This window comes from Lolium rigidum, chromosome 2 (assembly GCF_022539505.1).
Source record: "Lolium rigidum isolate FL_2022 chromosome 2, APGP_CSIRO_Lrig_0.1, whole genome shotgun sequence".
In the NCBI taxonomy this organism is placed as follows: domain Eukaryota; kingdom Viridiplantae; phylum Streptophyta; class Magnoliopsida; order Poales; family Poaceae; genus Lolium; species Lolium rigidum.
Genome location: NC_061509.1, coordinates 49,001,058 through 49,053,204, shown reverse-complemented (window position 1 = coordinate 49,053,204; position 52,147 = coordinate 49,001,058). Strand labels below are relative to the sequence as shown.

General features: G+C 42.4%; 1 protein-coding gene across 1 annotated transcript; it reads left to right on the top strand.

Moving 5' to 3' along the window:
• Nucleotides 1-15,589: 15,589 nt before the first annotated feature.
• On the top strand, nucleotides 15,590-26,007 carry LOC124686390 (LINE-1 retrotransposable element ORF2 protein). The gene is made up of 2 exons (XM_047220343.1): nucleotides 15,590-17,319; nucleotides 25,487-26,007. The coding sequence occupies exons 1-2, from the start codon at nucleotides 16,632-16,634 to the stop codon at nucleotides 25,768-25,770; spliced, it is 972 nt and encodes a 323-aa protein (XP_047076299.1). The 5' UTR covers nucleotides 15,590-16,631; the 3' UTR covers nucleotides 25,771-26,007.
• Nucleotides 26,008-52,147: the final 26,140 nt, after the last annotated feature.

Genomic DNA, 52,147 nt, shown 5'->3' with positions numbered 1-52,147 from the left:
GACCATGTGTAGCACTGGGTCCTGACTCTTCGCTTGCTTTAGCGGTATCCGGTTCGATGGATTCAGAGTCAAATGTTAGCAAGCTTGAGAGGTCATAACCCTGACAGACAACAAGAATAGCGTCAGTATACGGTGGAAGAGAAAGGTAAAGCTAAGGGAAGGGAGTATACCTCTCCTAAGACCAGAGGAACAGCCGATGACGAGACCATCGTCTCTTGTGTTTCTGCTGTGGCCTTGGCCAAGTTGGCCACCCTATCAGCTACACTTTTAGAAGTAGCTAGGTCCAGGGTGGCGGATGGCATTGGTACCTCCTCGACTTCCCCACTGGAGGTGTCATCAGTCTGCAAAGGGAATGGTTAGCCGATAAGAACAGCAATGGGTTAGCATGAAATATGAGCCAAGGAGAGTATGGAGGGGATTACGTTCGAAATCTCCTGGTTTGATGAAGAGGCTTGCGGTTCCTTGCGAGCTCGCTTGATGCATCGGCTCTTTGTGCGTAGACTGCCCTGCTTTGATGGGAGTTTGGGAGACAGCAGGTTCAGGGGCTGACCTTTTCTTGGAAGCCGACGGTGGCAAGTCTGGCTGGCTCTGCGTGGTGGTTTTCCCAGAGTTGCCCGAGCTCGAGTCCCTTCGACTGGACTGTGTGTCCTCACTGGAGTTTTCTTCAGTGGAGGTCTGTAAAAGAAATACAAGCATGCTGCAGAAGCCTAGAAGGATAAATGAAATCAGCCAAAGCATGGATCAACTTACGTGCAAACTTTCTTGAGCTGGAGTAGGGCTTTGGCGCTTCAGAGTCTTCCTGGCAGCTACCTTCCTCACTGCTGTTCTCGCCTTGACTGAGGCTCGGGGGGCAGCTGGCCTAGAAGATACTCTGCTTTTGGAAGCCGATTTTGGTGTCATCGGCTGGCTCTGCATCACAACCTTTTTCAAAGATGGTGAGTTTTTGCATAGAAGAGGACCACCGGAGCTGGTGGGAGGAATCTGAAAGGGGAGCCGTCATCATCTACAGGATCTGGACCGTCTTGTTGCTGCAAGGAGACAGAGCAAGGTTATAAAAGGAAATCATTATAAGCCACTTCAAGATAATTCGTGAGTAGTGGTACCTGTCTCGCAGGGATGTCATATTCAGCATCAAGTTGTTTCAAAGCAACGGTCCCGCAGCTCTCCTGAAGGCATGAGTCTTCCACATTGACCACCAAGTCTCAAAACCATCGGTTGATGAGGTGAAAGAGAGGTTGTGAGGAATTGGGATGGCTAGAGCGTCAAAGAAGGAATAACACCTCTGACTGGTGAGGACATCAGGTAGCTCAGCTCGCTCTCGTCAGTGGTGCAGTAAAGAAATGGGGAGATACCTGTCCAAGACCAAGTTGCCGGGCCGCTACGACCGGCCGATAAGACTCATAACCGGGTTTGATGATCCTGTTTGAGGTGCTCATGCCAACCGGAAGGAAGCAGTGGACGGATCATGATGGAATACAATTGCCGAGTGCCTGGCGTCATCGGCAAAGCTATCTAGCCTCGAAGGAGACTGGATTTTCAAAATTTTCGGACTCCGTATAAGGAAAGAAGAGAGGATTGTCCAGGCCTTGGTAGAAAGTTCGAACCACTCGATGCTCCCTTGAAGGTCGGCTTTGCTGCCCGGAAGGCTATATAGAGCTTGGCCGTAGCTAGTGCATCGGATCTCGCCTCCCATTAGTATCCGGGAAGGTGCAAGTAGCCAAAGGTGGAAAGTTTGGGGTCTGGTTTTGGAAGTACAACTGAGCCCATAGCTGAATAAACCACCGGGGACCTCCGGTTTTGATTGTCTTTTGGGAGAACAGCTTAACGTACATTAGCTGGAGATATCTATAGACCTCTCCAAGAAACAGCTTGCCAATGCCAAGCTGAGTGCCTCCGGCAAGTTCATAGGCCGAGGAAAGGTAATTCTTGGTTGGAGCAAGTGAAGGACCACAGAATATGAAGTGTTCCAACCAGAAATTCAGGAAGGCCGTGTGTTCTTTCTCTCGTTACAGTGGCCTTTGTTTTTCATGTGGCGCCGAAGGTAAGCACCCCGACTTGTGCACTCTGTTTTGGAAGAAAGCGTGAAAGGGACCTTTGGCAGCCTAAAGGCAGATGGGCTTGGGGATGCAATGTCTAAACCAGTGATCATGGCCACATCTAGTAAGGTTGGTGTCATGGGGCCATGACCAAACATGAAGCAATTCAAAGCATCAGACCAAAAATAGCCGATGGTTTTCGAAGGTTTTCATGTTTCTCAAGGGGAGACAAATGATAAAGCTAAGGCATCGGCTATTCTGCGGTTTCCCAGGTGGCTTGGTGAGTTTTTGATATTCTATTGTACCAGGAAACCCAATCTTCAGGAGGATTAGGCCAGGCTCGTAAGCAGTCGGCCCAAGAAGTTAGATCTAGGTTCTGGTTCACGAAGGGGATTCTATTGGCCTCGCATGAAATTAAGTGGGCAGGACTCTCGGTAGAACGAGGACCAAGACAAAGAGAGTTTGGAAGAGAAGGATGCGGCAGCAGAATGTCTGATACCTAGAAATTAATGACGGAATGAGACGTTAATTCAGATGTTTGTTGTTAATTCTAGCACTATGTTCAGACAGCGAGGAGCGGTTGAGGATTACCTTCAGGCCGGAGACCGTAGCGTTGGCGTTGGATGATTCCGCCATTGGGTTCACTGCGGAGATGAGCCTGCGCGATTAAGATCTGAGGTTCGCAGGGCCGTGAGTTGGATCTGTTCGAGCGGCGATTTGGGGATCTGAGTGTTGCTCTTTCAGATAAGTTGCAGGTTACCGTTTGAATAGGCAACTGAGTTGGCCTTACTCGCGTTTTATGGCGAAGGCCGATGCGCTGCCATCGGCTCTTGGCGCGTTGACTTGCTTTGACAATCGGCAAAATTGATAAGAAAGCAAAATCAGCTTAGAAATATTTTCTTCATTAATAAAGGGGCTTTACAGAGAAGAGCCGATTGCTCAAGGAAGAAAAGAACAAAAGCCGATTACTACTACTACTAGTCCTATACTAGTAGTCCCTAATCTAAGGGCCGTTGTTGCCCTCGTCGTCGTCGTCGCTGCCGCCGGCGCTGCTGCTGGCGGGCTCCTCGTCGCTGCTCCCGTAGCCCTCTACGGGAGCCTCTTCCTCCTCGTCGTTGTCGTCGTCGTCTTCGTCGTCCGACCCAGCGCAGAAGCGCTTCGCCGGCGGGTATTCGTCGGAGGAATCGTCGTCTTCCTCTTCTTCCTCCTCGTCGGAGGAGGTGAAGTCGTCCCACGAGAAGCGGTCGTCCTCGCTCCCCGCCTCCAGCTCCCCGTCGACGAGGAACTGGAAGTCATCTTCTCCGTCGGTCAAGGACTTGTCGTCCTCGGACCAGACGGAGGAATCATGGGACTCGATGTCCCACTTCTCCGGGGCGCGGAGGTCGTACGCCGCCAGCGAGTCCCACTCCGGCGTGGGCTCACGGGAGGAAGAAGATAAGGAGGAGAGACCCGATGAGGCAGAGGAGGAGGAGGAGGAAGACATGGCTACAGAGGAAGGGGTTTTTTGCCGACGGCTAGTACGGAGCAAGAGGATGAAGAGACGAACTGCTCGGCGCGGTTAAATAAAGGGATATGGGGGAGAGTTAATGTTACAGCGGTTCCCGAGGAAGTGGTGCCAAAGAACTGTCAAATCGTGCAGAGAAGTTAAGAAGGCAAGACATCATGATGAAGGATACTGCGACGGTTCTGCTCTGCCACGACGTGACCCTACGAAGAAAAAAACCGGAGTGGTTTTGAAATTATCATTGCCAAAACCAGGGGGGCATGTGTTACCACCGGAATTTAGCCAGAGCAGGAGGTGGGCCGTGACCGAAGATGGGCTTAGAAGACATGTATATTGAAGTGTCTCTGAACCGGCCTTGTACAAGAAGTTTGGGCTAGACTGCCCGTGTATATGTAAATTATAGTAGGTTACGTGTCGGTTAGAATTAAGAGATAGAGTTTAGCTCGTACACGGTTGGGTTTATTCCCAAGTTAGAAAGTCTACGGACTATAAATATGTATCTAGGGTTATTGAGAAAGGAGGACGATCACGTTCACAACAAATCAATCTAGGCGCATCGCCACCCCTTGTTTCGAGGGTTTCTCCCGGGTAAGCATCATGCTGCCTAGATCGCATCTTGCGATCTAGGCAGTATTCGTTTATTCGTTGTTGGTGTTGCTCATGCTGAAGCCTTTTTGATGGCGAGCAACACCCTTATCGTAGATGTTTTGGGGCTGACGTCGATGCTTTCATGATGTACTTGCTTAGCTACGCTACCCCTCGATATCTAGCTGCCCTTGCACCTATCTTAGGTGTAAGGGCAGCATCTTGCTTGTTCTTTATTTAGTAGATCTAATCCGTTATAGTTGCTCCTTGTTCTTCAAGGATTGGTTTGATATCCGCATGGTTAGGCCTTATAAACGGGTTGAACGATCCAGGTAGTGCGTAAGGTGTGGTTTATTAAGCCCTAGAGGGATTGTTCCGGGGATCAACTTCATGTTGGTTTTTAGGCCTCTTTAGGGCTGGTTTTCCATCATCTTACGTATCTGCTAGGCTCAACTACGCGTAGGATGTTCCGATTATGCGGTGAAAACCCCAAACTATCGTAGATTAGTTTAGCTTGATATCGATATAGCATGATCCCCATGTCATTATAAATCTAACATGAACCATGGGGCAATCGGCTCTTTGAGCCGATCCACAGGGCAACCTAAGAGCCGATCGGGGCTCGTATTTAATGTTTACGTGTTTTCCATGCAGGAAACTAGTCGAAGCAATCCATCACCTTCCTGACCAGGTATAGGTCAGGTGGCACGCCCTCGCAAACACCAGGACGTGCGCCAGAGGCATTGCGGGCCGTCGCCCGAGGGACCAGGGTCCACCGCAGTCCTGGGAGCCTCCCGGCTCTACGGTGTTGCCCGTCGCTGCTCGCCGGTGGGTTTTTGACAGCAACAGATGCCCCTCAGGATATAGAGGATCCTGAGTGGAAACACCACCTCTAGTTGTTACTTCATAAGCATGTTTTTCTTTAGAAGTATTTTTTAACAAGTCATTTTGCACTTTAGTGAGTTGATCAATTTGAGTTTGAACCATATGAAAATGTTTAACAAGCATCTTAACATCATTGGAGGTTCTCTCCACAATATCATGCAATTTACTAATAGCTCGAGAATTTTCCATTAAATGATTCTCTACTCTCATATTAAAATTATCTTGCTGAACAACATAATTATCAAACTCATCTAAACATTGATCAGGAGGTTTTGAGTAAGGAATATCTTCTTTATCAAAGCGTTGAAGAGAATGTACCTCAATCGTGGATGAAGGGGGAGTTATCTTACATAAATCTTCTATGGGGGGTAAATTCTTCACATCTTCAGATTTAATACCTTTCTCTTTAAGAGATTTCTTGGCTTCCCTCATATCTTCATCATTTAATTCAATCATACCCCTCTTCTTCAATATTGGTGTTGGGGTTGGTTCAGGTGTAGTCCAATCATCATGATTTCGGCCTATTCTAGCCAATAATTCTTCAGCTTCGTCTGGAGTTCTTTTCCTGAAAACACAACCAGCACAACTATCCAGGTATGCCCTAGACTCAATGGTTAGTCCACTATAAAATATATCAAGTAGGTCATGCTTTTCCAAATCATGTCCAGGCCGAGCTCTAAGAAGAGAGCAAAACCTTGCCCAAGCTTCAGGAAATTTCTCTCCATCTTCCTGGTCAAAACTATAAATTTTCTGCAAAGCAATATGTTGAGCACTAGCAGGAAAATATTTTCGAAAGAAAACATCAAGCAAACCATTTGGACTATCAATAGAATCAGGAGGCAAATTATTATACCAAGTTTTAGCATCATCCTTTAATGAGAAAGGAAAAATTTTAGCAACAAAATAAGTACGCTTCTTGATATCATCAGAAAACAAGCTACTCAAAGTAGAGAGCTCATTCATGTGCTCTACAGTACTTTCTTTCTCAGTACCACAAAAAAGTGTTTTCTCAACAATAGATATATGAGATAAATCAAGAGAAAAATCATAATCCTTATCCTTAATGTTTATAGGAGATGTGGCAAATTTAGGATCAGGAGACAGTTTATATCTAACAGCATGTTGTGCAAGAAGCTTTTTAATGTTACTTGCATCAGTAGTAGCATTACATTTATCAATAAAATCATCATCAAGTTCCACATAGTCTTCATCAAGATCATCACTAGAGTGTTCAACAGACTCAGGTGAATTAACAGGTGTAGCAGTATTTTCATTAGGAATTTCAGTATTTTCAATTTGTCTAGACCTAGCAATTGTAGCATCTAGAAAAGAACCTAATGAACCATTATCATCAAGCACAGTAGAAGCATCATCAAGATTATCAAAGCAATTTTCACATTCAGCAGAAGTACCAGCATGTGAAGCTTGTGGTGATGAAACAAGTTTACTTATCACAGATGGTGAATCAAGAGCAACAGAGGTACTCAGAGTTGTACCTTTTCTTGTAGTGGATGGTAATATGGCGACTTTAGCATCGCGAGGTTTACCCATGATGGAGGATTTGCAGCGAACAATATCAATTCAGGTGAACTTGCAAATAAAGTTATGCTCCCCGGCAACGGCGCCAGAAAATAGTCTTGATGACCCACAAGTATAGGGGATCGCAACAGTCTTCGAGGGAAGTAAAATCCAATTTATTGATTCGACACAAGGGGATCCAAAGAATATTTGTAAGCCTTAACAGCGGAGTTGTCAATTCAGTTGCACCTGGAAACAGACTTGCTCGCAAGAGTTTATCAGTAGCAACAGTTTCATAACAGTAGCAGTAGTGAAATATAAGCAGCAGTGTAATAAAGATAACAGTAGTGATTATACTAAACAGCAGGATTAAAATACTGTAGGCACATGGATGGATGAACGGGCGCTGCATGGATAAGAGAACTCATGTAATAATCAAGGCAAGTCATTTGCAGATAATAATAAAATAGTATCCAAGTACTAAATAACCATAGGCATGTGTTCCGTATATAGTCGTACCAGCCGGTGGCAGCCGGGCCTCTAGGGAAACTACTGGTAATTAAGGTACTCCTTTTAATAGAGTACCGGAGCAAAGCATTAACACTTCATGAACACATGTGATCCTCATATCACAGCCTTCCCCTCCGGTTGTCCCAATTCTCGTCACTTTGGGGCCTCGGGTTCCGGACAGCAATATGTGTATACAACTTGCGGGTAAGATCATAAAACAATGAATATCATCATGAATCAATAACATGTTCAGATCTGAAATCATGGCACTCGGGCCCTAGTGACAAGCATTAAGCATAACAAGTTGCAACAATATCATAAAAGTACCAACAACGGATACTAGGCACTATGCCCTAACAATCTTATGACTATTACATGATCAATCTCATCCAATCCCTACCATCCCCTTCAGCCTACAACCGGGGAATTACTCACACATGGATGGGGGAAGCATGGTTGGTTGATGGAGAGGCGTCGATGGTGATGATGGCGATGATCTCCTCCAATTCCCGTCCCGGCAGGGTGCCAGAACGGAGTTTCTGGTCCCGAGATTGAGTTTCGCGATGGCGGCGGAGTTCTGGATGTCTTCTGGCAAATTGGTCGAACCCCCGTGCGTTTTTAGGTCGAGGGCTTTAAGTAGTCCAGAGGGGAGCGTCGGGGGCTGGCCGAGGCGGCGTCACCATAGGGCGGCGCGGCCCAGGGGCCCACCGCGCCGCCATATGGTGGGCGCCCCTCGTGGCCCCCCTCCGTCTCGTCTTCTGGCTCCGTAAGTTTTCTGTGAAAATAGGCCCATTGCAATTATTTCCGGGGATTTTCCTGAAAGTTGATTTTCTGCATAAAAACAAGACACCAGGGCAATTCTGCTGAAAACAGCGTTAGTCCGTGTTAGCTGTATCCAAAATACACAAATTAGAGGCAAAACAATAGCAAAAGTGTTCGGGAAAGTAGATACGTTTTGAACGTATCATATATTATACGGTTTTTTCCGATGTCCTATGCAAAAGTTTATGCCATTTTGTATTTTTCTAAACTTTTTATGCAAAAAGGCGAAATTCAATTTTTTTAATTTTCCCTAATAGTAGGTTCCGTATCATATAGGAATCTCAAAAGATTTTATTTTTTAAATTTTCTATCATTTTGTTTTATATTTTGTAGAGCCAAAAAAGGCGATGGGGGGGTGGGGGTGCATGGGGAGCAGGAAACCCTTTAATACCGGTTCGTGTCACGAACTGGTGTTAAAACTCTGGCGGCTGACGCCAACCCTTTAGCACAGTATCGTGACACGAACCGGTACTAAAAGTCCCGCACGAACCGGTGCTAAAACTCTGGCCTCTCAAACCGGTGCTAAAGGTACCTTTAGCCTAAATTCATAGCACAATCGGTGCTAATGCTCTTTGGAATCGAAAACTAAAGCCTTTTTCTACTAGTAAAGGAAGATCTGCTGCTCCCGCGTCACATGGGCTTTGCCCGGTGACGTTGCTGATGGGGGCGCCCAGAGGCGCTGGCACCGCACGAGGACGGGGTTAGGGGACGGACGTCGTCAAAAAGGAATTTTTTTGGTCTATTGATTACTTTGGTAGGATTATGAGTTGGAGGTGGAAGTCATTTGGTAAACGTACAGGAGAGGAATACAACTACCAAACGGGAAATTATTGTCTTGCGCACTTCTTTTCGGATTACAAGTTGTGCGCGACTCCGAATGTTAGTAGGAGAAAGTTGTCTTCTTATATACACTTGCGTACTACCTGATTTTGTCCAACGCGCTAGCTAACAAATTCCTGCTCCGTAGTAATTCGCCTCCTCTTCCGGGAACGCGCGCGGCGGCCATGGGAAACCGACCCTCAACCCAGAGCGTGGCGGCTATTGCAATTGGAAACCAAACCTCCTCCACGCACCGCTCACTGGTCACCGCCGGCGTTCATCAGTTCAGTATCAAGGGCCACTCGGTGATCGCAGGAAGCGACGAACCCATCACGTCCAAGCCCTTCCGGGTCGGCGGCTACGAGTGGACCATCCGCTACTACCCCAACGGCGCCGACGCCGACGCCGAGACCGGCGGGCAGCACGTGTCGGTTTTCCTATGCCAAAACAGCCCCGGCGATGAAGCCGTCACGGCAACCTTCTCATTCAGCTGCCTCCAACAAGATCCGGCGTCTCTGACCTCCGCCGAGGAGAAGAACAACCTCTGCAGCTACACGGGAGATTTCTCCTCGGAGAAGTCCGAATGGGGTCCGGTCAAGTTCATGAGCAAGGCGGATCTCACGGCGTCGGGGTGCCTCAAAGACGACTGCTTGGTCATCAGGTGCGCCGTCGAGGTAATCACCAAAGAGCTCACCCATGACGATGACCACCAACACGGCGCCGCCGTCGTCGTTGTGCCGCCCTCCGACTTGACTCGGGATCTCGGCTCTCTCCTGGCGAGCGGCCACGCCACGGACATCACCGTCGAAATCGGCGAGGCCAAGAAATTCAGGGCGCACCGCTGCGTGCTCGCGGCCCGGTCGCCGGTCCTCCGTGCGCTCCTGTGCAGCAAGAGAAGCAGCATCTGCATCAAAGACGTGGACGCCGCCGCCTTCGAGATACTGCTGCATTACATGTACCACGACGACCTACCGATGCCCATGAGGGACGCGTGCGGCAAAGGGACGGCAGACATGGCGCAGCGCGTGATCGTCGCAGCAGATCGGTACGGAATGGGGAGGCTCAAGCTGATGTGCGAGAGCAAGCTCAGCAAGATGTTGGATGTGGACACCGTGTGTTCCATTCTTGACTTCGCCGATGGAAACGATTGCGCGCAACTTAAGAGTTGCTGCTTCGAGTACATGTTAAAAGACCGCAAGAGGTTGAAGGACATTGCCAATACGCAAGGATTCAAGAAACTAAACCAAAACTGCTTGTCCATTGCTTGTGAAATGCTTCTCAAAGCTCTATAAATTACTCTCATTACTATCCCTTTCTAGTAGTGATCTAGAGTTGTGGCTCGTTGTTGTTGATCTGCGGCCTTTAATTTCCTTTTTTTGTCTCGTATTATCGGCCTTCAATTTTTTGTGTGGATATATTCTCCCTATAATCTATGTTTGTCCCTTTTCGTTTTGCTTACTGTAATGTAATTAATAAGGGCGCAGCCAGGCCTGTTATATTTAACATTGTAATCCTAGTCGTGCTTTTTAGCTCACAGTTTTAACGCTGACGTCCGTTGCGATGCCGCTCTCCAAGAGATGGCCGAGATGCCGACTCAAGTCGGAGGGCGGCACGACGACAGCAGCAGCAGTCTCTTGGTCGCCGTCGAATAAGCGACCAGGTCTGGCTCCGCTTTTCGCCCAGATCGGCAGCGTCATGGACTGGCGCCGGTAACGTCCGTCCGCCTGAGCCCCGCCATGGCTGTGTGGCCGACCACGGATTCGAGCCACACGTGCAGCCCCAAGCTTCTCCAGTTCTGCTAGTAAATTTTGGGGCTGAGATGTATTTTTTGAAGAAAAAATCATCAAGAATAATGGTAGCGGTGGATGTATTCTTTTTTATTCTACATCTAGGATCCTTTGTTTTCCTTTTTCTACATGTCTAATAGTTTGAAAATAGTATGTTTCTCCAATCTGTATGTAATAATAGTAGGTTCTTCCAAGATCTCATCCACCTACTGTTTTTACATAATAAGAAGGTGGTGGATACGCATTTACTCTTCCGTGTTTTTGTCTGAATTTGTTTCTCAACCACAATAACACAATGAGTGATATCAGTCGCGTTAATTTATTCATGACATGGATCGATTAAGCAAAGTGCAGAAATACAAGCTTAGTTAGGCATGACCACATGAGACATTGAACTAGGACGGCAAAGCCAAGGGCACTTCTTGAAAACGATCATGAAAGGCTGACGCCCATCTTTCTCCATGGTCAGCCACCTATATCCCTTGTAATGGTACAAGACCAGATCGCGACATGGCTCCTTGTAGCACGACGCCAGCTTGTACCCGTTGCCGTGCCTGTCTGCACGGAACCGGAACCATTTATCCGTGTCTGTCTCCGACGGCACCGGTGCTCCAAGGGAGTAGCCGACGGTGACGTGCATCTGGTCCGTGTCGATGTAATCATCGACGTACCACTGGAGCTCCATCATGCACTTGTCGATGGTGTGGTTGAAGGTGAGTAGGAGGTCGCTCGAGAGGCGTGGCACGGAGCCGCCGCTCGCGTCCGCCGGCATAACCATCACGGCGTTGCCCCGTTTGGACCAGCACCGAGCTACGATCGCGCGCAGAGGGCAGTCGGCCGGCGATATGCTACCGGCGAAGAGGCATAGGCCGCTCATTTTGGGGTCGGCCGGCAGGATCTGGTAGAGGTTGTCCTTTGTCAGCTCGTGGCCGTCCGTGTCGTAGATTGGCCGGCAGTACCAAATATACCGCTATTAAACTGCCGCGATATTTACAGCGCGACCTACTTTGCAGCGTCTGCAGAGGGCACAAAAACGCGTTTTTCGCTGTATATCGATGTTTTTTTAGCGCACGCCTAGTTTAGGGCCTCTGTTGAAGATGCTCTTACAACATAGATATGCATATCACACTAGTTTATTGTTATACGTAGGATCTTTATGCAACACATTTTCCGTAGATATAGACCTCATTTAATGTTCTATTCTTTTTATCAACTAGCACGGGCAACAATTTATTTGCAATTGATTGGGTTTATATAAACATTGCCTAAGGTAAAACTATGCAATAGCTTTAACCATTTTATTGTAACCATATTGAGATATCATGTATTTCATGCATGTAAAAATCTAATGTATCACTACAATTAATGTTGCGAGAGATCCTAGCAGTATCATAGATATTAAATACTACCTCCATACAGGATTAATGGGCAATTACGCAATTGAAAAAATAAATTTGACTACTAATTTGGTCAATAAAATATAAGATATACATCACAAAAATTATATTATTGGAAACATTTTTTGAATATGAATTCAATGGTATAATTTTGTGGCATATATCTCATATTTTGTTGACTAAATTTGTAGTCAAACTTGTTTCTCGAAGTGCGTAATTGCCTATTAATCCGGTATGGAGGGAGTACCATACCTAGCACGTAAATTTAAAAAAAATTAATGTTAATAAATTTTGTACACCCTTTTCATTGAGATTCTACAAATCAATGAGATTAATATACTACCGCATGATATCGTCCATTATAGAGAAATGATATTATCTTTAACAAAAAAAACAATCTTTTCACTTTTTGCAGGTTATCCATATGGTGTCACATTAGGTTCAGCTGTGAGTTCTGCTGTCACCGGAGGGGCATTGGGATGTTATGGCTTCTGGATGCACACGGCTCCAGATGATCGCTCGGGATATCTTGTGTCTGGCTGGCTAGCAGCATAATAGGCGGCTACGTTGATGTGTAGTCATTCTATGCTTTATTTCTTTCGCTGGTTGATTATTTTATCAATTATGGGCGATGCGTGATTTGTTACAAACAATGTACTCATAACTTTTTAATAAAAAGGCCGTGTGCATCATCATGATGCAGAAGCCGGGGTTTTAATCCCCAGTTCGAAAAAACTAATTTCTCCTGTCCATATTATGTGCACATAATTTTTCATTTAAGTCAAACTTTGCAAACTTTCACCAAAAATATTTATAGCAATATGAAGATCTACTATACCAAATACATATGATATAAATTATATTTAATGATAATTATAAAAATATATATTAAAGTGTATATTTATAATTCAATCAATATACTCCCTTCATACCGGATTAATGGGCAAATACGCACTTCAAGAAAGAAGTTTGACTACTAATTTAGTCAACAAAATATAAGATATATATCACAAAAATTATATTATTGGAAATATTTTTTAAATACGAATCCAGCGGTATAATTTTTGTAGCATATATCTCATATTTTGTTGACCAAATTAGTAGTCAAACTTCTTTCTCGAAATGCGTAATTGCCCATTAATCCGGTATGGAGGTAATATTTGGTTATACTTTACAAGGTTTGATATTGACCAAATGTTATATGCAACATATTCTCGACAGGAGGGAGTGATACTACCCATTATAACTAGCCTTAATTGGTGGGTGGGAGTAGTATATTTAGATGGTGTGAGCTGTGTTTAAATGGCAACATTTAATTATAAGGTATTGATATGCATAGCGGAAATTCAATTCGGCTCCCGGGTGCGTATGCTCCCTCTACCAAAAAAATATATTTTGAAATGTCAAAAAATTTGGATAAAAAATTCTACATGTACATCTCCATAATGTATGTGCATTCGCCAAGTTTCACGAAAAACTAATATTTTTTGTGGTCTATGTAAAAAGGAGAAACTTTATCTTGTGAAAAGCATTATTTTTAGCACTGAATTTTATCTTTTTTACACACGTCATATGATAAGTCGATTTTTTATGAAACGACTTTGTGAGCACGTAGCACGTGAAGATGTACGTACAAATTTTTTGTTTTAACTTTTTTAAAATTTAAAATGTACGTAAGATGCATTTCAAAATATAGGGAGCATATGCACCCATGTTCCAAAACACCACTCCGTCGATACTCTTTTAATGTTGTAGATAGGTCTCTTTTGCAAACATGTTTTCTCTTTATAGACCTTACTTAGTGTTGCGCATTTTTTTCTTCAATTTAATTTATTATGTAGATAGATAGGTGTATGTACAACCATTAATTATTGGAATCATTACTTCTGCCCCTTCCACATATATACTTTGTTGACGGCACTTCATGCTTACATTGCACGGTGTTAGAAATTGATTCTCTCAATGTGAGACTGAGCACTAATAGGGACGGGCAAGAGCTAGGACCCGAGAGCGAAACGCTAGCTCAGTATAAATCCCATCAATTTATTCATCTCAATTACGAGCTTAATAGGTATGGCACGGCCAAGGGCACTTCTTGAAAACAATCACGAAAGGCTGGCGCCCATCTTGCTCCACGGTCAGCAACCTATATCCATCGTAGTCGAACAAGACCAGATCACGACACGGTTTCTTGACGCACGACATCAGCTTGTACCCGTTGCCGTGCCTCTCTACACGGAACCCGAAACTTTCTGTCCTGTCCGTCTTCTCCGGCACCGGCGCCTCAAGGGTATGGCCAGTGATGACGTGTGTCTGCCCCGTGCTGAAGTAATCTACGACGTGCCACTGGGGACTCATCATGCACAAGCTCCAGGTGTCGTTGTTGAAGGCGAGCAGGACGTCGCTCGAGAGGCGGGGCACGGAGCCGCCGCTCGCCTCCGCCGGCGTGACCATCAAGGGGTCGCCCCTTGGGGGCCGGCACCGCGCTACGTTCGCAAATAGACGGCAGTCTTCCGGCATCAGACGGACGATGTAGAGGCATAGGCCGCTCATGCTGGGATCGGCCGGCAGGATGGAGTAGAAGTTTTCGTTGGTGACCTCGTGCCCATCCGTGTCGTAAATCGGCTGCGCCTGTGCCTGAACCTGGGCGGCGTCGCAAGGGGCAGTCAGCTGGGAGGCCATGGCCAAGCCCAAGAGCGGGAGGATGAACAGGAGAGCAGGGTGCTCCATATGGCTATGAATCAAAATCAGTTGATCAGTACCTGAGTTGTTGACTTGGTGGTGGTGATGATTCAGAGGCATCCACAGAATGGACTTATATATATAGATAGATGGTGTGATCAAGCGACGTTTAATTGGCAACATTTATACCAGATAGATATGCATACTACAGCTGGTTCAATGTTACAGCCAGGATATTTCTGCAACTATTTCGATACACCTCATTTATTGTTATTGATTTTCTATCAATCTATAATATCTAAATAGGATCAACCCACTAAATTGAATTCTCTCAACATGCAAGCTATCCATCTCATCAAGCAACTTTAAGAAATCATAGTCTGCCACGTCGTGCAAATCTTCCATGTTGGCATTGGATGCAGGTTGTGGCATTTATGCTCTTATTTATGCTTTTTATTACACTTTGGTCTGTTCGGTTTCCACACACTTCCCATCTAGATTCCAGCCAAGCCAAACCTTTCCTCTTTTCTAGATATCCATCTGTCTACTTCCTCCAAGTGAGTGGAAACTTATCCTAAGTGTGGACAGAGGTGAGGGCCTAACCTGAGGTAGAAGGAGGCTGCAGGGAGGAACTCTCTCTTCTTAGGCTTACAGAGATATAAGTCACCTTATATAGGTCAGGATTGGACTGGACCAGATGAATCACAACAGAGAACAAGAAGACGCCCAACAGATACAACAACAGTTATCCAACACTAAGAAATGTTCTCACGAACAAACAACAAAAGCAGAAGTACATGCATCACTCATTTAATTTCAGCCTATGTAATTATTGTTCATCTTCTCCAAGGAGGCAATCAAAGATTCTTCTGGAGTAGTACGTCCTCTCTCTGTCAATAAAAGGAGCAGCAACCATTTGCATCCATGTGATCTTTCACTGTCTCCCAATAAAATAGTGACTCTTTCTCGGAAAGAAAGAGGAATGAGAAACAAATGATGGACTTCAGGGAAGTTCTATCTCATTGTAATCTACATGATCTTGGCTATAATGGGCCTCCCTGGACCTTTGATAACAAGCAAAGTGGGAAAAGAAATATCAAAGTCAGGCTGGATCGGGTGGTTGCTTGCCCAGCGTGGTCCAACCTGTACCCTTATTATCATGTAAGCCACCTTACTTCCTCCAGATCTGATCACTGTCCTATTTTGTTAAAGCTAGAACAGAAACCTGCTGTGAGTATTTCTGGTCATCCTCGTAGGTATGAAGCTTGTTGGGAAAGAGAGGCTGCACTAGTTGATGAAGTGAAGACAGCCTGGGAGGGACATAACAAACCAAAAGACCTTGGTGATGTGGCTTCAAACCTGTCAGGCGTCATGGACTGCCTGCAATCATGGAGCAAAAGGACAATCGGGTCAGTCTCTAACCGAATAGGTAAGTTAAGGAAGAAGCTCCGGAAAATTAATATGAGAAACTCAGTACACGAACACCAAAGGAAGAAGAGCATTGAAATGGAGCTAGATAGCCTTTTAGAACAAGAAGAAATCTACTGGAGACAAAGATCAAGGATTAGTTGGCTGAAAGAAGGTGATCGCAACACAAGATTTTTTCACCAAAAAGCCACCTGGAGGACAAAAAAGAACAGAATTGATCGTTTGCAAAAGGCTGATGGAACCATGACTTAGGAGAAGGAGGAAATGGAGGAGATGACCACAAGCTTTTTAAAAAACCTATACACGGCTGACCCTCATGTGCAACCTGATACCATCACCAATGTTATGCAAACACAAATTTCTAGTGAGATGAATGAAAGCCTGTGTGTTGAGTTCTCAGCTGAGGAAATTGGCAATGCTCTTTTCCAGATAGGACCTCTTAAAGCTCCCGGAAAGGACGGGTTCCCTGCAAGATTTTATCAACGACATTGGGGTGTCTTCAAAGATGATATTATTCAAGCAGTAAAGGAATTCTTCCGAAACGGAGTCATGCCAGATGGGATTAATGATACTGTTATAGTACTCATTCCGAAAATAAAAAAACCCTGTGTGTCTTAAGGACTTCAGACCAATAAGCTTATGCAATGTCATTTATAAGATGGTCTCCAAATGTTTGGTAAATCGTTTAAGACCGCTGCTCCAAGAAATAATTGCTCCAAACCAGAGCGCTTTTATCCCGGGAAGACTAATCACAGATAATGCTCTCATTGCTTTCGAGTGCATAGACTGTATACAGAAGAGCACAGACGAAAAAGGGAAGTTTTGTGCATACAAACTGGATTTAGCGAAGGCCTATGATAGAGTTGACTGGAAATATCTCGAAGAATCACTCCATAAGTTGGGATTCGCAGGACAATGGATATCTTGGATTATGTCCTGTTTTAAGACTGTTACCTATTCAGTCCGGCTTAATGGAGAGTTGCTGGAAACCTTTACCCCAACTAGAGGGCTAAGGCAAGGTGATCATTTGTCACCCTACCTTTTCTTGTTTGTTGCGGAAGGTTTATCTAGATTACTTCAGCGAGAGATTGATGCGGGGCAAATAAAAGAACTTAAGGTTTGCCGCCGGAGTCCGGGCATATCTCACCTACTGTTTGCGGATGATAGCTTGTTGTTCTTTGAAGGTTCAGCTGACCAAGCAAACAAAGTAAAAACAGTGTTGAATAGCTATGAGGCTGCTACTGGACAGTTGCTTAGCCCTGGAAAGTGTTCCCTCCTTCTTGGAAATAGGTGTTCAAATGAAACAGGACAAATGGTGGCTGCTATTCTAGGCATTCAAACAGTAGGCTTTGATGACGCGTAAAGCACACGCCCGTTGGGAACCCCAAGTGGAAGGTGTGATGCGTACAGCAGGAAGTTTCCCTCAGTAAGAAACCAAGGTTTATCGAACCAGTAGGAGCCAAGAAGCACGTTGAAGGTTGATGGCGGCGGGATGTAGTGCGGCGCAACACCAGGGATTCCGGCGCCAACGTGGAACCTGCACAACACAATCACAGAACTTTGCCCCAACGTAACAGTGAGGTTGTCAATCTCACCGGCTTGCTGTAACAAAGGATTAGATGTATAGTGTGGATGATGATTGTTTGCAGAAAATAGTAGAACAAGTATTGCAGTAGATTGTATTCGATGTAAAATAATGGACCGGGGTCCACGAGTTCACTAGAGGTGTCTCTCCCATAAGATAAATAGCATGTTGGGTGAACAAATTACGGTCGGGCAATTGACAAATAGAGAGGGCATAACAATGCACATACATGATATGATGAATATTGTGAGATTTAATTGGGCATTACGACAAAGTACATAGACCGCTATCCAGCATGCATCTATGCCTAAAAAGTCCACCTTCGAGGTTATCATCCGAACCCCTTCCAGTATTAAGTTGCAAAACAACGAGACAATTGCATTAAGTATGGTGCGTAATGTAATCAATAACTACATCCTCGGACATAGCATCAATGTTTTATCCCTAGTGGCAACAAGACATCCACAACCTTAGAACTTTCCATCACTCGTCCTGCATTTAATGGAGGCATGAACCCACTATCGAGCATAAATACTCCCTCTTGGAGTTAAGAGCAAAAACTTGGCCGAGCCTCTACTAATAACGGAGAGCATGCAAGATCATAAACAACACATAGGTAATAGATTGATAATCAATATAACATAGTATTCTCTATCCATCGGATCCCGACAAACACAACATATAGAATTACGGATAAATGATCTTGATCATGTTAGGCAGCTCACAAGATCCGACAATGAAGCACATGAGGAGAAGACAACCATCTAGCTACCTGCTATGGACCCATAGTCCAGGGGTGAACTACTCACTCATCACTCCGGAGGCGACCATGGCGGTGAAGAGTCCTCCGGGAGATGATTCCCCTCTCCGGCGGGGTGCCGAAGGCGATCTCCGAAATCCCCCGAGATGGGATTGGCGGCGGCGGCGTCTCGGTAAGGTTTTCCGTATCGTGGCTCTCGGTACCGGGGGTTTCGCGACGGAGGCTATATGTAGGCGGAAGGGCAGGTCGGGGGCCACACGAGGGCCCCACACAACAGGCCGGCGTGGCCCGAGCCCAGGCCGCGCCGCCCTAGTGTGTGGCCGCCTCGTGGCCCCACTTCGTCTATCCCTCGGTCTTCTGGAAGCTTCGTGCAAAAATAGGACCCTGGGCGTTGATTTCGTCCAATTCCGAGAATATTTCTTTACTAGGATTTCTGAAACCAAAAACAGCGAGAAAACAACGAATCGGCTCTTCGACATCTCGTTAATAGGTTAGTGCCGGAAAATGCATAAATACGACATATAATGTGTATAAAACATGTAGATATCATCAATAATGTGGCATGGAACATAAGAAATTATCGATACGTCGGAGACGTATCAGCATCCCCAAGCTTAGTTCCCTGCTCGTCCCGAGCGGAGTAAACGATAACAAAGATAATTTCGGAGTGACATGCCATCATAACCTTGATCATACTATTGTAAGCATATGTAATGAATGCAGCGATCAAAACAATGGTAATGACATGAGTAAACAAATGAATCATAAAGCAAAGACTTTTCATGAATAGTACTTCAAGACAAGCATCAATAAGTCTTGCATAAGAGTTAACTCATAAAGCAATAAATCAAAGTAAAGGTATTGAAGCAACACAAAGGAAGATTAAGTTTCAGCGGTTGCTTTCAACTTATAACATGCATATCTCATGGATAAATTGTCAACATAGAGTAATATAACAAGTGCAATATGCAAGTATGTAGGAATCAATGCATAGTTCACACAAGTGTTTGCTTCTTGAGGTGGAGAGAAATAGGTGAACTGACTCAACATAAAAGTAAAAGAATGGTCCTTCAAAGAGGAAAGCATCGATTGCTATATTTGTGCTAGAGCTTTTTATTTTGAAAACATGAAATAATTTTGTCAACGGTAGTAATAAAGCATATGTATCATGTAAATTATATCTTACAAGTTGCAAGCCTCATGCATAGTATACTAATAGTGCCCGCACCTTGTCCTAATTAGCTTGGACTACCGGGATCATCGCAATACACATGTTTTAACCAAGTGTCACAAAGGGGTACTTCTATGCCGCTCGTACAAAGGTCTAAGGAGAAAGCTCGCATTTCGGATTTCTCGCTTTTGATTATTCTCAACTTAGACATCCATACCGGGACAACATAGACAACAGATAATGGACTCCTCTTTAATGCATAAGCATGTGGCAACAATTAGTATTCTCATATGAGATTGAGGATATATGTCCAAAACTGAAACTTCCACCATGATTCATGGCTTTAGTTAGCGGCCCAATGTTCTTCTCTAACAATATGCATGCTCTAACCATTAAAGTGGTAGATCTCCCTTACTTCAGACAAGACGGACATGCATAGCAACTCACATGATATTCAACAAAGAGTAGTTGATGGTGTCCCCAGGAAACATGGTTATCGCACAACAAGCAACTTAATAAGAGATAAAGTGCATAAGTACATATTCAATACCACAATAGTTTTTAGGCTATTTGTCCCATGAGCTATATATTGCAAAGGCGAATGATGGAAATTTAAAGGTAGCACCCAAGCAATTTACTTTGAAATGGCGGAGAAATACCATGTAGTAGGTAGGTATGGTGGACACAAATGGCATAGTGGTTGGCTCAAGGATTTTGGATGCATGAGAAGTATTCCCTCTCGATACAAGGTTTAGGCTAGCAAGGTTATTTGAAACAAACACAAGGATGAACCGGTGCAGCAAAACTCACATAAAAGACATATTGTAAACATTATAAGACTCTACACCGTCTTCCTTGTTGTTCAAAACTCAATACTAGAAATTATCTAGACTTTAGAGAGACCAAATATGCAAACCAAATTTTAGCAAGCTCTATGTATTTCTTCATTAATGGGTGCAAAGTATATGATGCAAGAGCTTAAACATGAGCACAACTATTGCCAAGTATCAAATTATTCAAGACATTTTAGAATTACTACATGTAGCATTTCCCAATTCCAACCATATAACAAATTAACGAAGAAGATTCAACCTTCGCCATGAATACTATGAGTAAAGCCTAAGGACATATTTGTCCATATGCAACAGACGGAGCGTGTCTCTCTCCCACACAATGAATGCTAGGATCCATTTTATTCAAACAAAAACAAAAACAAAAACAAACCGACGCTCCAAGAAAAGTACATAAGATGTGATGGAATAAAAATATAGTTTCGGGGAGGAACCCGATAATGTTGTCGATGAAGAAGGGGATGCCTTGGGCATCCCCAAGCTTAGACGCTTGAGTCTTCTTAAAATATGCAGGGGTGAACCACCGGGGCATCCCCAAGCTTAGAGCTTTCACTCTCCTTGATCATATTGCATCATTTCCCTCTCTTGATCCTTGAAAACTTCCTCCACACCAAACTCGAAACAACTCATTAGAGGGTTAGTGCACAATAAAAATTAACATGTTCGAGAGGTGACATAATCATTCTTAACACTTCTGGACATTGCATAAAGCTACTGGACATTAATGGAACAAAGAAATTCATCCATCATAGCAAAAGAGGCAATGCGAAATAAAAGGCAGAATCTGTCAAAACAGAACAGTCCGTAAAGACGGATTTTATAGTGGCACCAGACTTGATCAAATGAAAATTCACAAATTTAATTAAAGTTGCGTACACATCTGAGGATCACGCACGTAAATTGGCATATTTTTCTGAGCTACCTACAGAGAGGCAGGTCGAAATTCGTGACAGCAAAGAAATGCATATCTGCGCAGACAATCCAAATCTAGTATGAACCTTACTATCAAAGACTTTACTTGGCACAACAATGCACAAAACTAAGATAAGGAGAGGTTGCTACAGTAGTAAACAACTTCGAAGACTCAAATATAAAATAAAATTACTGTAGTAAAAACATGGGTTGTCTCCCATAAGCGCTTTTCTTTAACGCCTTTCAGCTAGGCGCAGAAAGTGTGTATCGAGTATTATCAAGAGATGGAGCATCGATATCATAATTTGTTCTAATAATAGAATCAAAAGGTAACTTCATTCTCTTTCTAGGGAAGTGTTCCATACCTTTCTTGAGAGGAAATTGATATTTAATATTACCTTCCTTCATATCAATGATAGCTCCAACGAGTTCGAAGAAAAGGTCTTCCCAATATAATGGGACAAGATGCATTGCATTCAATATCCAAGACAACAAAATCAACGGGGACAAGGTTATTGTTAACGGTAATGCGAACATTATCAACTCTCCCCAAAGGTTTCTTTATAGCATTATCAACAAGATTAACATCCAAATAACAATTTTTCAATGGTGGCAAGTCAAGCATATCATAAATTTTCTTAGGCATAACAGAAATACTTGCACCAAGATCACATAAAGCATTACAATCAAAGTCATTGACCTTCGTCTTAATGATGGGCTCCCAACCATCTTCTAGCTTCCTAGGAATAGAAGCTTCACGTTCTAATTTCTCTTCTCTAGCTTTTATGAGAGCATTTGTAATATGTTTTGTGAAAGCCAAGTTTATAGCACTAGCATTAGGACTCTTAGCAAGTTTTGCAAGAACTTTATAACTTCAGAGATGTGGCAATCATCAAAATCCAAACCATTATAATCTAAAGCAATGGGATCATCATCCCCAATGTTGAAAAAAATTTCAGCAGTTTTATCACGAGCGAGTTTCAGCAGTTTTAGCAGTTTCCGACAGTTTTGCAGGCTTTGCATTAGAAGTGGTAACATTGCCAACACCAATTATTTTACCATTGATAGTAGGAGGTGCAGCAACATGTGGAGCATTAACATTACTAGTGGTGGTAATAGTCCAAACTTTAGCTACATTATTCTCTTTAGCAAGTTTTTCATTTTCTTCTCTTTCCCACCTAGCATGCAATTCAGCCATTAATCTTATATTCTCATTAATTCTAACTTGGATGGCATTTGCTGTAGTAAATTTTTTATTTTCAATATCCTTATTAGGCATAACTTTCGATTTCAAAAGATCAACATCAGAGGCAAGACTATCAACCTTAGAAGCGAGAATATCAATTTTATTGAGCTTTTCCTCAATAGATTTGTTAAAAGCAGTTTGTGTACTAATAAATTCTTTAAGCATAGCTTCAAGTCCAGGGGGTGTGTTCCTATTATTGTTGTAAGAATTCCCATAAGAATTACCATAACTATTACCATTATTATAAGGATATGGCCTATAGTTATTACTAGAATTGTTCCGATAAGCATTGTTGTTGAAATTATTATTTTTAATGTAGTTTACATCAACATGTTCTTCTTGGGCAACCAATGAAGCTAACGGAACATTATTAGGATCAACATTAGTCCTATCATTCACAAGCATAGACATAATAGCATCAATCTTATCACTCAAGGAGGAGGTTTCTTCGACGGAATTTACCTTCTTACCTTGTGGAGCTCTTTCCGTGTGCCATTCAGAGTAATTAATCATCATATTATCAAGAAGCTTTGTTGCTTCACCAAGAGTGATGGACATAAAGGTACCTCCAGCAGCTGAATCCAATAGGTTCCGCGATGAAAAGTTCAGTCCTGCATAAAAGGTTTGGATGATCATCCAAGTAGTCAGTCCATGGGTTGGGCAATTTTTAACCAAAGATTTCATTCTTTCCCAAGCTTCTGCAACATGCTCATTATCCAATTGTTTAAAATTCATTATGCTACTTCTCAAAGATATAATTTTAGCAGGGGGATAATATCTACCAATAAAAGCATCCTTGCATTTAGTCCATGAATCAATACTATTCTTAGGCAGAGATAGCAACCAATCTTTAGCTCTTCCTCTTAATGAGAAAGGAAACAATTTTAATTTTATAATGTCACCATCTACATCTTTATACTTTTTCATTTCACACAATTCAACAAAATTATTGAGATGGGCAGCAGCATCATCTGAACTAACACCAGAAAATTGCTCTCTCATAACAAGATTCGGTAAAGCGAGGTTTAATTTCAAAGAATTCTCGTCGTAGTAGCAGGTGGAGCAATAGGTGTGCATAAGAAATCATTATTATTTGTGGTTGTGAAGTCACACAACTTAGTATTTTCAGGAGTGGCCATTTTAGCAGTAGTAAATAAAGCAAACTAGATAAAGTAAATGCAAGTAACTAATTTTTTTGTGTTTTTGATATAGAGTGCAAGACAATAAATAAAGTAAAGCTAGCAACTAATTTTTTTGTGTTTTGATATAATGCAGCAAACAAAGTAGTAAATAAAATAAAGCAAGACAAAAACAAAGTAAAGAGATTGGATTGTGGAGACTCCCCTTGCAGCGTGTCTTGATCTCCCCGGCAACGGCGCCATAAATTTAGCTTGATGACGCGTAAAGCACACGCCCGTTGGGAACCCCAAGTGGAAGGTGTGATGCGTACGGCAGCAAGTTTCCCTCAGTAAGAAACCAAGGTTTATCGAACCAGTAGGAGCCAAGAAGCACGTTGAAGGTTGATGGCGGCGGGATGTAGTGCGGCGCAACACCAGGGATTCCGGCGCCAACGTGGAACCTGCACAACACAATCACAGAACTTTGCCCCAACGTAACAGTGAGGTTGTCAATCTCACCGGCTTGCTGTAACAAAGGATTAGATGTATAGTGTGGATGATGATTGTTTGCGTGAAAACAGTAGAACAAGTATTGCAGTAGATTGTATTCGATGTAAAAGAATGGACCGGGGTCCACAATTCACTAGAGGTGTCTCTCCCATAAGATAAATAGCATGTTGGGTGAACAAATTACAGTCAGGCAATTGACAAATAGAGAGGGCATAACAATGCACATACATGATATGATGAATATTGTGAGATTTAATTGGGCATTACGACAAAGTACATAGACCGCTATCCAAAGATGCATCTATGCCTAAAAAGTCCACCTTCGGGTTATCATCCGAACCCCTTCCGGCATTAAGTTGCAAAACAACGGACAATTGCATTAAGTATGGTGCGTAATGTAATCAATAACTACATCCTCGGACATAGCATCAATGTTTTATCCCTAGTGGCAACAAGACATCCACAACCTTAGAACTTTCTGTCACTCGTCCCGCATTTAATGGAGGCATGAACCCACTATCGAACATAAATACTCCCTCTTGGAGTTAAGAGCAAAAACTTGGCCATAGCCTCTACTAATAACGGAGAGCATGCAAGATCATAAACAACACATAGGTAATAGATTGATAATCAACATAACATAGTATTCTCTATCCATCGGATCCCGACAAACACAACATATAGAATTACAGATAGATGATCTTGATCATGTTAGGCAGCTCACAAGATCCGACAATGAAGCACATGAGGAGAAGACAACCATCTAGCTACTGCTATGGACCCATAGTCCAGGGGTGAACTACTCACTCATCACTCCGGAGGCGACCATGGCGGTGAAGAGTCCTCCGGGAGATGATTCCCCTCTCCGGCAGGGTGCCGGAGGCGATCTCCAGAATCCCCCGAGATGGGATTGGCGGCGGCGGCGTCTCAGTAAGGTTTTCCGTATCGTGGCTCTCGGTACTAGGGGTTTCGCGACAGAGGCTATATGTAGTCGGAAGGGCAGGTCAGGGGGCCACACGAGGGCCCCACACAACAGGCCGGCGCGGCCCAGGCCCAGGCCGCGCCGCCCTATTGTGTGACCGCCTCGTGGCCCCACTTCGTCTATCCCTCGGTCTTCTGGAAGCTTCGTGCAAAAATAGGACCCTGGGCGTTGATTTCGTCCAATTCCGAGAATATTTCTTTACTAGGATTTCTGTAACCAAAAACAGCAGAAAACAGCAACTGGCTCTGCTGCATCTCGTTAATAGGTTAGTGCCGGAAAATGCATAAATACGACATATAATGTGTATAAAACATGTAGATATCATCAATAATGTGGCATGGAACATAAGAAATTCTCGATACGTCGGAGACGTATCAGGCTTTGATGAAAAGTATTTGGGGCTCCCTGTTCTAGAAGGGCGAATGAAAGATGGTAAATTTCAGCCTGTAAAGGAAAAAGCTAAAAAACGCCTCATTGATTATGCTGAGAAATACTCATCAAGCGGTGCAAAAGAAGTTCTGATAAAGTCAGTGGTACAGTCTATCACTACATACCCGATGAGTGTGTTTAAGTTCTCAGTAGGCCTTTGTGAAGACCTCATGAAACTCACTAGAGATTCTTGGTGGGGGATGAAGATGACAGGAGACAAATTCATTGGTTAAGTTGGGACAAACTCACAAGAAGGAAGGGACAAGGTGGCATGGGCTTCAGAGATCTTCACCTCTTCAACCAAGCTCTACTTGCCAAACAAGCGTGGCGGCTTATTGCTTTTCCGAACTGCTTATGTGCAAGGATTTTAAAAGCCAAGTATTATCCATCAGGTGAATTAACTGACACTGCTTTTATTAAAAATCCTTCTCCGAGATGGCAGGGTATTATGCATGGACTAGAACTACTAAAGAAAGGTATCGTATGGCGTATTGGGAATGGGCAAAAGGTGAGGATCTGGCGGGATAATTGGATCCCACGGGGTGATATGAAAGTTACGAGAGAACTTAACTAATTCAAGAGTAAGAAGAGTGTCAAGTCTCATTAATCAAGAAGACCATTCATGGAATGAGGAATTGGTGAGGAATATTTTCATGCCTTTTGATGCAGAGGAAATATTGAAAATCCGGCTATCGAATTATGAACAAGAAGACTTCATATCTTGGACACCTGAATGTCATGGTATGTTCACAGTGCGTAGTGCTTATAATCTGGCTCTAGATCTGCGAAATGATGCTCCTCCAAACACAAGCTCCAATACCACCAGCGACAGACCAATCTGGAGGAATATTTGGAACTCGAAACTACCACCCAAAGTGAAAATTTTCACCTGGAAACTTGCTACTAATAGTTTAGCTGTCCAGGTAAACAGGAGCAGATGTTTGCCTAATGTGCTACCAATCTGTACCATCTGTGGTATGGAAGAAGAGACGGGTTTCCATGCAACTATGAGATGTACAAGAGCTGTAGAGTTGAGGCAAGCTCTAGCAAATTCTTGGAAACTACCAACGAGCCTCGAACTAATAAATACAGGTGATGATTGGGTGCTTGTGTCACTCGATAAACTAAGTGCGGATATGAGGGTTAAAATGATGTTCATCCGGTGGAGGGCCTGGCACCATCGGAATGATATTATTTTTGGGAAGGGAGATGCGTCGGTTGAAAATTCAGCTCGTTTCCTACAAAATTATCTATGTACTTTGCAGGGTATAACAAAAGGGGAAGTAACTCTTGATAGAAAAGGGAAATCCCCTATAGTCCCGGATGCAAAATTTAAACAGGTCATTGCTGACAAGGAAGTGGAGGAAGAAATATGGAAGAAACCCGAGGATGGTTGGATCAAATGCAATGTAGATGCAAGTTTCTTAAATGATGAAAGGAAAGGAACTTGGGGAGCCGTTATTCGCAACCGTAATGGCCTTACTCGTTTGCTCAGCATGGGGTATTATTCCCAACTCGTCAAACAGCAGCAATGGGAGAGGTCTGTTGCATGTTTAAAGGGGCTAAATTTAGCAGTTGAAAACTCGGACCAAAATATCATAATCGAGACCGATTGTCCGTCAATTCCGAAGGCGTTTATGGAAGACAACAATGACAGATCTGAGGTGTGTATGATTGCAAAGGAATTTAAGATAAAGAAACCACCTGATCGTCATGTTATTTTAACAAAAGTTAGTAGAAAGTGTAACCAAGTTGCTCACGAGTTGTGTCACTTAGCTCGTAGAGGGTTGTGTAGTGGTATGATGCAAGGCTCGCTTCCAACCTACGTGTTGAGATCGGCTTTGCTTGATTGTAACCCAAACACTATTGTTTAATCAATACACAACCAATTTTCAAAAAAAATAATAATAGTGACTCGCCCTTTCCTCTCCCCACGATGAGAACCAAGAAATAAATCTGTAGAAAACTGTGCTCTCCCAATAAATTAATGTACTCATGGAGGGGCACCCGAAGGGACATTGGTGTCTTTCAAATGAATGCAGAAAACCATCATTCCATGGAAGAAACTCATGGAGGGGCACCCGAAGGGACATTGATGCCCTTAAAATACTTGACTAGATCCATTGCGAGATGTGCCATTTAGATCGGCATGTCCATGCCACATAGATTCATCACCTCACATGGAGTACCTTGCAGTGAGGTACTGAGGTGCATCAACATGGTCTCTGCGGATCTGGACAGTCGACACCCTCACCGATGCAACCATCTCAAGGTACAGATATTCCAGATATTCTTCAACACTCCATGGCTGAAATCTTTTAGTTTGAAGTTGGGATTCCTCTCATAGTTTAGGCTTTTACCTAAACTAAGTGCTGGTTTCAGTTAATGACACGTCCCCTTCACAAGTGATGATAGTTGTGGTACTGCTTTCTTCCGACTTTGGCATAAATATCGGTCTGCCTAAACCTCCCACATCATGTGTTTCCTCTGGAGATCATTTTTATATGCAAACTATTTGGTGCTTGGGCAGGAGCACCAATGTGACATAGATTTACTTTATACATATCGATCGATCTACAAGTGAAGTTTCAGGGTCTACATACTAACAATACGGTTGATTGAAGATTCATATATTGCCTAATGCTTGATGAAATGTCACACCTATATTTCCAATTAAACGATTGAGAAGGTGACAATATTTAAACTCTTTTGCCGTCAGGTTAATTCCATCTATCTCTATCATGTTATACTGTCGCAAATAGATCATGCAATGGTTTAATCAAGAATAGTTGATTTTGATTGATTGTAACTGAAGTACAGATCGTATTTCAGGAATATTAATATATATTTCACTTTTTTGAACAAGTTTGAACATGTATATTTTGTAGGTAATATTTTCTTACTTTTGCCATATACAAAACTCAGGTTACATCTTTCGACTGGATTAGAGATATATTGCTTGAGTTAACGTTCAAATTGATGCTATGGAGTGTACTTCTGATTTGCAGGTTACATATGCAGCGGGCTAGCAGCCACTAGATGTGATCTCATTTACAAACTTTTCTAAAATGTCTTGGGAATTTTACATTCACTCATTTCAATTAACCTTCTGATCTCTATAGAGGCCATGTTTGCCAATATCCTCAACTCCAAGATGTTTTGGTTAAAAGTTCAATGTTCCTTGAGTTGGCAGTGTGTAAACTTAAGAAAGTGAAGAGCATCCTAATTTGTATTTACGCAAAAATACTTAATAGCTAAGAATCCCATTGTTATTCTCTTCCTTACTAATTCAAATTATAAAATGAAATACCTCATGCACTGGATCCATGTTCATCCAAGAAATGTGTCGATCAGGAATTCAATATATTGGCCAGATGCCAATTTTATCGATAATCACTGCAATAAAAAAAACAAAGTACAAAAAACCTAATTGCATCTAAAATTCTCGCAGCAACGCGCGAGGTATTATCTAGTTTATTCTAAAGATAGACATATTATGGATGGAGAGACGATGTTATTCCTGCAACAATTTATTTTGTAGGTAGACCTCATTAGTGTTATTGAGTCTTCTATCAATTTATCTAAATATAGATACTCATCCATCCATAAACAAAATCGAAGCACGTCTGCCCGCTAACTAGTCTGGTCTAGCAACCGAAGAAGATGGATGGGTTCTAGTAACAATGTGTAAAGGAAAATCAAAGAAACGAAGAGTACCCGCTAGCTAGTTCGCTCTAGGTAATGTTTTCCAATATACGATTCGCACGTCTATGGACGAGGCTGAAGCAAGAATACGAAGGTTCATCACAACACACATGGACAAAGGCGTTAGGCAGGTTACATTGGCACCGTCGGGCAAGGAAGCATTGTCATGAGAGCTACTAGTTCGGTAGTGGTCGTGGGGTCCTCATGCAAGATGTGAGCCTAATGACGTTGGGACTGCAAGTGCAGAATGTTGTGTCAGCAGAGTATTTTTCCCACAAGGGTGACTCGAGGGTTTATATCGAACTCTCAGGAAATTGGACAAAGAGAGTATTCTCTTCTCCCTTCTTCTGCCAATCCTGCAAGTAAAATAAATTTCTTGTGTCCCCATCTCCACCGTGTGGTTGTCAACACAAGGTTTCGTGTAAGTAAATAAAGCACAAGTAAAAATAAAGCAAGTAAAACTAGGCTAGATAAAATAACTAAGTAAAAAATGTAAAAGGTTTGATTGATTTTGGTATTTTGGATGCAAATAAGAGTAAATATTTTTGTATTTTCCGATTAAAATAGTGCAGCAAATAGAAAACAAGATAAAAGCAAGATAAAGTAGTTTTTATGATAAAAAGTGGACCGGGGTTCATGGGTTCAGTTGATTATTTTCTCTTTTAAGTTGTAGTGGACAAATAGTAATTCATCAATGAGATATGAAGGTACAAATACTAATATGCGTAAGATCAGAATTAATATGGGCATCACGTCCTAACATAGAGATGATGCAACACATCTCTCTTCTACTCCACAAGAAAGGGAAAACTCCATACAATCTTGTATTAAGAATTAACAGAGCATCGCCATAAGTACTTTGACGTGATGTTTGAATATCAAATATGCTATCTTGAACAAACAAGATCATCACTACTGTCACGTGACGAACATAGCACATGCATTCACTTTATCCCTAGTGAGGTAGTAAAAGAAAAGGCCAAGGCCATAATAGATCTTGAAAATATTGTCACTATCCAATCACTAAAACCATGCTACTCCATCTAATACACACATCACCCCACACGCGCTCTTGCATAGATGTTTGATCATAACAAATACTTAAGAACGGGGTACGTAATATGCATCTATCAATACATCTTACACATAAATATGATCAGATCTCATAGCAAAATATCATAGAATAAGGATCCACCACATATGTATTACAAATATGGCCATAATCATGTGATGCAGCTCATATGGCACTAAGAACTATGAAGAACATGAGAGAAATAGATCAAGCTACTACAGCTCACATATCCATAATCATGTGATGCAGCTCATATGAATATAATCATGTGATGCAGCTCATGGTGATGATGATGAAGACGTTGCAGAAGGTGGAGATCCCTCCGGCGGTGGTCCCAGCGGACTTTCCCCTCCAATCTTCTCTGCAGCAACCTCCGTTTTCGTGTTTTTGTGTTTGTGCGGCGCTCTCCTCTCGAGAACTCTTCGCGGCCATATATATAGTGATTTTTAGGTCAAAATACGTCGGTGGGCGAAAGAATCAGGGCGATTGGATGATCGGCGGTCGAAAGACCCTGGGTGGCGCGCCCTACCTTGCTGGCGTGGCACCTGAGGTCTTTCGGGCCTTAGGCCTTTCCATGCCTCCTCTAAAGTTCCAGGGTGCTTCTTCCGATGAAAAAGTGGCGCTCCAAAAATCTTAGGTCAATTTGACTCCGCATAGGTCTCTGAAAGTGAAAAATACACAAAACAGAGTTTTCCTATTCTGCATGGTTATAAACCAAATAAAGGGGATCATTGGTAAATCCCCATAAATCAATGTAAAACATGATATTATCATTATATATGTTGCAAATATGTGGGAATTCAATATGATAAAGGACAAAGTTCATGTATGCATTTTACATGCATCAACATCCCCAAGCTTAACCTATGTTTGTCCCAGGCATGAAGGTGATAGAACTAACATGAACTTTGGAGTTTATAATATATAGATTCTAAATAATTATGCAAAGTCACTACAAGAAAAGTTGCCATGGCCGATGAATTGAAAGTCGCGCCGTGGTTGCTGATGCACCATGCCCGATGATTTTTGCTCTCTCCGTGGTGCGTGTCAAAACTTTTTTCTCTCGTTTTTGATGCCATCTAGCCCGACGTAAACGTGGAAAACATCGCGTATGGTGGCCCGGGACGTGGTGCATGATGAATTCTCGGGCGCGCCGGTCGAGTCAACGCAAATTCGCACCGCCCAGGGATGTAGGGCCCAGATGGCAGCCTCTCTAGCATTGTTTTTTTCTCGATCGCTCCATCTCGTTCAACGTTCTCCGATTGAGCCGTTTACGATGCAGGATCATGGGTCCCGCATGTCATCCTTTATGAACGAAAATTCTTTCTTTTCTTGGATTTTTTTTACCTCCTAATTTCGGTCTACTTCCTTTTTCTTTTGATCCCGTGCCGCCTTGGAAACGTTGAGACCGCTGCAGCAAAATGGGACCCACAGGTCATCCTCTATGTACAATCAAGTTTCTTTTCTTGGAGTTATTTTTGGAACCTGACATTTGGTCACTTGCCTTTTTCTTTCGATCCCGTGACGCATCTGAAATGTTGCGACAACTGCTGCAAAATGGGACCCGCATATCATCATCTATGTACAATCAAATTTCTTTTCTTGGACTTATTTTTGGTACCTGATATTTGGTCACTTGCCTTTTTCTTTCGATCCCGTGCCGCATCTAAAACGTTGAGACCGCTGCTGCAAATGGACCCGCATGTCATCCTCTATGTACAATCAAGTTTCTTTTCTTGGAGTTATTTTTGGCACCTGATATTTGGTCACTTGCCTTTTTTCTTTCGATCACATGCCACATTTGAAACGTTGAGACCGCTGCTGCAAAATGTTACCCGCATGTCATCCTCTATATACAATCAAGTTTCTTTTCTTGGATTTTTTTCACCCTTTGATTTTTGGATATTTCCTTTTTCTTTTGATCCCCTGCCGCCTAGGAAACATTAAGGATGCTGCTGCCTCATGGGTCCCGCATGTCATCCTCTGTGTACAATCAAGTTTCTTTTCTTGGAGTTATTTTTGGCACCTGATATTTGGTCACTTGCCTTTTTCTTTTGATCTGGCGCCACCTTTGAAACGTTGAGTAAGCTGCTGCAAAATGGGACCCGCATGTCATCTTCTATGTACAGTCAAGTTTCTTTTCTTGGACTTATTTTTGGCACCTGATATTTGGTCACTTGCCTTTTTCTTTCAATCCCGTGCTACCTTTGAAACGTTGAGACCACAGCTGCAAAATGGGACCCGCATGTCATCCTCTATGTACAATCAAGTTTCTTTTCTTAGAGTTATTTTTGGCACCTGATATTTGATCACTTTCCTTTTTCTTTCAATCCCGTTCCACGTTTGAAACATTGACGCCGCTGTTGTAAAATGGGACCCACATGTCATCCTCTATGTACGATAAAAGTTTCTTTTCTTGGATTAATTTTGGCTCCTGATATTTGGTCACTTGTCTTTTTCTTTTGATCTCATGCCGCCTTTGAAACGTTGAGACCGATGCTGCAAAATGGGACCCATATGTCATCCTCTATGTACAATAAAAGTTTCTTTTCTTGGATTATTTTGGCTCCTGATATTTGACCACTTGCCTTTTTCTTTCAATCTCATGTCGCCTTTGAAACGTTGAGGAACCTGCTGGCTCATGGGACCCGCATGTCATCCTCTATGTACTATAAAAGTTTTTTTTCTTGGATTTTTTTCACCCTCTGATTTTTTGGCTATTTCTTTTTTTTCTTTTGATCCCCTGCCGCCTTGGAAACGTTGAGTAAGATGTTGGCTCATGGGACCCACATGCCATCCTCTATGTACAATAAACTTTCTTTTCTTGGAGTTTTTTTGACCCCCTAATTTCTGGCTACTTCTGTTTTCTTTTGATCTCATGCCGCATTTGAAACGTTGAGACCACTGCTGCAAAATGGGACCCGCATGTTATCCTCTATGTGCAATAAAGTTTCTTTTCTTGGATTATTTTTGGCTCCTGATATTTGTTCACTTGCCTTTTTTTCGATCTCATGCCACCTTTGAAATATTGAGGAAGCTGCTGGCTCATGGATCCCGCATCCTCTATGAACAATAAAAGTTTCATTTTTCTTGGAGTTATTTTTGACCCCTAATTTCTAGCTACTTCCTTTTTCTTTTGATCCCCTGCCGCCTTTGAAACGTTGAGGACTCTGCTGGCTCATGGGTCCCACACGCCAGCCTCTATGAACAATAAACCTTCCTTCCTTGGAGTTATTTTTACCCCTATTTTCTGACTATTTTTTCCTTTTTTTGGATCCCGTTCCACCTTGGAAACGTTGATGATGTTGCTGCCTCATGAGTCCCGCATGTCATCCTCTCAGAACGATAAATGTTCCTTTTCTTGGATTTTTTACCAACTGATTTTTGGCTTATTTTTTCTTTCGATCCCCTGTCACCTTTAAAACATTGACGACGTTGCTGGCTCATGGGTCCCCGATGTCAGCCTCCCCGTACAAGAAACATGTGATATCTTTGTTGGAGATATGCCCAAGAGGCAATAATAAAGTGGTTATTATATATCTTCATGTTTATGATAAATGTTTACATACCATGTTATAATTGTATTAACCGAAACATTGATACATGTGTGTTATGTGAACAACAAGGAGTCCCTAGTAAGCCTCTTGTATAACTAGCTTGTTGATTAATAGATGGTCATCGTTTCGTGATCATGAACATTGGATGTTATTAATAACAAGGTTATGTCATTGATGAATGATGTAATGGACACACCCAATTAAGCGTAGCATAAGATCACGTCATTAAGTTCATTTGCTATAAGCTTTCGATACATAGTTACCTAGTCCTTTAGCTTGCAAGCATATGAATGGTTCATAAGAGATCACATACCACGGTACGAGTAAAGAGTACTTGTCAGGAGACGAGGTTGAACAAGGTATAGAGATACCGATGATCAAACCTTGGACAAGTAAAATATCGCGTGACAAAGGGAATCGGTATCGTATGTAAATGGTTCATTCGATCACTAAGTCATCGTTGAATATGTGGGAGCCATTATGGATCTCCGGATCCCGCTATTGGTTATTGGTCGGAGAGAAGTCTCAACCATGTCTGCATAGTTCGCGAACCGTAGGGTGACACACTTAAGGTTTGATGTCGTTATAAGTAGATATGGAATATGGAATGGAGTTCGAAGTTTAGTTCAGAGTCTCGGATGTGATCCAGGACATCACGAGGAGTTTCGGAATGGTCCGGAGAATAAGATTCATATATAGGAGGTCATTTTACAAGTTTGAAAATGATCCGGTGCATTTATGGAAGGTTCTAGAAAAGTCCGGAAGAAATCACTATGGAAGGTGGAGTCCCGGAGGGACTCCACTAGCTAGGCCGGCCAACCCTAAGGGGAGGAGTCCCAGGTGGGCTCCACCTAAGGTGGCCGGCCACCCCCCTCCAAGGAAGGGTGGGAGTCCCACCTTGAGTAGGACTCCCACCTTGGGTAGGTTTCGTACCTATGGTAGGTTTTGGTTTCGGGTCTTATTCGAAGACTTGGATACCAACACTTGGGGCTTCCACCTATATAATGAGGGGCAACGGGAGGGGGCCGACCGACCCTAAGCCAAGAGTTGGCCGCACCACCCCCCTCTCCCCAAACCCTAGCCTCTGCTCCTCCACCACCTCTCCCGCATAGGCTTAGGCGAAGCCCTGCCGGAGATCTCCACCACCACCGTCACCACGCCGTCGTGCTGCCGGGATTCCGAGGAGGATCTACTACTTCCGCTGCCCGCTGGAACGGGGAGGAGGACGTCATCTTCATCAACACCGTACGTGTGACTGAGTATGGAGGTGCTGCCCGATTGTAGCACCGTCAAGATCTTCTACGCGCTTTTGAAAGCGGCAAGTGATCATCTTCTGCAACAACGAGATCTAATCTCGTAGGCTTTGGAAATCTTCAAGGGTTAGTCTCGTGATCCCCTCGTTGCTACCATCTTCTAGATTAGATCTTGGCTTGTGTTTCGTTCTTGCGGTAGGAATTTTTTTGTTTTCTATGCTACGAATCCCATCAGTGGTATCAGAGCCGTGTCTATGCATAGATTGGTTGCACGAGTAGAACACAATTGTTTTGTGGGCGTTGATGCTTTGTTGTCTTTAGTTCGTGTACTTTGCATCTTGCGGCATGGTGGGATGAAGCGGCTCGGGCTAACTTTACATGACTGCGTTCATGAGACTTGCTCCACGTTCGACATGCAACTTGTATTGCATAAGTGGCTTTGCGGGTGTCTGTCTCTCCCACCATAGTGAAGATTCAATTTACTCTTTCTATTGACAACACTAGTATCACCGTTGTGGTTCATGTTCGTAGGTAGATTGGATCTTACTCGAAAACCCTAAACCACGTAAAATATGCAAACCAAATTAGAGACGTCTAACTTGTTTTTGCAGGGTTTGGTGATGTGATATGGCCATGATGTGATGATGAGTATGTATGAGATGATCATTATTGTATTGTGGCAACCGGCAGGAACCTTATGGTTGTCTTTAAATTTCATGTTGAGTAGTATTTCAAAGTAGTTGTAATAGTTGCTACATGGAGAACAACCATGAAGACGGCGCCATGGACCTTGACGCTACGCCGACGATGATGAAGATCATGCTCGTTGATGATGGAGATCATGTCCGTGCTTTGAAGATAAAGATCGAAGGCACAAAGACTAAAGGGCCATATCATATCACATATGAATTGCATGTGATGTTAATCCTTTATGCATCTTATTTTGCTTAGATCGCGACGGTAGCATTGTAAGATGATCCCTCACATTAATATCAAGATAATAAAGTGTTCTCCCCTCGTATGCACCGTTGCCAAAGTTCGTCGTTTCGAAGCATCTCGTGATGATCGGATGTGATAGATTCTACGTTCACATACAACGGGTGTAAGCCATGTTTGCACACGCGGAATACTTGGGTTTGCTTGACGAGCCTAGCATGTACAGACATGGCCTCGGAACACAAGAAACCGAAAGGTTGAACACGAGTCATATGGATGATATGATCAACATGTTGATGTTCACCGTTGAAGCTACATCATCTCACGTGATGATCGGTTTTGGTGTAGTGGATATGGATCGTGTGCCACTTAACAACTATGAGGGATGTTGTATTAAGTGGGAGTTCATTAGTAATTAGATTAAAACATGAACTAATTATCATAAACATAGTCTGAATAGTATTTTGAATTAATTTGTAGAATTGGCATCCGTTTTCTACCATACGCTAGTCTTGTAATTGAGATAGAAATACTGTTAAGTCTGACAAGTAACTTTACGGACTGGTACCGTATTGTTAAAGAATCAAGAAATGATTAAGTCCTATTGCAAACTTTTAGTAAACCTCACATTGTTGATTCAAAGAGCTATGGTTTCAATTAGTACCTAAAGTCATCTTGTCTCCGTGAAACTTGAAGTTCAAATCTGTTTGAAAAATAAGGAGCTGAAAATTTTGTTTTCAGAAATAAGCGAGGTATGAGATATATGTGATATCTAAGACCTTGTTGCAAGATGATAGAATATAATTTGGTGAGACTACATAAACTCATAAGTTTTATGGGATTGTATGAAGGTTGAAGACGCCAGGCGTCCCAATCCTCCAACTAAGTTGGGCACTAACGATATTCGCATATCCATGAAGTGATTGTCCTTAGTATGCACCGTTGCTAAAACTCGTCGTTTCGAAGCATCACATGATGATCGGGTGTGATAGATTCTACGTGTGCATACAACGGGTGCAGGCCAGATTTGTACATGCGAATACTGAGGTTAAACTATAAGAGCCTAGCATGTACAGACATGGTCTCGGAAAGTCGTCATGATATGATGGATAAAATTATGAGTGAAATTGTTCATCATATTAGAAAGCTACTAATAGTGAAATCTGGAACACTTGTCATATGATGATCAACTTCAAAGAAAGAACCTCAAGGTTATTGGTATTTGACCAACAAACCTAGAAGTTATTGATGTTGAAGTGTTTTTCTGAGAATGAGGAAAGCTAAAAGAGAAACTACAAAAGATATTTTGGCAGAAAGAAAGAAAAGACTAGAAAGTCTAGCTCAGGTGTATATAAATGATATACATGTTATGGATGTATTCCTTGTTTGGTCACATAATGAAATTCTTGGGTATTTGTACCAGATTGCTTGGTATGAGATGTCATACAATATAACACAATACAACAATATGATGGCCTAAGTGACTAATAAGGAATATGGTAATAATGCACGTCTGGAACATAATAAAGTGTTATTATGCTTGTCGTTGGCATTCTACCTAGCCCTTAGAATTTATAATAAAGAACTTCATAATTGTTATTTTGCTCTGGTCAAATGAAAACAATGAGTTGTTCAAATTATGACATCACTCCATGTACGATGGATAAGTTATTATAAATCTTAATGGTGAAACACACATACATAACACTGACGCTAAAATGCCATAAGGCAATTGATTTGAATTCCACTTATTTGTGGAACCGCTATTTAGGTCATGTTAGAGAGGAACACATGAAGGAACTCCATGCAAATGGATTTTTTGGAGTCATTTGATTTTTGAATCGTTTGGCGCTTGCAAATCTTTTCTAAAAGAGAATGACTAAAATACCGTTCATAGGCCAAGAGTTGAACGGGCAACTAACTTAGTGGAAACATACATGATGATGTATGTGGTTCATTGGGCATAGTTGTGTGCGGGAGATTCTTCTACTTCATGAAAACTTCCAACAATGAATTGAGTATATAAATGTGGATATATTCGATAAGGAAGAAGTTTGAAACATTTGAATGGATTCAAATAAAATTCAGCATGAAGTGGAAATCATCGTAATAGAAAAGTCAAATATCTATGATTGGATCATGGTGGAAATATTTGAATTACGAGTTTTAGCGAACATCTAAGAGAGTTATGAAACTGTTCTACAACTCACGTTTCTTGGAGTATCATAGTGATGATGGAGTATCCGAGAGATGTATCCAAACCTTGTTGGGTCAATGATGAGATAAAATATTGATGCCATTATATTTTTGTGAATTATGCTTTAGAGACTACCGCTTTTACACTAAATAGAGCATCATCATGATCCGTTGAAATGACACCATAAACCCTAATAGTCCTTTCTTTAAATTTTGGTCTAAGAGTTTACAACCAAAATTGGATGAATGTCTTTGTTGGTTATCCCAAAGAATTGATTGGAATTCTTTTCACTATGAAGTAAAAGACAAAAGTGTTTGTTAATGTTACTTGCTTATTTCCAATAAATTGTTTTCTAGCGAAGTATTTGAGTGGGAGGACAATAGAACTTGATAAGGTTTATGAACCTGAGCATAATGATCAGAGTAGCGCAGCATCGGAAACTGGTTCCGGAAGCGGCCACGACGATCATGGCTTCCATGACTAAAAAATGTTTTAGCCATGGAGATCGAAGTACTTATTGAATCTTGTAGGTATGGTTTACTTTGTGATCAAATAAATGATTTGTGGACAAAGGATTGATTTTGAACAATGATAAACCAACTACAAACAAAGAAGTTATGATGGGCCCTGACTCCGTTAAAATGGCCATGCGCCATGAAATCCATGATAGATGAATACTTTTTGAAAGTAAATGGATCTATAAAATTGATGGACTTGGATGGAATATTGATAACCCACAAGTATAGGGGATCGCAACAGTCTTCAAGGGAAGTAAAACCCAAATTTATTGATTCGACACAAGGGGAGGTAAAGAATACTTATAAGCCTTAACAACTCAGTTGTCAATTCAGCTGCACCTGGAAAAGCACTAGTAACAGGGGTGATATGAAAGCAACAGTAATATGAGAGCAGTAGTAACAGTAACACAGCAGCAGTAATAGTAACACAGAGGCAATGGCACCAGAAAATAGTTGATACTACTTCCAATGACATATAGAACGAGTATATGATGATGGGAGATGGACCGGGGTTCCCAGCTATCTACACTAGTGGTAACTCTCCAATAACAAGTGTTGGGTGAACAAATTACGAGTTGGGCAATTGATAGGATTGAAATAGCATTAAGACAGAACATCAAGATTATTAATCATGTAGGCATGTTTTCCATATATAGTCATACGTGCTCGCAATGAGAAACTTGTACAACATCTTTTGTCCAACTAGCCGGTGGCAGCCGGGCCTCAAGGGAATCTACTGGCAATTAAGGTACTCCTTTTAATAGAGCACCGGAGAAAAGCATTAACACTTGGTGAAAACATGTGATCCTCATACCTAAGCCTTCCCCTCCAGTTATCCCAGTTGCTGTCACTCTGGGGCCTCGGGTTCCGGACATAGACATGTGCAAACAACTTGTAGATACAATCTAAGCAATAAGTATAGAGCTTAAATCTAAGATCATGCCACTCGGGCCCTAGTGACAAGCATTAAACACAACAAGATTGCAGCAACAATAACTTCACAAACTTTATAGATAGACTAATCATAATGTAACAATCCATCGGATCCCGACAAACACAACACCGATTACATCAGATGAATCTCAATCATGTAAGGCAGCTCATGAGATCATTGTATTGAAGTACATGGGGAGAGAATACCAACTAGCTACAGCTAGAACCCGTAGTCCATGGGCGAACTACTCACGGAGCAAGATGGAGGCGATGGCGTTGATGGAGATGGCTTCCGGGGGCAGTTCCCCGTCCCGGCAGGGTGCCGGAACAGAGACTTCTGTCCCCCGAAACGGAGTTTCGCGATGGTGGCGGCGCCCCTGGAGTCTTTCTGGAGTTTCGTCAATTGGTGTCGACGTTTTAGGTCAGGACGGCATAAATAGGCGAAGAGTCGGAGTCGGAGGGGCCACGGGGCCTCCTCACACTAGGGGGGCGCCCACCCCCCTGATACGTCTCTGACGTATCGATAATTTCTTATGTTCCATGCCACATTATTGATGATATCTACATGTTTTATACACATTATATGTCGTATTTATGCATTTTCCGGCACTAACCTATTCACGAGATGCCGAAGAGCCGATTCTGTTGTTTTCTGCTGTTTTTGGTTTCAGAAATCCTAGTAAAGAAATATTCTCGGAATTGGACGAAATCAACGCCCGGGGTCCTATTTTTGCACGAAGCTTCCGGAAGACCGAGGGGAAAGGAAGTGGGGCCACGAGGCGCCGCCACAACAGGGCGGCGCGGCCCAGCCCTAGGCCGCGCGGCCCCGGCGTGTGGGGCCCTCGTGTGGCCCCCGCGTTGCCCTTCCGCCGACTTAAAGCCTCCGTGACGAAACCCCGGTACCGAGAGCCACGATACGGAAAACCTTGCGAGACGCCGCCGCCGCTAATCCCATCTCGGGGGATTCTCGGAGATCACCTCCGGCACCTCGCCGGAGAGGGGATTCATCTCTCGGAGGACTCTTCACCGCCATGGTCGCCTCCGGAGTGATGAGTGAGTAGTTCACCCCTGGACTATGAGTCCATAGCAGTAGCTAGATGGTTGTCTTCTCCTCATGTGCTTCATTGTCGGATCTTGTGCGCTGCCTAACATGATCAAGATCATCTATCTGTAATTCTATATGTTGTGTTTGTCGGCATCCGATGGATAGAGAATACTATGTTATGTTGATTATCAATCTATTACCTATGTGTTGTTTATGATCTTGCATGCTCTCCGTTATTAGTAGAGGCTCCGGCCAAGTTTTTGCTCTTAACTCCAAGAGGGAGTATTTATGCTCGATACTCGGGTTCATGCCTCCATTAAATGCGGGACGGTGACGAAAGTTCTAAGGTTGTGGATGTCCTGTTGCCACTAGGGATAAAACATTGATGCTATGTCCGAGGATGTAGTTATTGATTACATTACGCACCATACTTAATGCAATTGTCTGTTGTTTTGCAACTTAATACCGGAAGGGGTTCGGATGATAACCTCGAAGGTGGACTTTTAGGCATAGATGCATGCTGGATAGCGGTCTATGTACTTTGTCGTAATGCCCAATTAAATCTCACAATATTCATCATATCATGTATGTGCATGGTCATGCCCTCTCTATTTGTCAATTGCCCGACTGTAATTTGTTCACCCAACATGCTATTTATCTTATGGGAGAGACACCTCTAGTGAACTGTGGACCCCGGTCCATTCTTTACATCGAATACAATCTACTCGCAATACTTGTTCTACTCGTTTTCTGCAAACAATCATCATCCACACTATACATCTAATCCTTTGTTACAGCAAGCCGGTGAGATTGACAACCTCACCGTTACGTTGGGGCAAAGTACTTTGGTTGTGTTGTGCAGGTTCCACGTTGGCGCCGGAATCCCGGTGTTGCGCCGCACTACATCCCGCCGCCATCAACCTTCAACGTGCTTCTTGGCTCCTACCGGTTCGATAAACCTTGGTTTCTTACCGAGGAAACTTGCTCGCTGTACGCATCACACCTTCCACTTGGGGTTCCCAACGGGCGTGTGCTTTACGCGTCATCAAGCTAAATTTCCGGCGCCGTTGCCGGGGAGATCAAGACACGCTGCAAGGGAGTCTCCACAATCCAATCTCTTTACTTTGTTTTTGTCTTGCTTTATTTTATTTACTACTTTGTTTGTCTGCATTATATCAAAACACAAAAAAATTAGTTGCTAGCTTTACTTTATTTACTGTCTTGCACTCTATATCAAAAACACAAAAAAATTAGTTACTTGCATTTACTTTATTTACTTTTTGTTTATTTCATCATGTTTCCTCCTAAGTTTACTCTGAAAGACATACCGATAGGACGTGGGTCTATAATTGGGAGAGATAATATAGAAATTTTTTTCACTCATGTTAGTACCACTGAAGATTTTGAAGATAGACACTTGGTAGAACTTGCTCCTACTTATGAAATTGCTGCTGCTTCTTTAGTTCACATGTTGGAAACTAAATTTGTTAATCTTAATCCTATAATCCAACACATTTTTCTCACACTCGGTGATATGGAAGAAGGGGAAAAGAAAGATTTTGTTTTAGAAACCCTACATAAAGAATTTGGTGGTGTAGCAAGAGAGGCTAGAAAGGTCTTTACTAAATACAATATGCTTGGCTCTTATACCAATTTTGTTAGTATCCTTGAAAAGATGGACATGGAGAGAGTTAGGTACACTAATAATATTAATGATGGTGGGGAAATTATGACAACAATACCTTGTAAGCTCCTGGGAATGAGTGACGCTCTAGAGAATAACTATGGTTGGGTTGTCCCTGAAAACTTGTTTGACGAGGGTAGCAAGCCTAAGAATAATGAAAAGGGAGATTCTGAAACTCATATAGATAAGATAAAATGCACAGTTGAGAAAACTCCCAACGCCTATATTGATGCTGCATCTCTTGATAATACTTGATACACACTTTCTGCGCCTAGCTGAAAGGCGTTAAAGAAAAGCGCTTATGGGAGACAACCCATGTTTTTACTACAGTATTTTTGTTTTGAATTTGAGTCTTGGAAGTTGTTTACTACTGTAGCAACCTCTCCTTATCTTAGTTTTGTGCATTGTTGTGCCAAGTAAAGTCGTTGATAGTAAGGTTCATACTAGATTTGGATTACTGCGCAGTAACAGATTTCTTTGCTGTCACGAATTTCGACCTGCCTCTCTGTAGGTAGCTCAGAAAAATATGTCAATTTACGTGCGTGATCCTTAGATATGTACGCAACTTTCATTCAATTTGGGAATTTTCATTTGAGCAAGTCTGGTGCCATTTTAAAATTCGTCTTTACGAACTGTTCTGTTTTGACAGATTCTGCCTTTTATTTCACATTGCCTCTTTTGCTATGTTGGATGAATTTTTTTGTTCCATTAATGTCCAGTAGCTTTATGCAATGTCCAGAAGTGTTAAGAATGATTATGTCACCTCTGAACATGTTAATTTTTATTGTGCACTAACCCTCTAATGAGTTGTTTCGAGTTTGGTGTGGAGGAAGTTTTCAAGGATCAAGAGAGGGAAATGATGCAATATGATCAAGGAGAGTGAAAGCTCTAAGCTTGGGGATGCCCCGGTGGTTCACCCCTGCATATTCTAAGAAGACTCAAGCGTCTAAGCTTGGGGATGCCCAAGGCATCCCCTTCTTCATCGACAACATTATCAGGTTCCTCCCCTGAAACTATATTTTTATTCCATCACATCTTATGTACTTTGCTTGGAGCGTCGGTTTGTTTTTGTTTTTGTTTTTGTTTGAATAAAATGGATCCTAGCATTCATTGTGTGGGAGAGAGACACGCTCCGCTGTTGCATATGGACAAATATGTCCTTAGGCTTTACTCATAGTATTCATGGCGAAGGTTGAATCTTCTTCGTTAATTTGTTATATGGTTGGAATTGGGAAATGCTACATGTAGTAATTCTAAAATGTCTTGAATAATTTGATACTTGGCAATTGTTGTGCTCATGTTTAAGCTCTTGCATCATATACTTTTCACCCATTAATGAAGAAACACCTAGAGCTTGCTAAATTTGGTTTGCATATTTGGTCTCTCTAAAGTCTAGATAATTTCTAGTATTGAGTTTTGAACAACAAGGAAGACGGTGTAGAGTCTTATAATGTTTACAATATGTCTTTTATGTGAGTTTTGCTGCACCGGTTCATCCTTGTGTTTGTTTCAAATAACCTTGCTAGCCTAAACCTTGTATCGAGAGGGAATACTTCTCATGCATCCAAAATCCTTGAGCCAACCACTATGCCATTTGTGTCCACCATACCTACCTACTACATGGTATTTCTCCGCCATTCCAAAGTAAATTGCTTGAGTGCTACCTTTAAATTTCCATCATTCGCCTTTGCAATATATAGCTCATGGGACAAATAGCCTAAAAACTATTGTGGTATTGAATATGTACTTATGCACTTTATCTCTTATTAAGTTGCTTGTTGTGCGATAACCATGTTTCCTGGGGACGCCATCAACTACTCTTTGTTGAAAATCATGTGAGTTGCTATGCATGTCCATCTTGTCTGAAGTAAGGGAGATCTACCACTTTATTGGTTAGAGCATGCATATTGTTAGAGAAGAACATTGGGCCGCTAACTAAAGCCATGAATCATGGTGGAAGTTTCAGTTTTGGACATATATCCTCAATCTCATATGAGAACACTAATTGTTGCTACATGCTTATGCATTAAAGAGGAGTCCATTATCTGTTGTCTATGTTGTCCCGGTATGGATGTCTAAGTTGAGAATAATCAAAAGCGAGAAATCCAAAATGCGAGCTTTCTCCTTAGACCTTTGTACAGGCGGCATAGAAGTACCCCTTTGTGACACTTGGTTAAAACATGTGTATTGCGATGATCCCGGTAGTCCAAGCTAATTAGGACAAGGTGCGGGCACTATTAGTATACTATGCATGAAGCTTGCAACTTGTAAGATATAATTTGCATGATACATATGCTTTATTACTACCGTTGACAAAATTGTTTCATGTTTTCAAAACCAAAGCTCTAGCACAAATATAGCAATCGATGCTTTCCTCTTTGAAGGACCTTTCTTTTACTTTTATGTTGAGTCAGTTCACCTATTTCTCTCCACCTCAAGAAGCAAACACTTGTGTGAACTGTCCATTGATTCCTACATACTTGCATATTGCACTTGTTATATTACTTTACATTGACAATTATCCATGAGACATACATGTTATAAGTTGAAAGCAACCGCTGAAACTTAATCTTCCTTTGTGTTGCTTCAATACCTTTACTTTGATTTATTGCTTTATGAGTTAACTCTTATGCAAGACTTATTGATGCTTGTCTTGAAGTACTATTCACAAAAAGTCTTTGCTTTATGATTCATTTGTTTACTCATGTCATTACCATTGTTTTGATCGCTGCATTCATTACATATGCTTACAATAGTATGATCAAGGTTATGATGGCATGTCACTCCGAAATTATCTTTGTTATCGTTTACACTGCTCGGGACGAGCAGGAACTAAGCTTAGGGATGCTGATACGTCTCGACGTATCGATAATTTCTTATGTTCCATGCCACATTATTGATGATATGTACATGTTTTATACACATTATATGTCGTATTTATGCATTTTCCGGCACTAACCTATTAACGAGATGCCGAAGAGCCAGCTGTCGTTGTTCTGCTGTTTTTGGTTTCAGAAATCCTAGTAAAGAAATATTCTCGGAATTGGATGAAATCAACGCCCAGGGTCCTATTTTTGCACGAAGCTTCCAGAAGACCGAGGGGGGAAAGGAAGTGGGGCCACGAGGCGCCGCCACAACAGGGCGGCGCGGCCCAGCCCTAGGCCGCGCGGCCCTGGCATGTGGGGCCCTCGTGTGGCCCCCCGCGTTGCCCTTCCGCCTACTTAAAGCCTCCATGACGAAACCCCCAGTACCGAGAGCCACGATACGGAAAACCTTACTGAGACGCCGCCGCCAATCCCATCTCGGGGGATTCTGGAGATCACCTCCGGCACCCTACCGGAGAGGGGATTCATCTCCCGGAGGACTCTTCACCGCCATGGTCGCCTCCGGAGTGATGAGTGAGTAGTTCACCCCTGGACTATGGGTCCATAGCAGTAGCTAGATGGTTGTCTTCTCCTCATGTGCTTCATTGTCGGATCTTGTGAGCTGCCTAACATGATCAAGATCATCTATCTGTAATTCTATATGTTGTGTTTGTCGGCATCCGATGGATAGAGAATACTATGTTATGTTGATTATCAATCTATTACCTATGTGTTGTTTATGATCTTGCATGCTCTCCGTTATTAGTAGAGGCTCGGCCAAGTTTTTGCTCTTAACTCCAAGAGGGAGTATTTATGCTCGATACTCGGGTTCATGCCTCCATTAAATGCTGGGACGGTGACGGAAAGTTCTAAGGTTGTCGATGTGCTTGTTGCCACTAGGGATAAAACATTGATGCTATGTCCGAGGATGTAGTTATTGATTACATTACGCACCATACTTAATGCAATTGTCTGTTGTTTTGCAACTTAATACTGGAAGGGGTTCGGATGATAACCTGAAGGTGGACTTTTTAGGCATAGATGCATGCTGGATAGCGGTCTATGTACTTTGTCATAATGCCCAATTAAATCTCACAATATTCATCATATCATGTATGTGCATGGTCATGCCCTCTCTATTTGCCAATTGCCCGACTGTAATTTGTTCACCCAACATGCTATTTATCTTATGGGAGAGACACCTCTAGTGAACTGTGGACCCCGGTCCATTCTTTACATCGAATACAATCTCTCGCAATACTTGTTCTACTTGTTTTACGCAAACAATCATCATCCACACTATACATCTAATCCTTTGTTACAAGCAAGCCGGTGAGATTGACAACCTCACTCGTTACGTTGGGGCAAAGTACTTTGGTTGTGTTGTGCAGGTTCCACGTTGGCGCCGGAATCCCTGGTGTTGCGCCGCACTACATCCCGCCGCCATCAACCTTCAACGTGCTTCTTGGCTCCTACTGGTTCGATAAACCTTGGTTTCTTACTGAGGGAAACTTGCTGCTGTACGCATCACACCTTCCACTTGGGGTTCCCAACGGGCATGTGCTTTACGCGTCATCACCCCCCTTGGGCCGCGCCGCCTCCACGTGTGGGGCCCCCAGGGCTCCCCTCTGGTCCCTCTCTGACTTTCTGGAAGCTTCCGGAAAAAAATAAGGTTCTGGGCGTTGATTTCGTCCGATTCCGAGAATATTGCCCGAACAGCCTTTCTGGAACCAAAAATAGCAGAAAACAGGAACTGGCACTTCGGCATCTTGTTAATAGGTTAGTTCCGGAAAATGCATAAAAACATTATAAAGTGCGAGCAAAACATGTAAGTATTGTCATAAAACAAGCATGGAACATCGTAAATTATAGGTACGTTGGAGACGTATCAGCATCCCCAAGCTTAATTCCTGCTCGCCCTCGAGTAGGTAAACGATAAAAAGAATAATTTCTGTAGTGACATGCTACTTACATAATCTTGATCATACTATTATAAAGCATATGCGATGAATGCAGTGACTCAAGGCAATGATCTATAGTTGCTAACAAATAGATAACATATAGCAAAACTTATCATGAATAGTACTTTCAAGACAAGCATCAAAAGTCTCATATAAGAGTTAACTCATAAAGCAATAAATTCAAAGTAAAGGCATTGAAGCAACACAGAGGAAGATTTAAGTTTCAGCAGTTGCTTTCAACTTCCAACATGTATATCTCATGGATAATTGTCAACACAAAGTAATATGATGAATGCAAATAAGCAAGTATGTAAGAATCAATGCACAGTTGACACAAGTGTTTGCTTCTAAGATGGAAGGAAGTAGGTAAACTGACTCAACGTAAAGTAAAAGAAAGGCCCTTCGCAGAGGGAAGCAGGGATTAAATCATGTGCTAGAGCGTTTTAAGTTTTGAAATCATATAGAGAGCATAAAAAGTAAAGTTTTGAGAGGTGTTTGTTGTTGTCAACGAATGGTAGTGGGCACTCTAACCCCCTCATCAAACAGACTTCCAAAGAGCGGCTCCCATGAAGGACGTTATCTCTACCAGCAAGGTAGATCATCCCTCTTCTCTTTTGTTTACACATGTACTTTAGTTTTAGTTTATGGTTGACACTCCTCCCAACCTTTTGCTTACACAAGCCATGGCTAACCGAATCCTCGGGTGCCTTCCAACATTCACATACCATGAAGGAGTGTCTATTTGCAAAATTAAGTTGCTTACTGAAGAATCGGGGCAAAACACGTGAAGAGAATTATTAGTGAAGGTTAATTAATTGGGGCTGGGAACGCCGCTGCTAGACTCTTTTTGCAAAATTATTGGATAAGCGGATGAAGCCACTAGTCCATTGGTGAAAGCTGCCCAACAAGATTGAAAGATAAAACACCACATATTTCCTCATGAGCTATAAAACATTGACACAAATAAGAGATAGTAAAGTTTTGAATTGTTTAAAGGTAGCACATGAAGTATTTACTTGGAATGGCAGAAAATACCACATAGTAGGTAGGTATGGTGGACACAAATGGCATAGGTTTTTGGCTCAAGGTTTTGGATGCACGAGAAGCATTTCCTCTCAGTACAAGGCTTTGGCTAGCAAGGTTGTTTGAAGCAAACACAAGTATGAACCGGTACAGCAAAACTCACATAAGAACATATTGCAAGCATTATAAGACTCTACACTGTCTTCCTTGTTGCTCAAACACTTCTACTAGAAAATATCTAGACCTTAGAGAGACCAATCATGCAAACCAATTTCAACAAGCTCTACGGTATTTCTCCACTAATAGGTTTAAACTACATGATGCAAGAGAAACATGATCTACTTGAGAGCTCAAAACAATTGCCAAGTATCAAATTATCCAAGACAATATGAGGCATTTTCTGTTTCCAACCAAATATCAATAAGTGCAATAGCTTCCAACTTTTGTCATTGAACATTAAAAGTAAAACGAAGAACACAAGTGTTCATATGAAAAAGTGGAGCGTGTATCTCTCCCACACAAGGATTGTTAGGATCCGAATTTATTCAAACATAAACAAAAATAAAAACACACAGACGCTCCAAGTAAAGAACATAAGATGTGACCGAATAAAAATATAGTTTCAATAGAAGAAACCTGATAAGTTGATGAAGAAGGGGATGCCTTGGGCATCCCCAAGCTTAGAAGCTTGAGTATTCTTCAAATATGCAGGGATGAACCACGGGGGCATCCCCAAGCTTAGACTTTTCACTCTTCTTGATCATATATCATCCTCCTCTCTTGACCCTTGAAAACTTCCTTCACACCAAACTTCTCATAAACTTCATTAGAGGGGTTAGTACTCAAAAAAAAATTAATCCACCTTGGCCCTGTAGTGACACGTTGCAAGAACTCAATAAAACATTAGCTACAGCTCTCCACGTCTAGAAAGCCTCACTTAAAGTCCACAAGAGACAATGCAAAAAACAGAGACTGAATCTGTCAAAACAGAACAGCCAGTAAAGACGAATTTTTAAGAGGTACTTCCGTTGCTCAAAATCAGAAAACTCAGAACTAATGAAAGTTGCGTACATATCTGTGGATCACTCACGTAAATTGGCATATTTTTCTGAGTTACCTACAGAGAATCATACCCAAATTCGTGACAGCAAGAAATCTGTTTCTGCGCAGTAATCCGAATCTAGCATCAATCTTCTATTACAGACTTTACTTGGCACAACATCGCAATAAAATAAAGATAAGGAGAGGTTGCTACAGTAGTAACAACTTCCAAAGCACAAAAAAACAGTAGCAAAATAAAGACATGGGTTATCTCCCAAGAAGTGCTTTCTTTATAGCCATTAAGATGGGCTCAGTAGATTTTAATGATGCACTCGCAGGAAATAAGAGTTGAAGCAAAAGAGAGCATCAAAAAGCAAGTTCAAAACACATTTAAGTCTAACCCACTTCCTATGCATATGAATCTTGTACACAAATAAATTCATGAAGAACAAAGTGAGAAGCATAAGAAGGTAAAACAAGAGTAACTTCAAAATTTTAAGCATATAGTGAGGTGTTTTAGTACCATGAAAATTTCTACAACCATATTTTCCTCTCTCATAATAATTTTCAGTAGCTTCATGAACAAACTCAACAATATAACTATCACATACAGCATGCTTTTCACGATCCATAAACACATAATTTTTATCAAGCTCAGAAATAATAGGATTAAAACTCTCAAATCCACCTTTATCAATTATATAACAAGATGATTGATCAGTCTCAAAAGATATGGGACTCATAGATAAAGTCAAGAACTCTCCAATCCCATTTTCATTAGTATTACAATTAATATTATCAAGTAACATAGGACCATCATCTAGAGATTTATCATAAACATTTGCTAAACAAAACTCTTTAGTACCATGCATTTCGACATCAGGCACAAACAAAGCATTATTATAAAATTTAGCAAAGTAGCATGGATTATCATAGATAACAGGAGCATAATTATTCTCACAAGTTTTACTCATAGGTACTATTTCAAGAGAATCCACAGCACTACAAGAAATGTGTTAACTAGTGACCTTCGTATAGTGACCGTAGGTGAATTAGTCATAGATATATGACCATTTCACATCAAATGATCTTAAGGCGTTTAAGACGGTCCAAACCCTAAATCATTACGACCATTTTAATCAGAAAGGTCATTATTTACTTACACGAAATGGTCGTAGAGAATATGATATGGTTGACGACCTTATCTTCAGCCAATCACGACCAATTAAAATGGTCATGCTAGTGATTCCTTTAAATGAATGTTTGGCCACCTCAACAATGCCGCTTACATGTCTTGTACATGTGTCAACTTTCGCTTATGTGTCCCTATAAAAATAGGTTTAAGTCTACAACTGATAGATGTTGGATAGTTAGGAGGGTGGTTGTACCCCCATCCCACCAGAGTTTAAACTTCACATCTGTGTGTCTCATAAATGCGTAATATTCATTCAGTGGGAGGCGACGTTCCCGTCGACTGCGATGCGGCTGTGGTGACTTCGTCAATTTCAAGATTCAGTCCGCCGGCTCAGTCTTCCGAAGGATCATAGGGGTATGGTGTACGTGTGTGTGTTCATAGAGGTGGTTATAAGCGCGTATATGTGCGCGTCTACGTTTATACTGTGTTTCTATAAAAAAAAGGTCCGACTCAAACATTTGACCTGTTGGCCTGAAGGCCTTCTAGGAATGCAGAACCCACCATGAACCTGACACATGTGCCCTACCTAACTTAAAGGAGGAAACCACACACCCCGACCATAACACCAAAGTGACAAGGACTTAAATAATTTAAGTAGAAAGTGAGGCGCCAAGTGTCCAACCCACGACCTTCACGAAAACACGTAGGCGGGAGAAAATAAAAGACCCGCCCACATTTCGTGCAGTCGCGCGGGCGATTTTTCCCGTTAATTTCCCTCCCCTACACGCGCCCACCGTCCCTTCTCTATCCCTAACCCTCATTGCCCCAGCACCTGCCCCCGCCGCCACCCACACTCTCGCCCGGTCGGACCACCGCGACCTCCCCGACCTAGGCGGCTTGCGGGCAGTCCGCCGTCGTTGGCCTGGGCGACCGCGTCGAACAGCCCCGTCCCCTGCCCCTCGCGCCTCCGCGTTCACCTCCTCTGCAAGCGAAGCACCACTGCCAGCCGAGGAGGAGCACGATGACGAGGTCATGTCGGAGGAGACCCATCGTCAAGCAGCCCAAGAGCAGCAGCCTTCTCCCCGCACACGTGAAGGTCTTCTCCCTTCCCCTTCTCTCCCAATCCCAGATCCCTCCCCCCATCTGACTCCCGTCTTTCCACCATAGGGACGACCACCAATGTGTCCTCCACGCAACCGCTGGATCCGATCTCCCCGGCAAGGCTGTTGCCGGAATCACTCTTCCCCGATAAAACCGCCCCCAGATCCAGCTCTACTTGGTTGACTCCTCCGACAAGAACGATGTGATCAGCAGGATCTAGCCCGCGACCTCAACCTCGAGTCCTAGGTCGACGAATTGAAGCCGAAGTGGAGGAGGAGCCTCACCCTCGTTTCCATGGCTGGCTCCTGTAATATCCCAGGTATTGGGGTTACAAAAATAGAGGAAACAGATGTGTGCATTGCATTCATGCATAGAAAATCTGGGGAATTTTCGCGCTTTAAAGTAAAACAGTCACGATGACATCGAAGTTTCACTTGACCTTGGTGGAATTGAAGTAGCTCATCAAGTCAAGCGCTATAAACCTCAATGTGACTTTGCTAAAACCTTGTTTTGGGTAGAGATGATTTGATCTAAGGGGTTAGATCAAATGGAACTAATAATCAACACAACAACACTTTACTCAAT

Coding starts and splice junctions, on each gene's coding strand:
- LOC124686390 (XM_047220343.1), top strand. CDS start 16,632: ATGGTCTCCAAATGTTTGGTAAATCGTTTAAGACCGCTGCTCCAAGAA. Junction 17,320..25,486: donor TCTAGGCATTCAAACAGTAG/GCTTTGATGACG, acceptor GAGACGTATCAG/GCTTTGATGAAAAGTATTTG.